The sequence below is a fragment of the Gallinula chloropus genome (genome assembly GCF_964237585.1).
Source record: "Gallinula chloropus genome assembly, chromosome: 2".
Lineage (NCBI taxonomy): Eukaryota > Metazoa > Chordata > Aves > Gruiformes > Rallidae > Gallinula > Gallinula chloropus.
The window spans coordinates 130,538,533-130,602,794 of NC_140086.1; the positions used below are offsets into that span (position 1 = coordinate 130,538,533).

General features: G+C 40.1%; 1 protein-coding gene across 1 annotated transcript; it reads right to left on the bottom strand.

Annotated features, from left to right (window-relative positions):
• Positions 1-17,386: 17,386 nt before the first annotated feature.
• Positions 17,387-51,406, bottom strand: ABCB5 (ATP binding cassette subfamily B member 5; the record flags this gene model as incomplete). Its single annotated transcript, XM_084260350.1, has 28 exons — positions 51,341-51,406; positions 50,213-50,300; positions 50,036-50,084; positions 48,863-49,016; positions 48,357-48,423; positions 47,933-48,124; positions 46,697-46,868; positions 45,611-45,735; positions 43,115-43,289; positions 42,057-42,170; positions 41,075-41,185; positions 38,555-38,680; positions 36,935-37,138; positions 35,539-35,709; positions 32,520-32,681; positions 31,736-31,975; positions 29,799-29,945; positions 29,242-29,346; positions 28,422-28,499; positions 27,217-27,300; positions 25,071-25,274; positions 24,151-24,251; positions 22,667-22,807; positions 22,030-22,186; positions 20,211-20,408; positions 19,195-19,401; positions 18,062-18,208; positions 17,387-17,584 (listed from the first exon to the last, which is right to left on the bottom strand). Exons 1-28 carry the CDS (start codon positions 51,387-51,389, stop codon positions 17,387-17,389), a joined length of 3,966 nt encoding a protein of 1,321 aa, XP_084116476.1. The 5' UTR covers positions 51,390-51,406.
• Between the last annotated feature and the right edge of the window lie 12,856 nt (positions 51,407-64,262).

The following is a 64,262-nucleotide window of genomic DNA, read 5'->3' on the forward strand; positions in this document are numbered from 1 at the left end:
AAGAGAATCATGAAAGCTGAGAGAGACAAAAATCTTCTCTACCCACAAAATATAATAATTATACTCAACAAGACTGATGCCTGTCAATTTAATGATGCTTTGCACAGAACTAAGTCTGACACAGGGAGCAAAATTCTGTAAATTACTTAAAAAATTTTTTTTTTCAGTTGAAGTGATAGACCTACTTACACACTTTTATATATTTGTAATAAAATAAATGCTACTGCATGTTTATAATATATTTATCTATTATATACTTATATCACATGTAATATATAAGATGTATTAAATGTATCATTGCGTGTGATATATACTTAAAACCACTGAGTATATGTTATAAAGATATTTCCTTCTGGCTGCCGAAAGACTGCAGAAGTTTGGGTTAGTATATAGTATTTTCTTCATGAATAAATCAAATCCTTGCTTTTAGAGTATAATTTAAAAAAAAAAGATTTGTGATGTATTTTTCATGTTGTGTAATTGCATGCTTACTGATTTGCTTTAGGCTTATGAACATTGTCTTTGTGTATTCTCCCTTTAAAATACTAACAAATAATATTTCTTTTCTGAACAGCTTCCACCCACACCACCTTCCTACTTCCCAAGTTTAATAATCTTCACTCCTACAGCATTTGGAAATTCTGGCAACACTCCAATAAATATGTTGAAAAGATTTTCCTATTGGCATCTTATCTGTGTTTCTTGGTGACATGTTTGGCCCCAAGCATATAATCAATAGTTTTTCAAAATAGAAGTTCAGTGGGATAGCTTCTCAGTTTTATACAAAAGCTTTTCTAGCTTCACTCCTTTTTTTCCCCCTTCTCCTTTTTTTTCTATGGATTAGTGAATTTACAAGAAAATTCTGATGGAAACGACCATGCCCCTGATGCCAAAAGTGAATATAAAACTTATGGCCATGAACCACAAAAATCAGCTTCCTACTTAAACAGAAAGCTTTGGATGATGAGGAAAATGCGCTTGAGGACAGCATCGACCTTGGAGGAGAAGGATGTTTTTCTGAAACGATATATTTTCATTCATTTATTTTTTCATAACAGGCCTTTTCTCTCCAGAACTATGAAAGTTGCTGTAGTTGGATTATGGGAAGACACAGTGCATTTTGGAATAGGCTTTTGATTTAGGACATTTCTTCTGCAATTTGCTTTGATCTCAGCAAAACACATGGGTGAACATTGCTAGAGCATTGTGTTTCATTCCTATCAAAGCACATTTTTTACAGAACATATTGGAAAAAGCTAAGAAATTTTTATAATTCCAGAATTGTGTGTTCATCTCTCCTTGTGGTCCATCTTCAAGCCATGGGTGTCTATGCAAGTTCTCCAAATTCATGACAAGTGTCAATACCCATCAGGACTTCATTTTAGAGACAAAACCAGAAATGAAGACTTTTTCCCAGGTCTGAGATTAGACTCGATTTGATACCTCAGGAAAAGACATCAAGTAAAGTTTAGGGCAAAGCAGAAAAGCTTTTCGTCCCGCACCTCCGATTTGTCTCCAAGCTAATATTAATTTAACAATTCTTTCACTGGCTGGTCCCTTTAATCTGATTGCTGGTGACTGGTTGCTTTGGTTGATGGGTCTCCATGCAATGCTGTCCAGGCCAGCTTTATCAAGAAAGGACAGATGGGTGAAAAAGAAGTTAGGAAGGAGATGAAATTGTTTTCTGAACCCCAGTAAATTGTCTCTGCAGCCAGACAGTTGCAGAGACTTGAAAAAGTCAAGGTTACCTGCAGAACTGATAAAGAAAGTATTGCAATTAGACCGATGTTTTATACAGAAATATAGGTCATTTGCAATGTACCCTTCTGACTCTGGCTTCTTCCCTTTGCTTGTGATGGTTGATCATTTCAGCTGTATGTATCATTTTAGCTCCTAAAACAGTGACTAAGTTTATAGCCAGGATCAAATGCCTCCATTTGGATCTCCAAACCCTCATGTCCGGATTCACAAATACAAGCAATATATGGAAGCTGTAGAAAACATTCAGATAAAAGTGATATTTTAATTTTTAAAAATAGTAAAAAAAATAAAAGGAAGCTTTTTTCACCCAGGATAATTCTGATGCCACAGGTTTACTGGTCTGACTGTTCACTAGAGATTTTCTTCCATTGCTATGTAGGAAAACTACTCTTTTCTAGATGCAGCATTTATCTCTGCTTGCACTCTATTTTTTTAGTCATCAGCAGTGAATGCATCAGCTACTACATCTTCCTGAGCAACAGCAATGACTGTGACCACAGCAGAAATCCAGTCTCCTCACAGTCCCTTCCTTCTCTGCTTTTGTTACACAGGATTTTGTAATGTGTGATCTTACTCATCTTGGGTTTCATTGCAGACAGCTGATTTAGATGTGAAAAGGTTCAAAAGTCATTCATGCGATAAAAATTGGCTAGACACCACTTTATTGCAGGAAACAGGAAAAATAGAAATTAGAAGTTTCATAGGATCTCTTCTGTTTTTTCCCAGGCCTCTTCTGAGACAAGAAAAGCAAACCAATGCCTCTTGGTTAAAATACCTCGTCCTTTAAGCTTTTCCCTACATCTCTCCTGAGCCACATGGTGCTAGGTAAATTGCTTGTGACTGAAATAATTGGAAATAGTTTCACTGAAAGAAGGCTTAAAAAACCCCTAAGAAAACTAACAAAATTGGAGATTTAACTTGACTTAACAATGCTTCTGAAATACTTGAGCACACTGTATTCCAGGAACTCAGTTTATCCTTTGGCATTGAACTGCACAGTTTCGGGTACAATTATGGAAATAGGAAAAGATCACTGGGAGTTAATAATAGTTATTGAACTACATACTCAGCTAGAACCATTATTTTGACCACGCAGTAAGCAGGCAGCTTTAGTTAGAAGTGAACCTCAAAACACTTAAACTGTACCACCCAAAATCAGAAAAGATGAGAGCCTAATGCAATGGCGAATAAGAAAGGGAGCAAAACCACCTCTTTATTGTTCACAGCCAGGCAAGGAGAAGCAGATAAAGCCTCTAATGCCCATGTGTTAACTATTTCCTTGTCAGCATCTCACTTACCCTCCTAATGTGCAGGCTTATTGAAAAATAGATACAGAAGACGAATGCACTCTGAAACTCTTTATTTTCCTCAGGAAAGTTGCTCCCGTGCTGTCAATTGTGTTGCATTGGAAGAAATGGGTCTGGCAAGTCAGGTGATCTAAAACTGCCAATAAGTGATTTAACCAAGACTTCCAATTACCTTAGGAACTGGCAAATCTGGAGCTTGGAGATCCCTATAGTTCCCTGGGGTTGGACCAAACATGCAGCCTCAAGGACTTGACAATCACCAACCTCATGAAGTTTAACAAAGGCAAGTGCCAGATTCTGAACCTGAGAAGGGGCAACCCTGGATGCACACAGAGATTGGGGGATTAGATGCTGGAGGCCAGCCATGCTGAGAGGAATTTGGGGGTCTTGGTGGAGAGCAAGTTAAACATGAGCCAGCAGTGTGCTCAGGCAGCCAGGAGCGCCAGCTATGTCCTGGGGTGCATCAAGCATTGCCAGGTGGTCCAGGGAGTTGATTGTCCCACTCTACACTGGGCTGGTGCAGCCTCACCTCAAGCACTGTGTGCAGTTTTGAGCACCACAGTACAAGAAGGGCATAAAAATATTAGAGAGTGTCCAGAGGAGGGCAAAGAGGATGGTGAAGGGTTTGGAGGGGAAGTCTTAAAAGGAGAGGTTGAAGTCCTTTAGTTTGTTCAGTCTGGAGGCTGAGCAGAGTCCTCATCATGGTCTGTGGCTTCCTGACGAGGGGGAGTGAAAGGGCAAGTGTGGATCTCATCTTTTTGGTGACCTGTGACAGAACCTGAGTGAATGGCATGAAGCTGTGACAGGGGAGGTTTATGTTGGATATTAGGAAGAGGTTCTTTACTGAAAGGGTGGTCAGGCACTGGAACAGGCTCCTCAGGGAAGTGGTCACAGCATTGAGCTTGACTGAGTTCAAGAAGGGCCTGGACGACGCGCTCAGTCCCATGCTCTGACTTGGCTGGCCCTGTGTGGAGCCAGGAATTAGACTCGATGATCCTTATGGGTTCCTTCCAACTCAGGATATTCTATGATTCTACAGTTCGGTGGCTTTACAGCAAATAAGTTTTACTAGCAGTCTTGCTTCTACCTCTTTGCCTTGCAGAACCACTAGGTTCCCAAGAGTGAAATCCCTTCCCTCTCTCCCTGCCACAAGCTAATGTGTCATAAGACAATGTTTTTGCTACAAATGAATGTTTGCACAACTGAAAAATGTCCTTATAAAAAAACCCCAAAGGCACCAAAGAGAGGGAGTCCACTGTGTGTGAGGAAGCATGAAGTATCTGCAGTTTAACTGTGCAAAAGAATAGGCCGTCCACAGTTAACGCTAAATTTATTTGCATTTTATAAAGGGCAAATTATCCAAGAAGCAATTTACCCAGCAGCCCTGCCAACTCGCAGGGCCTGTACCCGGGAGCAGCAGAGTGCTATCGCGACAGCGATGAACAGGCGGGGATCTGCACGCAGCCTGTGTGCCAATAGGTGTCACTGTTGCACACTTTATGCAGCGTTGCAGGCCTGGCAAATGCTGTCCAACCCAGCTGTGCTGCCCGCGCTGCTTCATGGACATAAACCTGTCCATAGGGCAAAGTAAATCGGGGCATCTGCTGCGTAGTGCTTCTTTAGTTGGACAGCTACAAGCCGGTTGTATCTGTCACTTATTGGTAAAAGCAGACCTTGTACCGTAAGGCTGGTTGAATCTGCAGGCCTGGCTATTAGCTATTCCATCTGCAGTAGAGTGGATAATCACAGGTCACAGAGGTAGCAAAGGTGAAAAGGAGGAGCTGCAGAGCCACACAGCTGCTCTGGTGCTGCAGTGGGTGCTGAGATAGTATCTGCTCATGTGCTGCATTGTTGTGGGCATATGTAACCAAGAGCAGGAATTGGCATGGCCTTTTGGCAATTCCTGCATCTGACTCACGCTCTGAGAGAAATACTAGAACACTCCTCTGCTAAAGCACCAGAAATACCAGAATGCTGCTCTGTTAAAGCACTGGGAAAAGATTACGTCCACACCAGACCCAGTAGCTGGAAACCTGGCTCTGTGGGGAGGAGACGTCTTGGGGGGGTTATTCTCTCACCAGGGGTTTGCTTTCCCTTGCCAGATCACTCATCCTGGCCATGTCCTTTCACACTGGGCTCCTGGCTCATGCTCCTGCATCTCTGGTTACGTAGCAGGGGAATCACAGAAAATGTTACTATAATTAACGTGCCACTGCAGGATCCTGTACTGCTTGTGCTCCCATTCTTAGCTAATGACTCATTCCCTCCTGTATTCCCCCTTAGGGCAATCAGTGTGCATCAGTGCCTTTACCCCAAATGGTAATGTTTTTATCACGGACATTAAGCATACCCATTGTTCAGCGATGCCAGGTAGAATGAAAACAAGCGGGTTTGATCCTACCAGCACAACCAGAAAATCCAAAGAGGTTTTTTTGGCCTCCTGAATTTCCTGCATCCCATTAGACTGTCCGGCGCACATCTGTAACAGCTCACAACCAGGCCTGTCAGACATGGCTCATTAGAAAGCCATGGCTGCCAGCTTCTTTTGGCCTAAATCCTTCCCTTCACAGTGTAATACAAATCCTGGTCTGTGCACTGAGTACCTTCGTGGGAGCTTGAGAGAAACAAAAGCAATCTCTTATCAGATAGTTCAGTTGTCTGTGGGTGTCAGTGTGCGCCAACGTGCAAGAGCCTCTGTGCTCTTCAAGAGTGGGGAAGTGGAAAATCCCCACTCTGACCTGAGGAATTTGTCTTGTAAATTACACAGAAAGGTCCAATGGGTGAGAAGGGTTTATTTGTCCTTCTGCCTTTTTTCTTCATTTCCTATCCTCCCTCAATGTTATGATGTCATATACAACTTGCAAAGCATATACTTAAAAAAAAAAGGCAGGGGGATTTAAGTCAGGACTATTATTTCCAATTCCACTTTACTCTGTCCTAATTAAAAAACATTTCTGGTATTTTATTAGAATTTAATTCTTGGAGCATGTGAGCTACTAAACTTATGTCAAAAGCCAGAATACCTCAAACTTAAGCTTCCTTGAAACCTCTGTCATCCCAGTAACAAAAGCTGAAGGTACAGTATCCTCACCTTGCCCTGCTAATATTGCTCTTCCTCAGGAATCTCAGACATTTCCTGCTTTGGGGATCCAGAGAATTTCTCATGAAAACATTGCTCAAGACCTATTTTGGCTAAAAACATCTTGATTTCTGGCGACTTAAAAATATTTCTCTGTTGAAGTATTAAAAAGCACTGAGAGTTTTGTGGGCATGTATGAAGAAAGGCAGGAGAGTGGCTTTTTATTCATTATTAACAAGTTTGGCGTTTTAATAGTAAATATTAAAATCAAACCAAACATGGATGAAAACATAGCTGGCACCTCTTCTTTTCCTGTGCACCCAATTTGTCCCATGAATGAGTCTGTCAGAGGGGCAAGGCTTGCTCAGATGGCCCATAGAATGCACTCCTAGCAGCCCCAGACCCCATCTGTCACCCATGGGAAAGGGGGAAGACAGTACTTCAGGGGGGTTGTGGAGGGTGATACAGGTAGTGGCTGTGCTAAGCAGGTGCAGAATGGCACAACTATCCTTGTCACATGAAATGAGTTATGTGGGGTGAGCGCTGAGAGAGGGGTAGTTAGGATGGGCAGCTGCTATTGGCCGCCACGGCCAGAGGTCAGGGTAGCAATGGACAAAACATGGGTGACCAGAAGCTGTGGCTTCCCATCACTGGTCTCCCTTTCCTCTTCCACACATCTGTCTCCATCCATTTTCTGTAAATTTTTCTTTCTAGTTTTGCCTCAGCAACCAGGTGAGCATAGGTGGGGTGACCCTCAGGGTGCCAGGCGCCCTGTGGCTCAGCTTGATGAGAAGGGCTCTGCAAAGTGTACCACCAGCTCTTCCATGTTCAACTTCAGATGCTGTGCCCCCAGCCTGACCTCTGCAGTGCTGGAGGGAAGGGGGGTGGGGGGGCAGGGGAGAGCTTTTCAAGCACTTGCTTTCCTGGCCCAGGGTTTTAAGCCAGATAAGGCTAGGGACACAGCAGTCTCACTCAGTGCCTTGCAACGCACTACAGAGCATAACCAGAACTTTTTTTTTCTTTTTTTTTTAAAAAAACAACCCACTGTTTTTCATCTCCTCAGCCTTCTCTTCCCCAGGTTCTCCTTCTCACAGGAGTCACCTACGGGAGTTGTATCTCCAGCCTGGTAGAAACAGGACTGGGTAATTGGCTTTGGGCATACAGTTTTTTCACTAAAAAGGCCAGCAGAGGTTAGTTAAAGCTATAAACAGCTAAATTTGGAAAACGGTTTTAGCCATGAAAGATTACTGAGAAAGTTGAAGCTCTTAAGATTAACCTTTCTAGAAAAACAACAACAAAAGTTTATCTGCAGAAATTGTTTCTAATCAGGAATTTTAAAAGCAGAAACAGTACTTTCTGCTTGAACAAAATGTTCAAAATCTTTGGCTTAGTAGAAAGAATTTTTTAGCAAATGCATTTTCATTCTGGCTTCCCCAAAGCAATTAGTGGGACATCTTTGCAATTGCAATTTGCTGTGGAAGAACTTGCCATGTCAGAATTAACGGTGTCAGGTGAGACCCTAAGCCACCTTCTGAAACAAATCCTGGCACTGATCCTGGCCTATCTAACCTGTCCTGCAGATGCAGGTCTCTTCCCCGTTGTCTCCCCAAGGCTCTCTTGGTGTTGTGACAGACCCTCATGTCTCAAACTCTGGGACTGGGTGGACAGATTGCTTATATCAGCTGTTGCTGGATGGAGAAAATCCCCTGACTTGTGCTCTAAACATAATGAGGCTTCTTAGAAAAATATGACCTTTTGAAATTTCAGCTACTAATCACCCAGAGAGCAACCTTACCCAACAGGAATCCTCTGTCTCTTGTTAGTTTCATGTAGCATCATTACTCACCCCTTCTGGAGGGTTTTTTTTTTTACCCTTTCCATGTGTAGGACTTCTTTGTTTGAGACACTCTATTGTTGTGTTTCACATGCTTGAAAGTATTCAGGCAGGGCTGAAGCTGAATGGCACTAGTAGTTTCATAAACAGCTCAGGGGAATACCTCCCCCTCTCTTGACAGGTTTGCCACTTAATCTGCAGCAAGATAGGACAAGTGAATGTGATGAGCTGAAAGAGGGAAGGCCACATGAAAGATGTATGGCTAATATCCTTGTAGAACATCATTTACCCCTCGAGCCTCATGAAATATTTCCAGAAAACACACACATCTGACTATCATTCAATTCAACCTTTAATGGTTGCCAAGTTGAAGGTTAAAATAGTGCAGAGTCCCGAGAAAAGATTTGGAGATGTTTCTGCTTGTGTGGATTCATCTAACCATGTACTTCAAGTATTTCAGGTTTGGGGTTTTTTTCCTGTTTAATTTTTTTCCTACACTGATCTCATTTGGGGACAGGATTCTCCCTGCCTTCATCAGAAAGAAGCTGGCGTATTTCAGAGGCAATTGTCAAAATAATAAATATGTTCACAATTACAACAAAGCCCCTTGGAATTGTCATCAAACTGGAGTTACATGCAGTAAATGCATTTCAATACTTGAAGTTTCTTGACATTTCCAGTTCTAACAGTTGATCTGACCATCTTTATACCCTGCCCATAAGTAAATCCAGCACAGCAAGCCACTTTTTGTGTATTTCTGTTTCCAGGGAAACATTACCTCAAGTAATAAGGTCTCACCAAGTGGGCCCTTGCTAGTCTTAGTGAGGGAGAGAGCTTCCAGGGCAGCTTAGTTTCTTTCTCAGTGACAGTGTTTGCAGCTGAGACACTGACTAATAAGTGGGGCAATCTGAGAAGAGATAAGGTGGGGTGAAGGATATTGCATCAGATTAGGGGAAAAACAAATAGAACCACTGATGTAAGAAAACCCCCCAAACAAACCATAGTTTTTAACAATATTCTGTTATTCACAAATCACACGTAATCAAATAACACAACTTGTTATATGCAACAGTAAAAGATGCCTGTTTTCTTTTGCTTGTGCTTTTGGTTTTTTGTTTTTATTAAAAAAACCTTGAGACTCAGCCTAAATATGAACTGTGTTAGCACAAGTTTATTATAAACACATGTGAATGTGCCAGTCCTTGGTGGCATTATCAGTGAGTGTTCTTAACAGGAAAGAGGGTCAAATACATTTTTAGATGAACTGTACTCCCTGTAAAGATGAAAGCATGACTGAAGAGGTCAGGCCAAAAGATGAACTTTAACGAAATGTGTTTTAAATGTCACACAGATCACACAGTTCCTTACCGATGCTTGACAGTAACTATGCAGTGATGACTAAGGTGGGGTAAGCTGTACTTCTGTTGGTGTGAGACAGTTTTTAAGAGGCTCAATGTGGGGCTGTTGGCCCGTGGTGGGTGGCACTTCTGGGCGTCTTCAGTGCTAAACATTTTCTTAGCCTTGACTGGGGTTCGGAGCAGCAGCGAGACATTGCTGCCCATCCATATGTTTTGCTGAGAACAATATGTAGCTGTATAGGATGGCTGGGGGAGAATGAAAATATGAAGCCTTTACAGGAAAGCTATACTTTCTGGAAGAAAGCAAGCCTCTGGCAAAGCAGCAAGACCAGGAGAAGTTTAATTTTGCTGTAAGAAGTGTTGTCAGAGAAGCTGCTTTGGGTTGTGTAGCTTTTCATAACCGAAGTCATGGGACAGCTTCTGGGGTCCACACATACCTGCTGCTGCTTTCATTGCATGAGCTGTCTGGGCTTTTCAAGTGCAAGAAGTTTAATTGCTTTCCCAGGAGGTATGGCTAAAAGGCCTAGACATAAAAGCTAACAAAGGTTTATCTACTGAAAAATGGAGTAAATATGCGTAACTAACATCATGTGGGCAAGTGCAGTACATGTGTCAAGAGCGATGGCTTAAGTGTCTGACTAAGCTGAAAAGAGAAATTGCATCATCAAAGCTTGATGACTGTCAGAAGAAAAAGCTACTTTTGACTGCAAGATTGAACTAAAATGCTGAAAGCAAATGGAATTTTCCCATGATTCATTCAAACTTTTGCTTGGATTCTTTCCAAACTTCTCATCATGAAGCAATCTCCAATATATTTAAATATATACATTATATATACTATAAATACAAGACTGTATATCCATTTAAGTATACTCATATATATTGTGAAGTGCATGCTTTCCTCTCTTCCAGATTAGACATTTTCTGTCAGACAAATCACATCTATGACTGTTTTTTTTGTGAGAAACAATTAAGAAGTGATAGGTGTGAAGATTATTTAATGATGGTGGATGCAGATGAATTTATCAGAAAAGAAAAAACAAAAGTGAGAGAGAGAGAAAGAAAATATTAAAACATAACATTGAAGAGTCCCAGAAGGATTGGCATGCATTCACGGAAAAAGTTACCCCAGGTCTCAAAGTATGTGTGAAATAAGAAATTGAAGAAAATAGTCATGTGAGTCTTTATTGGGAACCCTGTTTATTCCAAGTAAAGCTACATTATTAAATATTAAAAAGTAAATCACATTACAGATGTCTCTTCACATTGCTCTAGCATCATAAAAGCAGCCCATTAAAATTTCATTTTTGTATTCAGTGTTGCTGATATACACTTCATTTACATTAAATAAACCACATGTACTGGGTTTATAACCAAGACCATTAGCACTGTATAAAGTGATAGTTGTTTGGTTGAGTTTCCTCCTCTGAAGCAACACACACACTACATTGCCAGGTGTATGTTCATATGAATAGCAGATGTGAAAATAAGAATTCTTACCATTTTAAGTGTGGTTTTGTAAAAAACCAGGAAATGTATGAGATTGTTAGAGACATCATTAATTTTGATCCCTGAAAATGTTAAGTCTTTGTTTAAAGTTCCCCTCATGCCATTCAAGAGGGAAAAAAAATCCAGACTCTGCTAATTCACTCATTACTATAAGCCTTCTTGGATGGCTTATACAGACTGCTTTTTGCAGTTGGTAAGTTTATTTTCCATCTTCCACACTCAGGACAAATAATTCCTGTTTCCTGAATGTTTGTCCTTCAATATTCTTGCACTGGTTATACCTAGGTGAAGAAACTTCACCCTCCTGCACTTCAGAGGCCCATCCGCTTCCTCTAAACACTCCTGATCTGCAAGAGTGTGCTCCCCAGTGCATATCTGGCCAGGACTTCCAAGTATTTTCTGTGGGGCTGCTAATCTAACCTGGCAATCTCTTTAAGGAAGATAAAACAGAGTATAATCTGAAAAAAAAAAAACAGAGTCTGCCCATTCAGAGATAGGGTAAGAAATAGGCACTTCCCTGGTGTAGCTCACTGTACGCTCAGGCAGATGTTTGGAAAGAGATGAGTCACATCCTCCAGTGCTTTAAAGGTAATCTGATTGATTGCTTCAGCCCTAAATGTCTGCAGGTGTAGTAAGTGTGCCACGGCAGTGCCTGTTCTAGCCTCCCACCCCCGTTTTCTATTTTCACAGAATACCATATGAGCTCTTCACAAATGTGGATCAAAACTGAGGCTATCATTTTGCAGCCAGGGGTGAACTTGAACTACTATCGCCTCAAAAATAGCCATATTCAGATCATTCTTTCAAACCTCAAGGACCATAACAAAAAGATCTACTCTAGAGGTGTTTAACTGCAAGATGATTTTGCTTTGGACTATGTAGAAGGCGTCAGTGGTCGCAGATTACGTTTGTAATAGTTAGAAGGTATTGAGAGTGCTACACTTACGGCAGCAGCAGCACAGGGAAACGTACGACGGTCAATTCAAACACATCTACAAAATCTATTTGTTGAACTAACACGATGTTAAAACATCTTTCTGTGAAAGCGTTCAGTGAAATAAAGATTGGCAACTTCAAGAGGATTACAGGAAGGCTTAGAGAGTTTGCTTTGGAGCATGTGATGCTGATGTCGTTGGACAGGCTGGGGATAACTGGAGCGGATGCGTGAGCTTCCCTAAGGGCACAGCAAAGTATTATTTCCAGACGGAAAGTCATGCTTCAGAAAATAGTTTCTGGATATAACTGCTGATGAGCCAGGTAGGCAACAAACGCTACAGTGAGAAGATGATGACTAGGGTCTCAGATAGATAAGAGCTGCCTGCAGCCTAGATGACAAAGCACAGCACAGAGGCAGATGGAAGCAATCCAGTGTAAGCAATCCACTTACTGAGAGCAATGACTACTCTTCTGCTGAAAATTTTTTGTTAATTTTAGAAAGCAATCACTATTGCTTTTGGCAATTTCCCTCTCATCTCTGTGTGTCCTTTTGTATTGGACCACATGGTGCAGCATCTGCCATGCGTGCTAGGGAAGGTGCTTCAGGAGGAAAAACAGCCCAGGCAACTGGAAGAGAACAGTCAGGAAGAGCTATAACCCTGGAAAATGTCAAGGTGATGGACAATCTGTGGTAAGGCTTATATATAGGGCGGTTGGATACTGATACAGAACAGCAAGGCAACTTGCTTCTATCTCTCCTCAAGTTTATTTTACAAGAAAACATTATATATAATATGCTGCTTGTGGCCTTGTTGCCTAGCTTCTTCTTGCCTATGTTGAAGACTTTAGAAACACTTTAATATCTCAGACATGGAGATGTAATTTATGGAAGTCAGAATTGTCCTACGTGAATCAGTATGGATATAGGGAAAGAGGTCAAGTAACAGACTGACTTCCACCCCCATCTTCACCAGTTCACATACAGTTTAGTTGTAGCTATAGGGATTGCCAAACCACCTATCTCCAGTATAATCCAATTAATTTGCAAACAGAAGAATTTAGAAACACCTCGGAGAAAGCTGTCACTTCTTCAGCAAGACACCACCACATCTCCAGATAAGCTTTACAAGCTCTTCTGACTTGGGTTATTTCTCCTTAGAAAAAGCAGATTCCATAGGTAGAGTGCCTGTGGCAGCAGTTTGTTAGCCCTACATGCTGGCAGAGCTAGAGCATTTCTGTAGCAAAACCCCTCTTCATGGAAAGGAAGGCACATACCTAGTCCAAAGAAGGTATTTAACTCTTGAAATCCAAACTCCAGTGGCGCTGGGTTATCAGCCGTCCTACTGCAACCTGTATGGTAGGGTCTAGCAGATCAAGACCTCTTGGGGCTTTTTTAATTTTTTGGGAGTTTTTTTAATAAACTGGTGTTACAAGGGCAGCTGTTTTCCTGGAGCAGACACAGTCCATGAGAGCAGTTTCACTTTGAACCCTCCAGCAGTGTCAGGTGAACAGACCTTAACGATCTCACATAGTTTCTTAACATTTCCCTTCCTAATTAGTTGAAATAACTGACCATTAACATTTAAATAGGCCTGCTCCCCACTGTGACAGGAATTTTCCTCAAGATCAGTATGATGAGAGCCCTTCCACCTCTCCCTCAGCCAGACACATTCCCACTTGCAACCTCCTAAGGGAAAATGCAGTGATACAACGTGCACTGATGGTAGCCAAGAAAGGACAGGTTACATATTGCCCAACCCAGATTGTTTTGCAGCATTTTGCAAACTTTACAGGTTTTTAGATTAATATAAATTCAATAGGATGAATATAAATTTCATAAGATGCAGAAGGAAGTAGACCTTTGGGAAAAAACAAGATATGATAAACGTATTAATTTACTGTTTTGCAAACAGCATTATTCCTGAACTGCAGACAGGTATTTCAAACCAATATAGCACATCCAGGAATGTGAAACAGCCACCCACATTAGCACTGGTGCACTCCAGTGCTCACACAAACAAGAGAACAAATAACTCTTTTGGGCCATAAGGATAATCAGGGCCTGCGCCATCTAGTTCATGTGCTTCTGTTAACTTCTTATCTGATCTCTGGGGTTTCAGTCTCATTAGCAATTAATGTTTTAACTGTCTAAAGATAGCGAAGTTTTAAACAAATTTAACAGCTATATATCATACTAAAATGGGGTCAAGTGGTTAAGACACTCTCCCTTTTTTCACCAAAATCCCTAATGACTGCCTTCACTGAAGGCTTCACTCTTTTTTTTGGGACATCATACCTTAATTCCCTAAGAGTCTTAGATCAGCACTGGCATAAACCAAGTGTTCGTGACTAGATGAGAAAACATTACAAATCATTTGGTGTTCCTTAGCAGGCCTGGGCTGATGCATTTCCTGCATCATCTTTGGGGACCTCACCCCTCTGACAGCAGTAGTGACAAGTGTTGTGGGCATGTTTGGGGAACACTAGGCCCTGCTGGGGCGGGGATAAGGGAAATCTTTAGCTCTGGCACCTGAGGTACGTAGCAGCACAGGGTAGAGCCACAGGCCAACACCATCTCCACTCTCAAGCTGTAATTGAGACCCTCAACATGACTTGCTTTATTACTCTTACCTTCCTTTGATATCTGAGGAAATTATCTATTTTCTTGATCCATGAGTTTTTTTCCATTCTCCTAATCCTCTTGAGGTGAAAAGAGGTGAATGAGAAGGTGGGCGGTGCTTAGCTGCTGGCTGGGGTTAAACCAGGACCCTTTGATCTCTGTAGCCGTCTAGGGTGCTTTTAACATGCATTTACCTCTGCAGTTAGGTCTGCTTTTAATCACAGCCAGCCTGCAAGCTGTTTGGGCACATGCAATTGGGAAGGTGACTTGAATGGTCTGAAATAAACCATCAGAGTTTGTTATTAGTGCCCACAAGCTGAGTTTATAGATCTATTTATATCTCAGAGTCAGCCAGCTCAGTCTGGCTTTTAGCAGGCATGCAGTAATGTGCTTTTTTGGTCCTTCTTACACATGACTGAGATTGTGCTTTGGTTCCTTGCTCACTATCTCTTTTCTGGGGGGTAGGACTTGCTTTTGTCTGGTGTTTTTCTCAGATCTGCAGCGGATCTTTTATGTTTATATTGAGATAAATCATTAAAGCGCGTTCTTACATTACATAACATCTCACTTGCGAGCTTCAGTACTTTGGTTTCAACACTATTTAGCTTAACTGTGCTTTCCATTTCCCCTTTTCAATCATGTAGGAGCAGACAACATTGCAGAGGCACAGCTGTCATGCACTGCTCTTTCACAACTTGGCTGCTGTAGCCCAGGGCAGTGCACGCACACTCCCTTCATCATGACACCAGCACCTGCCCTTTCTGGCTCCAACCAAAACCAACACCTACCTTTTCCATAAGGAACAATCCTTAACATAAATAGCTGGTGCTGAGTCTGTCCAGAAATTGCAGGATGAAACTACTCTGCATAAAAAAGGGTGAGGAATATGCCAAAAGAGATGAAAGTGTAGCCACTTTTCTTTCCCTGGTAGGTAATGTTGACCTCAAAGATCAAATAAGGGGAAACACAAGCCAGAGAACTTATTTTTCTAGGCTGACCCTAGAAAAATACTACTCTTCTAGTACCTTTCAGGTCAAATAGAAAGGAAATATGCACTGCTGTTGCCCCTGTGGTAGTAAATAATTCCAACCTGGTTGGAAGGAAGCATGTTTTGGATAATTCTGTTATCTTCATGGATGCAAAAGCAGCATTTTCCACAAAGATGCTCCATTAACTAGCCCCAGATGTTAAATGATTCATCATGCTACATACCCTTAGTTTAGTGACTGTTATCCCTTCAATTTAAATATATACTTTCCAATTTTTACTTCATCTCTCTTGCTGCAATAGATTGTAACGAACTGCAGTATAAAAAAGTTCTTCACTACAATTATAATGAAAAACACGTATACGTCTAACCCAAAAGTGCAAAAATAATTTTTCCCCCAAAAAATTTCCAGATTAAGAATAAAGATATGTTATTTTCAAAAACTCTTTAATGCCAAACAGTGAAAAGGGGATTAATTGGAACCCACATTGGATAGTTGGGGATGTCATGAGGGCAGCAGCTCCTTTAGTATCTATCTGTCTATGATGAGAAAGTGAAGGGTGCCTGAATGAGCAATAACTCTTCTTGTAAGAGTCCCTGAAAAAAACCACTCTGTGAGGGAGAGCAACTGTATTTATTTTGGCAAAGCTACAACCAGAATTTGTTTTCTTTTGTGTGTTTTATTCCCCTCCTGGATCCTGATGCCGGAAAACAATTGAAATAAGCAAAGATAGTAATTACTGTAAGTTCTCTGTGCTACAGTTGAGCAGAGTTATCTGGAAATTATAAAGCACCACAGGTTGCTCCAGGTCATAAATCCTAACCCAAAGCCACGTGCAAAGCCTTGGAAAATTAAAATGCTGCAATTGGGTTTAACCAGCCAAAAAACCCCAAACGGCTGCTGAGTCACTCTGACTACACAGTGCATATTCTTCAACTATTCAACAATGTACTGCAGCACCCTAAGGAATATATCAGAGGAATAGCCAATTATTAAAGCACATGTGTACATGAGCTTTGCCAACACTTCAGTCTTTAAAATTATTCACAGAATCATTTAGGTTGGAAAAGACCTTAAAGATCATAGAGTCCAAATATTAACCTAACCAAGCCCACCGCTAAACCACATCCCAAAGTTCCACATCTATTCAAAGCAAAGGATTCCACTTGAAAAACACTTTTATTTATTTTTTTTAAAGATTTTAAAATATGGCTGTTGAGAGCCCACTTTAATGAAGCCATCCACAGGATTTTTGGTTACTGATGTATGCAAAGAGCAATGAAACTGTTAGGTCAGCAATTGACAAATACTAAACAGATCAATGATATCTTCTGTCAGTTTATCTCTATATGGAAAGCTTGTAACTACAATTACCTGAAATAGAATATTGAGTCTCCAAGAAATGTGTGAAATACAGTAATGTTAGAAATGCAACAAAGTGAGGAAAAAAACCCCAAACCCACACATCCAACCCCATTTAACAAAGGCATTAAAGGCATTTACGTGGAATTTCAGCAGTCAGTAAGAACTGACAAGTCATCTTTAAGACAACTTGATAGAAGTTGTGAAGAAACTTGGTGAAGAAACCCAACAGGCAAGGACAAGCACCAACTCACTGCTTATCCATGATGCTTAGCCACTGTGAATCTGGTACTGCCTTGTTCTATGGCACCTGGTATGGGTCAGGGTTTGAAGGGACAGTGAGAGCAGAGTGCCCCCACTTAAGTGGTGGTGTGAATGAGACTATTCAAGGTCTGGCTTCCTCCAGATAACACTATCCTCACAGCTGTCCAGCAGATTCAGGCCCTGTGACTTCCCGATGCATCTTCCATGACTCAACACCATTGGTGTGTAGGGCAAGGGCTACACTAGATACAGACTGCAACATATGGTCCCTGGTCCTTCAGCACGGACACAACCAAACTAAATTCTCTGTAAGAGAATTCTCATTTTCATGTCTGCCCACAAAAAAAAAAGTCACCTGCAAACAGCACTAATTAGAGACTTGTGTGTTTACAAGGGCATAGTAATGTCCTTCCTTGGCCAGTAACTGGCTGTGGGTGCCCTGTTCAACCACCCTGCCATTCTGGATCACTGCGATGATGTCTGCAGTCTGTACAGTTGTCAGGCGGTGAGCAATGACGATGCAGGTTCGACCTCGCCGAGCATTATCCAGAGCCTTCTGGACAATCTGCACACATATGTCATGAAAATGTTGTTAGCACCTGGAAAGCTTTCATTTGGTAGAGGAACCACAGTTTTTCAATCCAAAGATATACATGAGACCCTTAGTCAACAGGATTTCTTACTGAGGTTGGTGAGACTAATCAAATGAGTATGAGCCATTGAAAAGTGGGTTCTTTGGCCTCCAGTTTGGGTCAGAAAGCAAATTCAGTATTTACCCTCAAATACAGCTAATAAGACAACAGTTTAAGAGTATATACTTAAAGTTTTGGGATTTTCTACTTTGTTATTTAGTAAATGCACACAACTTCCTAGTGATGTTCAATTTCCAACTTGCAGCTGGAAAGGCTACCATGATGCAACACACCTGCTCTGTTGTTTCACAGCTGAGTGTTTGCAATGTGTTTGCATTGATTTTATTCAACAGAAAACAACTAGCCATGAAGAAAGACATGTTTACTTTCACATAATAATTATTACTCACTTTTTCACTTTCTGTGTCAAGAGCAGAGGTAGCTTCATCCAGAAGCAGAACAGCAGGATTACGAACCAGAGCACGGGCAATTGCTATTCTTTGTTTTTGACCTCCAGAAAGTTGTGTTCCTTTGTCACCCACCTGGGTATTATATTTCTGGATATTAAAAATTAAAGAAAGAAGGCCTGTGAATACCTTTAGAGAAGATAGATTAGAAAAGTAAAGTTTTATGAGTGACTGTAAAAATGATTAGGTATTTCCACCTTGGAAAAAACAGAATAGTGCAAGTGATTTTAATAAAGCTAAGGTTTCATAAACACCTCTAGCATAAACAGTTATACATAGCCACATGTATTTATACCTGATCTGACAATATACTTTCCCAAGGGCTGGAATAGGTTCTGAATAGTACCAACAGCTCCACAGTGGTAAGGCATCCACAAACATCTGGCCATAAGCATATGATCATAGCAGCAACTAGAGATTTAATGCTTATAACATACACATGAAGAACTTGATCCTGCATTACTTGTGAATAAAGAATCCCAAATGTCATTACTAATAACAAAGATGAAACATTTTTCAGCATCATTACATCATTTTCAAGTTACACAGAACTACAGTAAAAACAAACTATCAAAGCATTTTCCTCATTAGAGCCAAATTCTTGGCAGACATGAAGGTCAAATGCCTTGTCATTCATTTTTGATTTATTGCCCCTTCTCATTTGTTAAGAAATACTCTGTATGCATGCCCATCCAATTAGAAATAAAGCTTTAGTTTTAGTGAATTATTTAGGGGAAAAAAAATTGTCTCAGAGTAACTTGAGAAGTTTCAGCTGTCAAAGGAAAAAATATAAAAAAGTTACAAGGACCTGTTTGTGTATAGATTATCCTCTTATTTTTTTCCTTGTATTTTGCTTTGTCTACCACAATATTAATTGGAGCATTAACTATGCGCAAACTAAAAAAGTTTTTAAGCTTGAAGCATACCAAAATTTTTAAACGTGAATTCTATATTTTTGTCCACTAAGGGAAACAAAAATGTTTCTTTTTGAACTTAATTAAGCAAGCATTCCCTAAGGTTTTTCCATGTCACTCCAAATATCTAATCCCACAGTGAAGTCGGTCTCTATCTCTTACCTCTGGTAGTTTTTCAATGAAGGTGTGAATATTTGCTGCTTTAGCTGCTTCTTCAATTTCCTCCTGACTAACAACCCTACTGTTGTCTCCATACTGAATATTTTCAGCAATGCTGCAGTCAAACAAGATGGGCTCCTGTGACACCAGGCCCAGTCTGGACCTCAACCATTGTAAATGCAAAGATTTGGTATCAAATCCATCAGCCAACTAGGAAAAAAAAAGCAACAGAAAAAAGATGTCAAGATGACTACAGAGATCATCCACAGATACACTGATAAACAGGAAATATGAATAGTGAGAGGAAGCCTGTTATGTGTTGGATTCCCAGCTGAAATCAAGTAAAATTTGCATGCAAAATGGAAAATAACTATCAGTATAGACAAAATTTCCTTTCATCAGTTTTTAATTTTGTGTGCGTTCACTTCCATTTCCCCTCAGACAGAAACAGAGGGCAAATCACAGGCTGTTCCTGCAGTCCTTCCAGTCCTACTGACCACAACAAGGATCAGGAGCCTCCTGGGGAAAGCCAAACCCTAAGCAGCTGAACACAACAATAAGTATTCTCAGCTGTAGACCTTTCAATCGACCTTAAAACCTGTAAGGAGGTATCTGTGGACTTTACCCATTAATGGGGACTGCATCAAAAGAGTCCGTCACAACCCCCCAATTGGCCACACAGTAGCATCCCTGTGGGATTACATCTGTGACCAAATTGTGGCATCTTTGCAGAGGTAATGCAGTCTGATGCTGATGTTTGCTTCCCCAGTAGTGTCTACACCCTGAGTCAGCACACTATGCTAACACAGGTGTCAGTGCTGACATGTTTGGCTAATGCATGGGGCAGGCAATTAGAGGGCTATCTAGGCTGTCTACAGTCCCACTGGAGCCACAACCTCAGTAACACACACCTCAAAAAAAGGCATTTCTCTAGATATATTGCCAGGATTGTTTAACGCCTCTGAAGCCTTGGAAGACAGATTAAATTATTATTAATGGGCATGCAAGTCTATTTTTACCACTTGTCCTTCCACAGGGTCATAAAACCTCTCCAAGAGCTGAATGGATGTGCTTTTGCCACAGCCGCTGCTTCCTACTAATGCCAGAGTTTGTCCTTTGTTAACCTTCACATTGAGTCCTTGCAAAACTTGGGCTTCTGGCCTTGTTGGATATACAAAGTGGATGTTTCTGAATTCAATGCTGCCTTCAAAATTGCTCTGGAAAAGTAGTAAAGAGTTCACATGCTCACATTAGAGTTTATTAGCTTTAATTAAAATAATACTCATAACACCTGGCTATTTGAGACAACTGATAAGGAAGTTTGGGAGGGTGTTTTTGGATCCACTTTTGAAGTTCTTTTCAACTGCCTGAATACTGTTTTCAACTGATTAGTGTAGTACCAACGGTTGTGGGACAATCTGCAGATGCAAGTCACTAGATCCTTCAGGAGAAACAGTTTTCTGCATCTCTTGTATCTTTTTCATTTCAGCTCTGAAAAGGATTTCTCTAGACAAATCAACAATAGTGTTTTTAATTTCTGACACATGCAATTGAGGCGCTTCTACTCGATATAATCAAGAGTATTTGTTTTCCTGATCTTATACTGCAGGTAGCAGGATCTGAACAAATGTAACACAAAGTCAAGATCAGCTACTAAGGTAGCAGAACGAAATTCTTTGGTAGGTAATTCACAGGGACATAGGACAAGCTGTGATTAAAAAAACCCCACAATAATAGTTACTAATTATCCATTTTAACCAAGCTGATTTCTAAGTACAAGTGGAAGAAAGGGGACACACATTAAGACTGTTGCCTCTCCTATCATATGGGGAAGGAGCCAGCCCTATGCACATACAGCAGCACTGCTCGTACAGCACTTTCCCGGCACCTGATCATCTAAATTAATGAACTCAAAACTCTGCTGAATTCGCAAACATCACTGGCACTTGAGTCTGGACTATACTAGAAATACATTCATTTAAAGCTTTATTTTACCAGGGACTGTCTGCAAAATCTTTCAGTGTTTGTGCTGGAGGGCCCTGGATCAGGAAGATGCATAAGCGTGCTCATAGCTTCAAAGGCTGAAAATCCTGTGGATAAACCTAAAGCTATAGAAACTGGATTATTGCTTCCTGAGTAGGGGCTACAATCTAAAACCTATACAGGAAGTTAATTTTAAGCTTAGAAGGATGTGAAAAAGTAATCTTTCCAGATCACAGACTGAAAGCATTTCATGCAGAAATTTGACAAGCACTGAGGTCAGTTTCCTTAAAGACAATTTTGGTTTAGAGGTGATTTTTTTTGCACGTGTTTCACTTATGTTTCTTTTTCTTATTGTTGTTTTCCTTTTCCCCCTCCCTCAACTCCAGAGCAAAACAGATTATTAATCAAGTTAGTTTTGAATTCACAAGAGCACAATTTTACTTGTAAGACTTGCACAGTTGTAAGAGGATGGCTTTTGGCAAAACTGAAGGAACTAGTCTCTCATCTAAAAAAAAAAAAAACTATGAAAAAGCATTTGTATTTTATTTCTCCTGTAAAACCTTACAAAGACAATGTAACTGTTAGTGCAACCAATATCATCGGTGTTTTCCTGAAGCCATTTCAGATGTAGGCAAGTAGAATGCCTCTCAAAGCAAAGCTACATTTCAGGCTTCTGACTGAAAACCACAAACGATATGGCCCATTAAAAAGTAATTATTGAGTCAGTACCACTTTTATACAAAGTCTGCTTTTTGTGACACCCTAGAAAAATATGAAGCTGTAAGTACAGTTGCAGACAATAAGACATTGCTAAATTTGTTTCAAGATTTTTCTTGAAAGACAAAAAAACCTTACCAATTTTTCACCTTCTTCATTGTAACTGTCAATTAGAGGTTTTCTGTCCAAAAGTTTAAAGATTCTTTGAGCTGACATTCTAGCTTTGCCATAATCTGGTGCCAGGGAAGCAGACTGACCAACATTCATAGCTGCAAATATGACTGAAGAGAAGACTCTTAAAAAAAGACAAAGCATAATTCATTTCAGGTAGAACAGTGCATTGTTTTCCTTATGTGTAAGCCAAACCTTCAGAATAAAGATTTTTGGCATCTTTAAATTATAACATTTCTGGAGATCCTGCCCTCCAAAAGGTTATCCAGTGTGAGGAAACTATTTGTTCCTATGCCCACTTCATAGATGAGCAATGATGTCACATCACTTCTTTATGTAATACTCTCTACTTGGAAGGAACAAAGAGAAAAGATTTCTCAAGAGCAGACCTGCTTAGCAGGGCCAGATGCTTGTCACTTCACTGCCCAAATACACACCTTTACCCAAAACACCCCTTCTGCCCAAATTGCACCCCCAACCAGACTGAATTGGCGAATCTATAAGCCACATGACCTCTGTAATTCAAGGAAATAATTTGCATGCATTGAAATCACTATCCCACATACTGATTTTTTTGTTTTTACATTTTATAAAGTATACTCACATAAACACATTTTCGAAGTTGCTCAGACAATGGGCAATGAGCCATGCCCCGAACCTGAAGACTGCCGCGTTAATGAAGTAGTTTGCACACTGCGCTACTCCGTAGGTAAACCCATAGAAAGGGGCTTTTGTCAGAGAATCCCTGACAAAGGAAGACAATTTCCATAAATAACTTTTAAAACAGAAACAACAGACATTGGGATGGGGGATGGCCAGGTTTCTGGGTCAAGTTTTTCAAGCAATACAGCTCACCTCCCCAAAAATCCCACCACCGCAACAGATCAGCCAAGAACACCTGTACATTCACAAACAACCCCTTCCAGACCCTAAAAGTACCCCACATCATGACTTTGGGACTGCCCTTAGGACAGAAAGCAATGAGATCCTCCATCCTCAGTGATGCTATCTGAAATCTTTTCCTTCGCTCTTCCTTCGATTTTCTATAGTGGGACAGGTCATTAAAGCAGTTAAAAAGGTAAAATTTAGTAACTACCACGTATAACCTGTTTTATTAAGGCGGCTGGGCTGGAGTCTGCTTGCTTAAGAGCTGCCTGCGGGCTCTGCCAGGTCCAGAGCAGAGACCTCTCATCCCAATTCGGAGCAGAAGTGTATTGCTGGGTATCCCCGCAGGGATTTAGACTAAGCCTCTATTTCTCAATCCATCTTTCTGGAGAACTTTCATTTTGTGTAGCTAATTGAATGCACACTGAATCAGTCTGGAGGACTCATTGCCCTGGGTTAAGATGCTCTCTGAGGAAATGGAAATCTCCTTTCCAGTCTGAGCTGGAAATTGGAGACCTTTGACAGTCTAGGTGAGCATCCTGTCCATTTCTGGGATATTACCAGATCACCAAATACTGAATTTAAATATTGTTTTGGCTAAGGACATCTTATACAATGTATAATTTTCAATTCCTTCTTTTACATTAGTTACCTCGAAGGAAGAAACAAACAAATTAGATTTTGGGCTATTTTGTTTAAATCAAACAGAGTTAGAAAAATATGGCATCCCTGATGATTTAAATGTGTTTCAGTGGAGACAAGTCAGTGGGATGTAGCAGGTCACACTCAGGAAACATATGAAGTTCATTTCAAGGTTTCAAAGTCATATGAGGGGAATAAAACTGGTTTGTGTTATAAAGGGTGTGGTACAGAAATTGTCAGTTCCTAAGTTGATGAGTATCAATGTAATACACTGAAATGAAGGGAATGCATGTCCTGTTTTGCAGGCATACATAGGCAAATGCACTATTCTGTAATACATATGTAGAGAATGCAGTTTATAAAGTGCATAGTCGGGAAGGCAAATCCTGCAAATGTTTCACTCTGTCTTTAAGAACACTTATTAATATACTTTAAAAGTATGTAAACAGCTATTGCTATCCTTCCCAATCTTTTGAGTATTGGATAACTTGCGAGAAATGTAGTTACAATAAATGTGAAAGACTAAAATGTCCAAAGAACTATTAAAGAAGAAATTCTCACCTATATGGACCATTCAAACTTGTAACGTATCTTTCATAAAATGCCTCTTCCCTGGTCAGCGAAGCTACTGTTCTTATGTTTTCAACTGATTCAGTTGAAATCTAAATTGGGAGATTTAAAAAAGTGAGACATAATCCCTTACAACTGCAGCCTACAGCATATCTCCTAAACACTTGATCTCTAGCACCACTTACTTTAGATCAGAAAGTGCTCAGTTAAGAAAGGAGCTTGAGATCTATTGACAGGTGAAGAAAAGCCCAGAACAGCAGGAGTATTCAGTACATGGCAAGGGGAGGGGATGAAGCCAACAATATATTTGAATTCAGAACCTTGGGCCAGTACACAGAAGCATCAGCAGCCTCTGCCCCAACATATGAATGAAACTATTCAATATATTAGGAGCAAATCCAAGTCATCTGGACACAACGTAGATTTTTACATGGATGACTTCTGTCTCTCAGAAGAGCACTATCATGTCAATGAAGGCAGTACCCTGAAACTCTTCAGCATGTTAATGGGTTACATTTTATAATGGAATAAAGATGTATCAATCTCAGGGCTCAATGGCTGAGCCCTGCAGTGCCTCCAGTCACGGCACAGAGCAGTGCAGAGCTCCGCTGCTGGCCCTAGGCACAAGGCACACCAGTACTGCTGCTGCTGTTACAGCCATCCCTGCCCAGAAATCCTCCATGGAGGCTTTCAAATGCATTTTTATAGCCTAATTTACAGATGTTTTCTGTTATCTATGTTTTGGTTTTCTTGAGGATGTATAAACATTCCCTTCATCCCCCACCCTGCCCTGTCCTCTCCTCTCCCCTTTTCATTTATCTTGGATAATCGACTCAGCTGTAATATAGCTAATGTTGTCCTTAGAAGTGATCTCACACCCTAACCCTGTAGTTAAAAATCAGAGAACTTACTCTTCCAGCCTCTTCCAAAGCTTTTTGATCTTTTGCGGCATGACCAGACACAGACCTGACACTTGCAGCATTCGTAGCAATAACGAAAGGAATGCAGGCCAGGATAAGCAGAGTTAACTGCCAGCCGTATACAAAGGCAATAATGATGGCAGTCAGAAGGGTAAAGACAGTCATAGTCATCAGTCCAAGTCTGCTTCCAGTTGCCTAAGAAAACACCAGAAACCCCCAAATACCAGTCATTAGATCTTTTTGTTGCTTATATCACCCCTTGAAATCGCCATATATTCAAGGTTAGCAGTTCACATGCATGGTCATGTGCATGGACATTATGCCCCTACTTATGCAGCTGGTTCCTAAACATTCCTTGTACCTGCCAGCATTCAGGCCTTCAAGCAAGGTTAAAGCAGTCTAAACAGTTGGTCATGATAGCTGTTTAATGAGATATATTACCTTGGACTTCCAGTGCTACCTGAAGCACAGGAGATTGGGGCGACTGTCAGGGTAGGGCAGGCTTGTTGCTGGATGCTCAGCATTAAGCCAGAGGGGTTTAATTCTAACAGCAGCCATCCATTGGCCCATCCCACTAACTGTGGTGGAAACTACTCATCCTCAGGTTCTCACACTGCTGCACCTGGGGCTGAGGTCTCAAAAGAAAATATCTAGATTTGGCCACCCTGCAGAAGTGCTTTATCCTAGTAGGGATGATGCGTGTGAAAGATGAACTCATACTGAAGAGCTCCTGTCTTCTCCCTGCCAATGTAACCTTTTCATCAAGAACTTTTAAAATGACATGATTAGTATCCAGCATTTGGGTGGGCTCTGATCTGAAGAGAAAAAAAAAAAAAAAAGGTCTGAAAACAGCCTTGTGAAAACAGTTCATCTCCCAAAATTTGGCTTGATGGAAAAAACAAAAATCCTTGGGCGGGAAGCAAAATCCTTCTCTTTTGCCAAAAACTTGCCTGCCCTGAAAAGACTTTTCTTGTTCAATAAAATTTAAAATAGTAATAATTAAACCAATGCCAAGGTGAATTGTTGCCATATGTTCTAGGGGCTGCACATAAAGATGGATTTGGAAACTTCAGGCAGCGCAGCATGAGGCACGGTACTTACTGACACTCCATAGCGTTCCAGAGAACGCAATAGCTTTGGGGAACAATTCGTGCCCTTAGTCGGCTTTTGTAGTTAGGGGACCCTGTGCACCCTCCTTTCTACTGTCCTGACAGGGTGATACATTTCAATGCCACTGAAACATACTGAAACTTAAAAAAAACATGAAAATGACTGTTTTGTCAAAGACCATTTCCTCACTATTTCAACATAAGGAAGGAGGACAGGGGAGAAAAAAAAAAAATCTACTGAGACTGAAAAATGTGGGGATTAAAGGGATTTTGATGTACAAACTTGGAGGACACAAAGGCATCCTAAAACAAACCAGAAAACTTTTCCCCTACGAGTTCTGCAGTGATTTTTTTGTTTTCTCCTCCCAGGGAGAAGAAACAGACAGACACATTTGACAGATCATCAGGGACTGTTGATGAGGTGAGCAGGAGGAGGAATTGCGCAGATTTGCCATATTCTTCTGCCAGTGTCCGGTGGCCACTTCTCCCATGCCAGCAGTTTGAGTCATTCCCTTCCTTGGCCATTGCCCTCCCTGGTGTTCCTTATTAATGCCAGGCCACTTCTTACTGCTTGGCCTACTTGTATGAAGCACATTTGGTGTGGATGTGAAGATGAATTCTCTTCATTAATGGTCAGTAAAGGTTTGTATCACCTACAGAGGCAACTTTTCTTCATGGTACTCAGGTGATACCCATCACAGTCTGTAAAAACCTGGGGTCCACTGATGCTGGTCCCCAGCACATACAGATTTCACTTTGCATGGTGAAATGGTCTACAGTTATTAGTTACTTTGCTTAAAGAGTAGTGGGGGAGGGAAATGAAAGGTACATAAACATCTGGATTATTCCTAGTTCTCAAATTATTAGCTGAGAAGTAAATTCCAAGGTGTCAACAGGATGGCATGTAAATACACCTGACAGTTTACAGAGTGGATTTACTACCTTGCGTTCTGAAATAAACTCAGTGTCCCTTGCCAGTTACAGTTATTTTTTTGTAAGGAAAAAAGCACACAAAGGAATTGGCATACCCCTTTGACTTGGGAAGCATCTGTGGCAAGCCGAGTTAGCAGAATGCCAACAGCGTTTTTCTGATCATCATACCACCCAATCTCCTGCAAGATAAAACACTATTACTATTTTTAAAAAAAATTACACGTTCTTATCACACTTAAGATTTATCAGGATTACTTATAAAACAAACATACATTTCCAGCTCAGGTAGCATAGAGGGAAATGGAAGTGCAAGTCATGATGGCTAACTGCACTATTCTTCTCTATAGTCAGCACCTGACAAGTGAACTAAAAGAAAAAGCATAAAAAGTATTATTCTGTTGTGAAAATCTAGTTGTTCACAAGCAGTGTTGAGTGTAATGTTCTTCTGCATGTAAATTGTTATATTTAGGATCTTTTATTATAAACCCCTTTTACTCAGTCCTTCCTCAGGCCTGAAGAGTTAACTATTCTCTTACAAGTTACCTATGCCATCAACTGTAGAAAACCAATCACTCATCTACAGTTGTACATACAGAAAGGAAATGAGGCCCTTGTACTTCCAAAGGCTATGACAGGGTTGTTTTTTTTAATTACTAATTTTCCCTCTCTTAGTTCCTTTCAGATGTTTCTATGAACTCAGAGGTTCTTGTGTCCAATGGGTGTGTGGGGTGCCAAGTTACGCATTCTTAAAACTCCTATGCAAGTAAAATTAAATCACACAAATTAGCATGAAGCTTGAACATAAACAACTTTATTCCTCTCATGGGAACTGTAGAAGCAATAGGGCAATTTACGTTTTTCCCAGTAAAAGTTATTAGATTGTCTACTTACTATGGATTGCAGTATGTAGATTCAAATTTAAATAACTAAACAGATTAGACTTAAACCTATATATTACATACTTGCATCATTACCATCCAAGCAAGGTGAGATTAAACCTTTTGGTCATCCTTGGACACACAGACAACTTCAAACTGCATGCATATCTGCATGTCATAAGGATGTACAACTGCAGTGACACTCTTTCAAAATAAGACTATTTGCAGTAGCAACACTGAGCCAAATTGCACTTGGGACAGGAGACATTTTCTGGAGATTGTACTTTTTCCTAAGCTAGGATAGAACAGATTTTTCTCCTTCAGACCACACAACTGAAACCTAGCTGAAGTCTAACATGCACCTTATAACAGTCTGCAGAAGTTACTTGGCTGCCACAATACCCTAGATGCATAATTCATACCTGCTGAAGTAATGCCCTGAAGGACAAAGAGCGCAGTCTCATTGTCAGCATTTCTCCAGACTTCCCAAACATGAACCCCTGGGGGAAGAAAATGAAAAAACCCCCACATTTTCTCATCTGATGTTTTAACTGTGTTTATAGAGCTGCACAAAACCAAAGGACTCCAAGAAGGATCCTGTAACCCTCTACCCATATACACAAGTCTTGGGAAAAGTGCCATTCAGATTTCTGGAACATGAAACTATTTGCCCTGCAGAGAGAGAGCAACATGGCAAAGAAAGCAGGAACTTCATTGTAATACCTTATTCACATGCCTCAGCAGCATTAGACGATAACTCAATCTCCCTACTCTGCTTCTGGAGGCATTCACTCATATCTGTTGTAACAATGGGTTTTATGATACGTACATTGGTGGGCAGTAATAGCTTTCTGCAAGCTGTGGAACAGTCATAAGATGACAGCAAATAATGGAAAGTCTTTTCCATACCATCAAGCAATATCTGCTACAGAAAGAGTCTATTTTATACTTTCTTTAGCAAGGGCCTATAGACTGTCAATGAGAAATGTCAGTCTTTGACTTTGAAGGCCAGACCCTCAACTTTCATTTCAATGGTCTTAAATCCACATTACCTTCAGTGACTTATCTAAAACAACTGCAAGTAGGGACATATGCTTTTAAACAAACACGTCAAGAAAAAACCCCACGTATCTCACTAAGAACCCTGGCATTTCCTCATGTTTTTGTAGGTGTTTTGCTTCTCAAACTAGATTGATGCTGGTGAGTTAAGAACTTCTAACATTTCTGTGTAGTGACACTTACTTGGATTATGTGTGCTGCTAAGGTAATCACTCCAAGTAAAAGAAACATTAAAGAAAGGACCAAAGTGTTTTTATTTCTCTTTTCTGGATCCGTTTCTTGAAAAGCCTATGCAAGAAAAACCGACATAAATAAGTATGTAGACAATGACTGCTCGTTACATAAACCAGCCTTCATCTCAAGAAACCTGTCTACTTCAATCTGTTTTAGTAGTTATCCTGGATCCTGAAATCCGTGTGTAATCAACTTGCTGTTGAGGGCCAGAAGACAGTCCAGCTTTCCATTTAACCTACATCTTGCTAATTTGCTCCCCCAGTTTCAACTATTGTTCCTCCTCCTTTCCTCTGCTAGTCAGACACAGCTCCACGGGGCTCAGCCTCTCAAGGGTCATTTCAATATTTATTCATTTTTCATTGGATCTTTTTATACAACTGAATCCCACTTACACAGGGAGAACTGACTGAGCGTGAGGGAGGTGCAAGGATTCATATGAACATTACAAAAAACCCCACCCCACAACTATAATCCAAACCAACACAAAAACCACAAAACAAACTTACCCCAATGATTTTTCCAAATATAACAGCAAATGCAGGATGCACCCCACCTGAGATGGCAGCAGCAATAACTCCCAGCAATACATACAGCCACTCAGGTTTGTTCAGAGCCAGGATTCTTGAGTAAGACACAGCAGGGAGATTTTCTTCCTACAGGAATAGAAAAGCCACAAGTTCTTGTTGGAAAGATGACATTCCCTAGACAGTGGGAGTTCATTAGGCTTTGAGTAGTGAGCTGTCTTGGTGAACTACTGAAAGCCGCCTATGTGCATTTGGAGTGAGCAAACATGCTGGAGATCTGTTTTGTATCCTAGAACGTCAACTGCACTGTCAAAGTTTGGAGACAAAAAAAGGCTAAGTCATAAGGGGAGAAGGACCAGGGCAGTTAGTTGAAGGTCAGATAGGACTGGTCACCATGAATGGCAACTAACACTTGAATCTTTATAAAAAGAGGTAAAAGTTTCACTGTCCAGAGGACAGAAAGGATTCCTCCATATCAGCTAAATGCTGGTGGGCTGGTGGCAATACAACTGAGCAGAGAGGTCATCTTTTTCTTCTGCAAACTGTAGTCTCTGCATCATTACCCAAAGCATGACAGAACCATATGTAAAGATCAGTTAGCTTGCATCTCCTTTGAAAATACAAGAAAATGCCTTGTTCTGCTTCCCTAGTTTATTCAAGTGTCCCCCACAGGGGGGTGTTCTGGAAAGAAGAATTGAAAACATTGATAATTAGACAAAATATTAGGCAGGATTACAAGTAAGTTGCTCTTCTTTCCTGGTATTTTGTTGCATTTCAGATACTGAATGAGGATAGCTAAGCCTCAACCATAAAAGTGGGTTGAACTTTACCAAATAAGTAGTTACAACAGCTTGATTTCTTCATTTTTTGAATGTGATGATTACTGAAGTCTTGAATATGAACACCACCTACTTCCTCTGACACTGTCTTAAGCAGTAATACACAGTCAAAAATTATCTTTAGAAAATTCCATATCTTCTTTGTGATAATAGAAATAGATTCAGTTCCTTCATACTACTTGAAATCTGTATTGGCTAGAAGCTCTATTGTAGTGAGAAAGAATATCAATAGATTAAAAGATACACTAAAGTTTCCATAAATATTATAAAATAAATAGATTCTGTGTTACAGATGAGACCTCAACTGGATTTATGATTTTACTTCAGAATTTAAATTTTATTTCTTGACTTCAAAAGGTTCTGAAGTCAGGTAAAAATTCAAACCCAAAAAGCAAAAACTGCCAAACAAGTTTTCCAGTACATTCCGTAATGCTGCTATTCAACCAGTATGAAATAGGAAAAAACCAAGATCAAGTATCTGCTGAGCTGCCTACCTAAAGTTTGACCTAAAGACAATTAGAAACCTGCTCCTACTGATTGCTGTGAGCAAGTTTTACTCAAATTTGACAAGTGAAAGTTCTGTATTTAGAACCTGAAATACCTATATGACTCTTATTCCTACATGTCACTGGTCATTTAAAGTGTTTTATCTAAATAAAACCCTCTAGACCTGGATGTCTTAAAACTTGGTACACACACCCCAGGGATTAGATTATGTGCTCATGTTTGTAACAAAGTACCACGAAGTGAAATTTCATTTGCATAATTCTTTACAACTCCTTGGACAGAATTAAGCGTGTTTTTTCAGTGTTACTGTTTTAATTTTATTAATTCTACGAAGCACAACAAATCAACAGCACTTTTTTTTAAGCTCCACATTAAGTCATTAGCATTGAAGCTTTTGGCAAGACAGACACTATTGCCCCCCATCTTCCTAGGACAAATAGTCAGTACCCACCAGGCTGAATAACAGCAAAGGCGGCATAGTAACCAGCTACCAAAAAGTAACCAAAATGATGTGCTTTATGGTTATGTTTACAGGTTATCGCTAAAATTCTAAACAGAAGTTTTAATACCAACCTCCAACTCCTTTTTTTTCTTTTTTCCAGTGACCTTTTTCTTAGAAGGCTGCCTCTTGCTCTTATATCTGCTGGATCTTCTCCGAATGCTGCCTCTCCCAGAGATCACTGATTCTTCAGGATGATCTTGAACACTCAGCTCCTCCATAAGGTCATTTCTGCCACATTTCTCATATTCCTCAGCCCCTGCGTCTTCACTTTCTTCTGATGTTCCATCATCTTCAATGTTTTTGCTACAACCCTAGCAAGAATTCATATTACAAAGTCACAAAGTATTTTAAACAGGAAGAAGGAAGGGAAATTTCCACCCCTGCCCCCCCCCCCCCCCCCCCCAAGTAGCACTGTTGTAATCACATGATCATTAGCCTATAGGCTACATATATTTTAGTGTGTAATGGCAGTGAACTACATGGTCCTGATTTTTTATTTTCTTTTTCTCTATGTAGTCTGTGGAATCCATCTGTAATCTAGTAACTATGTAGCCTTTGCCTTCTACTCGCTTGTGGCTTTGACATATTGGATTGTGGAAGCGTGAAGCCTTATGGGTAAGCCTTCCAAGAATTCCAGCCCTGTGTCCATGCCCAAACTAGAGCAGCTACCAGATGGACAACATGCAGGACCTACAGAGAGAAAATCGCTCCACATTCCAGCATCTCAACTTAGAATCATAGAAACATTAAGGTTAGAAAAGACCTCCAAGATCATCTAGGCAAACTGCCCCCCACCACCTATATTACTAGACCATGTACTTAGTGAAATGGAGAAAGAAAATAATTTGTCCTTACCTGCTGCATTACAAGAGAATAGTAGACTCCCTTCTGCAACATGAGTTCACTGTGTGTTCCTTGTTCAACCACAACACCATTCTCAAACCCAGCAATAGTGTCAGCAGTCCTGATGGTAGACAGTCTGTGGGCAATCACAATAGTGGTACGGCCAGTCCGAGCCTTACAGAAAAACAAGAAAAGCCATTTACATTAAAGTGTGCAAGGAAACAGCCCAGAAATAAAATATTATAAATGCCCAAAATAACTGTAAGTTAAATCCAACCTTTAAAAAGAATTCTTTCTTCTAACAGCAACGATTTTTCATGTCTTGTTTACCAGTCTAAGGACACTTTCACTTGTCTAAACCAGGCAGAGAACACTGCATTAATCTTATTAGACAGACAAAGCAGGTATTCCAGGCTATACCCCAAGGTTGCTTAACTCTTTATAAAATTTGAACTGTTTGAGCTAGAGTTGCTCATAAAGCGTTTCCATGTGTATGCACACATGGGAGGCAAATGCAGCGAGCGTAATTAGATCACTCCCAAAATAAAGCTAGGAGAGCTAGTATATAAAGGAGGGATATTTTCTTTATATACCATCTATGCATATTTTTGGAAGTATAACATTAGGTTGACTTCTGACAGGACTGAGCAGGGAAGTGTAGAGGAGTGGAGCGCACCTGGGGACAGAAACAGGTTTCAGCCGCTCCCTGAAGCTCTCCCCAAATATTTTGAAATAAGCTACACTTCAAATCAGGGTCCTGCTGGGATTTGGCAGTGAGAGCTGCCGAAGCCTCAGTCTGCAGGTTACATGTTCCATCCCTCTCCAGCTCCCACACGCAGAGCAGCGGCATGCACAGTTCTTGTGCAGCAGATGAGCACACGCCAGATTGCGGCTGCTGGAGAGAGCAGCTTCCCTCCTCACTGACGCCTGGAGCAGGCAGTGGGTTGGGGGCAGGAGGAGAAATTCGAGAAGGACCTCATGCAACAAATATATTCTGCAGTTGAGGAGTCTGCTGGAAATTGCTTACTGCAGAAGTTACACATCATAAGGGCACAGGAACCACGTTGTGAACAAAATCATGGGATCGGAGAATGTTTTGGATTGGAAGGGATCTTGAAGACCATCTAGTTCCAACCACCCTGCCATAGGCAGGGATGCCCTCCACTAGACCACATTGCCCAAAACCCCATCCAGCCTGGCCTTGAACACTGCCAGGGAGGGAGCAGCCACAGCTTCTCTGGAAAATAAATTCCAGTGCCTCAATTCCTCCCTCATAAGGAGGAATTTCTTCCTAGTATCTAACCTAAATCTACCCTCTTAGTTTAAAACTCACTACCTTTCAACCTCTCCCAGTACATCTTGTCCTATCACTACACTCCCTCCCAAGATAAGGAGTATTTCAGTACATGAACACTTCCATGAAGATTTGGCTTCTTTCTCTACACTTGACATCAAGTTCACATGGATCTGATGCAAGTCACTCCAAGTCTGTCACAGCAGGTCTGTCTCAGTGCAGTTTTCTATACCTAATGCATAGAGGCACAGACACTTTACCACTGCAGCTGGGAGCTGTGATCAGCACACAAAAAAAATGTTGTAAAAGATGTAAAGTTATCTGAAAAACATCAGGCTACAAGCATCTGCACATGACTGCTCAGAAATGATGTGTATTTGTAAAAGTTAATGTCTCTGTTCTTCAGCTGTGAAAGTGAATATTAGCACCACTTTTTCCAGTCAGGGATGTTGAGAAGAAATTTGTAAACTCCATCTGAAGACAACATTGATGGACATCAAAAAGCTATGAGAATATGAATAAGTTATGATTCAGGACTCCTTTTGATGTGTTCTAGGAACATGCTGAAGGACAAGGAAAAGTGTATAGAGCAGTCTGCTTAATTGAGTCATCTTTCCCAGTTATGCACTAAATGAAGCAATAAGCTTCTGGAAAAGGTTAGCAGTTCATCATGGAATTAAAGAACACGCAGAAGAGGGCTAAATTATGGCTGAAGTGGCAATATTTTAGCACTTAACTTTGAAGCAAGAGTATCAGTTATATACAAATTAGGTCAAATGAGTATTATTTTTGCATCTACATGTTGCCTCAATACTAATATTTGTGTAACTATACTGATATTATAACCAACAGCTACATTTCACCTCAGCTTTCAACTGACTGGCAATAAAAGGTGGTAAATTCTTGTATTTCCCTTGAGCTACTGAAAGAAAAGGCAGGATTTTTCACTTTAGCTTTTAAAAATACATCAATATAAATATTTGATAAATGAAACGACATCCCAGCCCAACCATGAATTCTTTTTTTAATGAAAGGCTCCAGGCTCCACCATAATGTGGTGGAAACTGCTGACAAAGGAAGGCCAGTAGGAAGGGACTATGAGCTGGTGGGACAGATGCACAGGTATGAGCTCTGACAGCTCTGGTCAACAGTTGTGCCCACCTTAGAGCTGTGGGGCTCTAAGCTCTAATGTGAGCAGGACAGAAACAGTATTTGTAACTGGCTCTGCTTTTTGTTCTGTGTAGGGTCTCACTTGTACTTGGTTGTTGTAAAGAAAGAAAATGGCTAAATTCCAAGAGTTTCCTAAAAATTATGAAGGAACTGTTCAATGAAGAATGAATACAAAGGAACATTATATTATACGTTTCTATTCATTTACCTGAAAAAGTCCATTCAGTTTAATGCTTTGGCTTGATTAAACACTATCTGTATTTCATCAGCAAGTGAACAACTGTGTTGAGGAACTAAGTAGAGGAGCCATAAGGTACAGTTACACATGACTAAGTGTCTTGGTATTTAGTAAAAATGTTAAAAAAGGAAATAAACATGATTCCTGAGTAAAATTTTGATCCTTTAAACTCCCTGTTAAAACCCTGAAATTTAAACATCCATCCAAGTTTTATTATCCAGTGCTCTTTATTCTAATGGAAACCTGCAGTGAATATTGCACATTAATTTTTCCTAAGTGCTGTAGCTCCTTTTCCTGGTGACTGACAGCTTTATTAACATGACTCCTACCTTATCGAGAGCTGCTTGCACAATAGATTCGCTCTGAGTATCTAGTGCAGAAGTAGCTTCATCCAGAAGAAGAATCTTGGGATTTCTTGCCAGGGCACGGGCAATAGCTATTCGCTGCTTCTGTCCCCCACTCAGCTGAGCCCCTCTTTCCCCTACCATGGTGTTAAATTTCTGGAAAAGGAGAACACAAAACAGAAGTTATGGAATGTCCCAAAGGGAATCCTTGCTTCTCTGTGTAATCATAACTACTCAGCTTATAGTTAAGACTGACTTGAGTATAGGCAGAACAGACATTCAACTACATCCATTCTTCTAGCCCTTAGTCAAGCCCGTCCATCCCACTGCATAGTTCACATGCTGAACTTTGAACCTACAGCTCTTTACATTCTTGATCCTTATTACTCGCTCAGAAAGTGCTCCAAACTCTGGGTTTTCTCAACACAAGACCCTAAAAGGCATCTCTATGTTTTCTAACTGCCTACCTTTGCAGCAGGGTTGGGATCATAGGGACCTGCCAGATTATCTTACATTGCTTCCTCTGATATCCAACATTGCTTCCTCTGAACCCAAGACACCTTCTTTGTAGTGATGGCTCAATTCCTACTCTGTCACTCAATCCAAAGTGGTAAGTCTCAAAGTCCCCTGCAGTCTTTTATTATATAGCTGTTTAAGAGTAAATATGATCAAATAACTTCCTAAGAAGATGGAATTTTGGAACAGATTGATATGCTGTAGGAATGGAACATGCTTGAGAGATGGGAATTGAGCTCTCTAAGGGAGCAGTAAAATTTGAATTCAAATCACAGGTTGGCAGTTTTTCCACATCTTTTTAACTACGGGACCAAAAGGAAAGACATATTGTCTGTCACAGAGGATGTGTCTTGAATGATTGATCTCACTTCCCACTCCCACCCTGAAAAGAGTAAGGCACCTACTGCTAGGAGTGGGCTCAGAGCTGTGAGTCTTGGGCAGAGGGAATGCTCAAGCTCCCAGTTACTAAAAATGGCCTTGGTTCAGGGCATACTTATTTACTTCCATGCCTCTTTTCCTATTGAATGCACAGACAAATCTTGACAAAGGACTTTGGATTTCTGGATCTTTAAATTCTTCCCATGACAGGTCAGGACGGAGGGATGGTAATACATCTGTGTAGCTTCCCTTCTCCTGAGTTAAGGCACTGGTATTTTTCCAGACTTAGGCACAAACTCTGAGGACAACGAAACAAAAGTGCAATGTCTAGCTCAGAAAGTTCCTGAACTGAAAGCTGCTGAAGGCTATAAGAGTATTTTTGGAAGTTATACTACAACTTAAATTCCCATGCTCTCCCTCTCAGAAGCAGGACACTGGCTGAAATGGATCTTTCGTTCTTACACGCAAAAGAAGTTCATGAACTCACATCAGGCAGTCTAGATATAAAGTCAAAAGCATTGGCTTCCTTGGCTGCTTGTTCAATTTCAGCATCAGAAATATCTTCTCGGCCGTAGCGAATGTTCTCAGCTATTGTTGTTGCAAACAAGACAGGCTCCTGGCTCACAATGCCAATATTTTCTCGTAGCCATTTTACATTAAGCGTCCGAATATCCCGACCATCTAAGGCAATCTGAGAGGAAAAGCAGATGTCAATGAAATTGAGGAAAAGCATTCTGCTCCTAAGTCAATTAATTACTACTACTTGACTTAAGTTCAGCTACAAGGACAAAAAAAAATATTATCTTTGCTCACAACATTGTTTTCTACTAAAGTTACAACTGCAGCTTTTCCATCCACCTCAAGCTAGAAAAATCGTGAGGAACAGCATAAACAGAAGAGACATCAGGATTTTGTCTGGAGAGTTTTTTGGTATGTTTTGCATTGTGGCAACTTTTGTCTTTTTTCTTCTTCTTCAATGACCATGCTGTCCAAGCTGGTTTAAGGGTTTGCCAGCTTCCCTGCACACTATTTGTCCTGTTCTCATGCCCCTGTATTAGTTTGCTGCCCTCAGTTGTGACTACACAATTGCATGCTCTGCTTTACATCAGGTCAAAGATGCAATCCAAATTGACTAAAATGAAAGGGAAAGTTATTGTCAAATTAGATCATTTACAGTCTAGTCCTATGCACATTGACATTAGCACAGGGGAAGAACTAAGACATGGGGCCAGGAATCAACAGCCACAGGAACACTAAGTGTAAGAAACAACTGTGTTATATCAAAGCAGCTATCTTATTACATAGCGCTAGTGCAATGTTTAATATCAGAAATGGTTCCAACTAAAAGAACTACTTAGTAACATTCCTCAAATGTTAAATATTAAAATAATATTTCCCTTAAAATATAGTTATTTTTCCTCCTTTTTCCTTTGGAAATTCCTTTGAGAAGTATTTACCGTTTCATAGATGAAGCGTTTAGTGGTAAAGCATACATACATTGTGTAACAATGGAAGCTTTTGCTGTGACTTAACAGGAAAATGAATCAAGGAAACAAGGACAACTCGCACCAGGTTTTAGTTTACATTCAGTTAAAGTCAAATAAAATATAGGAGAATGCTGTTTGCTTCAAGTTTACGGAACCATAAAGGTCAACTTATAAAAATTAAATTTAAAAACCAAACAGGTTGCCCAGAGAGGTGATGGAGGCCCAATAGGAGCATCCAAGGTCAGGCTTGATGAAGTTCTGGGCAACCTAATCTAGTTAAAGGTGTCCCTGCTTACTGCAGGGGTTTGGACGAGATGACCTTTAAAGGTCCCTTCCAACCTAACACATTCTATATTACTGTGATTTTAAATTCACATCTTGCATCTATTCAAAGGTTTGTGGTATTTACTACTTTTGGCATAGTACTGCAAGGAGAATAATGAAATCCAGCCAACAGGAGCACATAAATTTCAAATTAAATTTCAAATTAACTAAGTATTGTACTATGTAGAGATATGCTCAAATTCAATAAAAAATAAAAATTAAGGTTCAGTCAATATGTGAATCCCATGTTTATCCTGATGGCTTTCAGTCTTTATGTTTAATTTGCAGGCACTCACTTCTCCCTGGATCGGATCGTAGAATCTCTGCAGCAACTGAACAGTAGTGCTTTTTCCACAGCCACTGGCACCAACTAAAGCAATTGTTTTCCCCGTTTGAACTTTCAAATTCAGACCTTTGAGGATCTTGGGGAGAAAAAAAAAAACAACAACAAACAAACACAAAACCAACAAACACAACCGACCAAAAAACCCAAATAATCTTAGTTTAACAAGCTTGATTAGAGACCAACTTATCCAGGTAACTACAGCAATAAACAAGGTGGTAGTAAGGGACAGACTGAAGGTATGGCAATATTAAGAAGTTAATTGTACTTAAGAATATTCTGGGGCACCAATATGAAAGAGGCTGTATCTATGTTTGTGAAGTGTATTAACCTTTGAAACAGGATGGCTACATGCAACCTGCCTTTTGGGAATGGTCCCTGGATCCTTCTGACTACCAAGTCAAGCAAGCCTGGGAATTATTTGAGAAGATTGATAACTGGAACAGTCCAAGTTCATGCCAAGAAACATTTTAAGAGTTCCCTTGCATAGACCATTGCATTCCAGTGCCTGGGAAAATTCCCCAGCACACTCAAATCAACTAATATAGACACAGCCACAGTACTCTAAACTTGATAACTCATTTTCTCCAATTTGAATGATCTGGTAACAGGCTCAGGGTATTACATTCTCCTCCTGTCCTGTTTTCTGGTGCTTACACAACAGTATAGCTCTTAGTTATGAATCTAACAGGAAAAAAAAAGGTTTCTCAGGTGCCAAACATCGTTGAGAAACAAGCCTGCTTTTTTCTATTTTTAGAATATAAATGGCTGTTTTGACAAGGTAACTGCTGGAAAGCCTTTAATAAATCCCAATTGTTATTGTTAACCACCTCAGCAACACAGGGAGTAGTTACAAAACTAATATCTTTGTTGCCATTGTCACGTTTAGGAACATTTTACCTCAAAAGATGTCCATGTCATATATGAGTAATGTTGTATAGTTGCCAAAGTATTTGGCTGCTATGGGAACTCTTCTGTTTATACCAGGCTGATTTACAATTTTGCCTACACATGTTTTTACAATGAGAGATTAAAATAGTTGCAATATTGCTCTCACTGTGTTATAAACCCTGCTGGGTATATCTTCAGGTGTTGATATCCCAGTGCCTGCATTATCAAGCAAGAATTATATTCTGGACACCATATTTTCCCCAAATGTAAAGTGTCACAACCACCTAATTAGCTATTTCTAACACTCTTTTAACAAGTGAGTTGTTGTCAAGATTGAAACTGACGATAATTAAACTCCTTAGATCTCTTTGATTTGGTCTAGCCTGGACAGGGGAGACTCCATGGACTTGCATCAAGTGCTTGAGAGACAGTGGATAACTTCTACACATCTTCGCTAATTGCTTTTGAGTCTATTAAATAACAACGATATTCTTAGTAAGGAGAGCTGACTCACTATATTTGGGAAGGATGACAAAATATGTCTTATTTCCCTCTCATCTAGCTTGTAGACCCATAACAGTTCATTGGCCTGAATAGCATTTTAAGGAAGAAGAATGAACTCTGCTCTGTCACTTCCAATTTCTGAGCCAAGAGTGAAAGATGATGGATGTCACTGACTTCAGTTAGACAGAAAACCTAGCTCTCCATCTTTCCTTCAGCAGCCCTAGTATCCTGGAAAGAGATGGGACAAACCTCAGGTGACTTGGCTGGGAAGATCCAGCTGAAGAAGTAGCCACAACAGTATGAACTACTCCATTCCCACCCCCTAACTGGCATGTCCAGGTTTTGATTGTCAAAATAACTGTTCTACTTTTTTCTTCATCAGGAAACAGCAGCAGAAAATCTTTCTTTCACCTTTGTCAATGTCTTCAGTAGACAAAAAAACTGCTGAATATGGTAGAGAGGTCAAGCCAACTGCATTCCCACAACAGCAGATCACCATGACATGATGTACATGGCAATGCACAACACTGTTACTAAGGGAAGTTCAACTGACCAAGAACAGGGACAGCTGTTTATTGAACAGCAATTTTAACATCTGCCCAAAATAATATTTGGCTTCCAAATGTATATTTGGGATGATATGTTTCAATCCATTTGATGACATAATTGTTGCAAAGTCTATCTCACAGGTCACTTTTCACTCAGGATATGACAGCAACTCAGAAGAAGCAAGAGACTGGAAAGAGCAAATTCCTGGTTTAACTGTCCCTGGAAGTTTTAATGACAGATCTTGAAAATTAAAGTCATGTACTTTGTTTATCAGAGCTCTGATTTACAGAAATTCAGACTAGAAGCAATGCATCCTCTTTTTATCTTTGTCCAGCACATGAGAAAGGTGAGCAGGTAACCAGCAGCCATAGACCTAGCCCTTTGTCTTTGGACATGGGTTTTTTACCTCCCAGTAGTGCACACTCTCCCAAGATAGGAATGCATTTTACATTCAAGAAGATTAGAGAAATAACATGGACAAATGCTGCAGAATTTCAGTACAGTAGATTAATCCAAAATGAACACTTACTTTAATATCAGGTCTGGATGGGTAGTTGAAGTGAACATTTCTGAATTCAATTTCTCCTATGAGCTTATCTGGTTTGTAGCCTTCCTTAGAACTGCTATCTATCAGTCGCTTCTGGAAAGAGATTTTAAGTATATTGCTGTTATTACCCTTTTGAAACTGCTATTTGAGCTAGATACGTTGCTCTCATTTACTGTCCTATCTGCTGGATTACATTGCAGCAGACCATCGCAGGGCTGCTGCATGTTACTTGCAGGATGCTAAATGCAGGGAAACATCTGAGTTCTACTTTGGGAAACATGGTATGTTTTCAAATAAAAAAAAAAGCCCACAGCAGAAAATCTGTAATTCAGAACTTTGTTATCCTGCAGCCAAATCATAGCCCTCAGTTATCTATACAGGAGGGGTTTATATTCATATTAAGAGCAGCCATGTAGCCATTTCTGTATGAACTTTCTAGTCCTACTTGTTTAAGATATTATATACATACAGATATCTAATTGCTGCATAGCACAGCAAAACCAAGATAACAACAGCGTGGAAACCCTTTTTCATAGCAACATCAGCACTGTAGCTTTATACTGTTACAGCTTTCAATAGCCCTATTAATCCCCTCCTCCCAAACTCCTCCCCCCCCCTAAAAAAAAGAAACCCAGCTCAGCTAAAATTGTGCATGCATGCAGTTTTTTAAAAAAATGGAATACTGCCTTACTACTTTCCTTCCACAGCTGCAAGTCTAATAATGTAGAAACACCTCATACATAAGTCTGACACGCATGCCAGCTTTCCCAGCGTTTGTTGTAACACATAAGAAGGAGTTTTTGTGTTACAAATGGAAATGCTATGGGTTTCAGTGGTAGACATCTGCAGAGTTTGTTTTAGAGACATTTGAGTGTTTTTATTACAATTCTCTAAAAAAAATAAAAAGAGGAAAAAAATCTAAAGTTTAAGTCTGGTTGAAAAGCTTTTCTATTTAGATACTTACCTTATTGATAACCCGATATACTTCATAGGCAGCCCCACGTGCATTAGCCACACTCTCCAGGTTGGGAGCTGCCTGGCCCAGGGAGAAGGCTCCAACGAGCACAGAGAAGAACACCTTCGGGAGTCAGAGGGAAGCACCACAGTTAACAGTGATTACAGAGCCACCAGTGCCTGACTGTTAAATGCCCAAGTCTTTCCAGTGCACCCTTTCCAAGAGAACTAAATACTAAAGTGAAAGCGCGTTCCACAGTTGTCCATTCCTCATTTTCCTGGGGTAACTGGTGACGACTAATACATGCTTTTGTGGTACGAATGGCTGTTGTTTTGGATGCTCTTGCATTTTCTATCATCAACAGAAAAACAACTTTCCAGATATTCCCAAAGATAAGAGGCTTGCAAAATTTAGTCCAGATTTTCTTGACTGAAATCCCACCTGTGGGACCAACACACAATTAACTTCACATGCTGTGAGGAACCATACTGAGGAGTCAGAACATCAGAAGTTACTTGAGTGTGAAAGACAGGCATGTAGCCAAGCTTTTGATGGCAAGAAGATAGTTAAGTATCCTCAAACCATTATCAACTTTGACCTATTTTAGTGTACAGAAAATGTTTACAAGTAAACAACAACAAAATGTGGAGATGACATTGTGGCTGAGATGTTGAGGCCTTCCCAGTACACATTCAGCATACCAGTGGGATTCTTTTAATCCTAGTGTCTAGCTAGATTTTTGTTTGCAGTCCAGGTTACCTGTCTTTTCTGCCTAACCACCAGGTCTAGGTTGTTCATCTTGCCCTATAATAGGGTCCAAGACAAGTGAGAAAAGTACAAATACTTTTGCTTCTATATTGATTAGAGTAGAAATTCAACATGCCACATTCAGACTTCTTACAGCAAAAGCCAGGCAAGATTAATGTCTTCCTTTCAGTTCTACCAAGCAAGTCTAACAGCTAATTTAGCAAGCACTTGGCAGAAGATAGAGATATTATGTACACCACTTACATAATGATTTTCTTGAAGCCACAGAGCATTTTTCAAAGCTGCATTGCTGTACTTACAATTAACACACGGCCAATATCATAACTTTCTTCCTCAGCAGTAAGCTTGGTTCCATACCAAAATGCAAGTGCATAGGATCCAAAGATAAGAAATTGTGAAACACCTAGAGATGTGTTGGTGGTAATGGATTTTTTCACTCCAACACTTCTAGCCATCTCTAAGTTAGCATCATATCTGAAAGTAGGTAAAGAAAGCATTAGTTTGACAGGTATCACATATCATTCTGATTGATATCCCACTATCTTTTCTTTTTTTTTTTTTTTTAAACAAAAAGGATTTCTGCCATAAAAACGATTGAAGTCTCACCAAGAGACTTTTTTTTTTGACAGCAAACTAGTAGGGATAAAATTGCTTTGAACAAATTTGCTCTGATATAGGCTGACAACATTGTCATACCACTATGGAAGACATTGAGAAAGCATTATTTTGAGTAACGTGACTTTATTATCATGATGGAAGACAACACCACTCAGATATGTTTACTTTAGTTCTGGAAAGAAACTCCGAAAACATCTTCATCAACATTACTTATCGAAAGGTAGTGTTTAGTCTTCTGCATTTAGAAAAAGAGGCAAAACAAACCCCTTAACACAGGCACTATGGATGAAGGCAGGTAAACAAATAGAAGCCAGAGCTCTCTCTGACACCAGAGTTTTCTCTTCCTGGCCATTCTGGGTAGTCAGGAATCTTTCCTTAGGTTAGGTTACAGATTAATATGGCAATGTAACAAACAAGTGAACTCAGAACACCAGTATAAATACTAACAAGTCCAATAAAATAATTATTTCTAAGGATAGTCCATATCTATTTATCTGTAGTTTCCAGCTATTAGCTTTCACTTACTCAAGCTCATCATAGCAAGTATAGCCTAGTATAGCATATCTTTTTACTTGTTGGTGTTATTTTCAGCAGCTTGCACTGTCCCTGATACATATTTTTCTATACAAGATATCTCCATAGTAGGAAGACATTAAATTCAGCCAGGTGGGAAGGAATCTTAAAACAAAGTGCATTAATTGTGTTAATGGAAATTGCTCACATACTACTAATGCTGTATTGGCTACTCAAATATTTTTAAATTGTTTGGCTTCATTTTGTTCTTAAAAATAAAGCCCTACATACAAGCCAGCAGTATCATAGGCCCTCCGGGAACATAAGAACTGGATTTAAGCAATGTAATAATTACAGGTTGTCACTCAACTATAGAGCAAGAACCAAAGCCACTGCCAGAAACAGAAGATGACTGAATGTCCCTTGGAAGCATAACATTTGTGGTCAGCAGAGGCACTGTGTGGCAAAAGGTTGCTTTTCCTGAGGTCATCATTTAAGAGCAGTGTAGGAGTCATCACACAGTTTGTAAAATTCCCTCTTCAGTCCCTGATAGGAGTTTATCTGTCCCTAGTAGATGTTCTTGGAAAATCCAGGATTCCATGGGCTTTTTTTATACATTAAACAGAGATGGAGTTATGGAAGAGAGACTGACTAAACAACCACAGAGGAAAGGCCTTATTGGCATAGAGCTATCCAGGTATCAGTTATTTTGTTTTTAGATCTCAAGAAAGGAAAAAAAGTAGTTTGAAGCAGGTCCTATTATTGGATTTTCAGATACTGATAATTTCAAGGACCAAGACAGGGAAGAGAGGGACAACTGATCTAGGCTCTCCCATGGCTTTTTTGCTTTCACTGTATGAGTAGAAAAAGCTTCAAAATTATTTCAACTTGAGGACAAATCCCAGTAAGCAGAATACAGTACTGTAAGATAGAGTTCAGACCCTGGAAGCAGGCAAAAGCAAAGGCAGGCTAATGTCGCCTTAGACATTTCACACAAGATGAGGGCAAACAGGAAAATTGAAAAAGATTCATGGATCATATGGATCAGGTCTTCTGGTTTGCCTTTCTTAACTGTATGGTATTGGTGATGCCCTATATTCGTGTCCTGAATGTTATTTTGACTACATCTGTGGCCAGCCATATCCACCTCACCTTTTACACGTGACTTGGGCCAACACTGGGTTAGGTCAACTACAAGTGTTTTCTGCAAATCATTAAAGTAATAAAATGCAGTGATGCGATTTTACTTGAGGGTGTTATCCAGTGAAGCTTAAATATAAGCTCATTAATCAAAGATCAGAACAGCAGTGCACATGTTCTGGAAGGTAAGCAATTAATCACATGTTTTGCTGCATTTGACTACTAGGTAAGTATAACCTTCCCACCACTTACACTTTAAATTCAACTCCAGATCTCAGTCAGAGGAGAAATTGAGTCTATGCTGCTGTGATAATATCAAATAACTTGCATCACTACTAGATCTATTTAAACATCTTTATTTTCAGGTGAGCTGCCCACTTACAGAAGGATAAAGTGAGACTAAGGAGAATCCCGTTCCTGTGCGCCCCACCTTCCCCCCAAAAATAAAAGAGAAAAATCAAAACCACCAACCCACAGCCAAATTTCTTTTCCGTATTTTAAACATAATTATTTCAAAAGCTTACTTGGCTAATGCCTTCTGCTGTCCATTGAAAGCCACAACAGTCTTGATTGCTGTCAAAATTTCTTCCGCCACAGCTCCTGCTTTGGCATAAGCAGAGAGCTCTTTAGCTGTGAGAGATGCCAGGAGCTGGAAAGTTGAAAAACAGAAGTTATTGCAGCCCACTGAAAAAGTCCATGTACTGTATTGGTGAATAAAGACAATGAGGTTTTAGGTAAGAGGAGGGCAACTGCCTTCTGAATTTCCCCAAAATCTAGCTCACTCTCACTGTGTTCTCATTAAAGTGAAAGACCTCACAGGCATCAGATGAGATTCATGACTATCCCACTTTCCTCCCACTTTGAGGACAGTCTATGTATTACACTGTTCATAGACTGTGGGGTCAGGGAGATGTGCTGCTGCTGCTCTGGGAGGTTGTCTGAGGTGTTCAGAAACTAGACTGCCAGTAGACATTGAAGTAAGCAAGGCAGTTGCATTACAGCTTCTAATACTCTTCTCCCTAGCTGATTTGAAATGCTTCAAATAGAAGAAACCCTTGGTATTATATGTAAGAAACCACTAAGGAATACAAGCTGTGGCTACAACAGATCACAAGGGTAAAATATTTTCCTACCTCTTGAGATATTCCACTAATTTATAACATACAGCTACACAGACTGGAGTGAATGTCCCAAGGTCTATTCTCTACACAGCACAAAATTGTTTGCAGTAGATACAGTATCGCATATGTGTGGATAAGAGCTTGAAAGGTATTTGTGTTGAGGGAAGCAAGGGTCATGAGCCTGTTCCTGGGCTTCCCAATGCTCTGCATGAGTAAATCACTATGTGAGGGAGATACTCTGATGCAGATCATCCTCCTGCTACACAGTAGAAGGACGTAGTTGGTGGACACGAGAAATAGAACATGCAAATACATGCTTGGGAAAGCAGAGGAAAGCTACAGGAGGAGCAGAAATCACAAAGTAAGCATGGTGCCAACCTCCCAACTTAGAAACCAGACTTGTTTTCTCTCATGCTCTTCCCCTTTCCTGTCCATAAGAGTTCTGATGTTTTTCTGGTTTGCTTTGTTTATTAATCCCCACACACTTACAGTTGACCAAACTGCTGCTGATGCAGCAAGCAGAGGGCTGACGGACAAAATCACCAGTGTCAGCTTCCACCCGTGGATGAAGCCTATGATAATCCCTGCCAGAAATGTGGCAAAAAACTGCACAAATATACAGATCTTGTCGCCGATGCCTTCGTGGATGGTGTTGATGTCACTTTAAATAAAAACAATAATAATAAAAAAAGATTTGTTAGCTTTGAATGCCTTTTGTTCTAACTCCTTCCCCCTCCATTTCACGCTGTGTGGCCCAATGTCAGAAGCACTGCCATTTCCTAACTGGCACAGAGAAGTTTCTAACCACAGCTACTGAACAGTACCATTAGTCTCTTGTGTGGCCAAAACACAGCAGAAACCTCTTATTTTTTTTCAGGCTAATTTTCTGTATTTTCCATCATTCTCTGCTGTTTCTATGCCCTGTCACTAGGTCACGAATGACCTAGTTTCCTTATCCAGAATCCAAATGGAGCAATACAAGTACACAGCCAAACAGCCTCCCGTGACCATCTCCAAATGATTCCTTCTGTTCAGCTTTCCAATATATTTTATGTTTAGCTTTGGTTACAGACTCAGATCAAGGGTTATCTCCATTCTGTCAGTAAAACCATTATTTGGAAGAAACTGTTTTTCATACAAATTTCTTTCCCCATTCTCTCTTCTCAGCACATACAGATACTACATCTGTGAGTGGTTTCATTTAAGCTTCTCTTACACCTTTCAGGACACAGCTCTGTTCAAAGCTACCTGAAAATCCATGGGGAAAAAAACATCAGTGTTCACACATATAGCACCATTGCATCTTGATGCACACAGTCCTCATCCTTAAGTCAATTTAAGTCTATAGAAAAACTCCAAACACTGGACAGAGTCCAGCTTGAGATCTGTCTGGCTGTAAATGAAAGTTCATTTCCATTTAATAAAGTGTCAGAGCTATCAGTGTTTGTAAACAAGCTGGAGACAGCAGAGCTGCTTATCTAGTGCTGTTTGTCATGTACTTCACAGACATTAGAAAGCCAGTGTCAGGCATCTCACAGCAAATCCCCATATATCACAATGCACATATTACAATCCACACAAATGAAGCTGAGAAGAATAATTACTTTTTCCCTCAGAGCTCTGGTATTTCATACTTTGGGGCTTTTTAAACTCTATAGGCTATTCCACAGGTGGCAGTATTCTTATAAATATCATATGTAGCGTGGTAAAAAACAGAGCCCTTACTCTGTCAGCCTGGTGTTCAGCGTTCCTATCTGGGTGGTATCAAACCAAGCCATCTCCTGATGGAGCACTGCAAAAAAGAACTTCTGCCGGATCCTGGCTGTCTGCCTTGTAGCAGCAATCAAAAATGTCCATACTTGGATGGTGCTCAGGATCAACACAGCACAGCCAATTCCCACGTAGTAGTAAGCAAACCTGCGATAAGGGAACAAGAGGCCACATGACCCCACTGTATCTTGAGAGAAGTTAGAAACACAAAGCAACCATTAGTCTTCAGTTATCCTAGCAAAGTAAATACTGAAGCCTGTGATACATTATTGGGAAGTCTTTTTCAGAAGGCAAGCATTTGGCTTCTGCTCAAAGAGATAATGCAGGAAAGAAAAATCCCCCAATACTCTGTTAGCAGAATAACTACAAAGACTCTTACTTTGTCATTTCATGTTCTATATCTATGCCTGGAATTGAAGGACAGCTGGAACTATTTGCTGAAGTATCTGTAGGGAGAAAAGTTGCAATATTTTCACAAATATTGATCATAGAAGATAAATCATGGCAATCTAAGGTCATCAGTTTGGGAATATTTTGTCTTTTGCAAAAGCCCACTTGCAAAATACAAAATAATTTGGCAGATATAAACTTATTTTTAAGGAACTTCTGGTAATTAGTGCATGATAACTGATGATACAGGTCATGCTCCTTACTGTCTTGCCAAAGTTGCAGTTCATCCATGAAGAACACCTCCAATGCACTGCTTTTGTCCTGGTCTAGCCATTAAAGATCGATTAAAATTATTTTGCAGGTCATTTGGAGGATGAATTTTGCTCATAAGATACTCGTTTAGATGTGCAGTAGTACATAGCATGGGAAAAAAATCTTAGCCCCTGTGCAAAGCGTAACTGGCATATAAAGAAGTCTAATTTTATTTTTTTTTACCTTCAGACACATTTGATTTCACACCACTTAAAACAAAGCTGTTTGTCATCTCTCCAAAGACAACGATCATCAGTGGCAATCCAGTACCATTTGCAGCAGCTGCGATCAAACCAACCACCATCAAAAGGACATCCACCCAATCAGCATAGCGGAACTACATGGGCATTAGAAGAGAGAGAAAAATAAGGGGGGCTCACGTTATGCCTGACAGTTCATGTATTTGTTACAGCAGAGCACACTTACAGAACAGGCTTTGTTTCTACCTATGTATTCCAAATAGCAACTACAACTGAAGGTAGACTCAGAACAGAAGAACTTTGTCTTTAAATCAGTAGGCAGTAAGGCTTCCAAGGAAATACTGGCAGGAGACATGGCTCTTCTCCATCTCAGCAGGAAAGATAAGGTGTATGTCCTACATGTTTCTAAGTGATGATCATCTTTGTATAGTATAATGCAGTTGGTGTTCCAGTAAGTTACATATTTGCTAAGATAATGCCGTTGAAATGTAAACAAGAGTGAGTTATCGACCAGCACCTGGGTTATATCTACCAGTAAGAATGTCTGCAGCAGCGATTGTATCTTAAGGCTTCCCTACCCTTGAACACTTGTTTGGTTTAAAGAAGGATGTGAATTTTAATTGACAAAGCTATTTGTGGATGTGGTTAATCTGAAATCAGAACATTTTATTCCTGACTGTCCTAACCTTCTTCCTAAGTGTAAATGGATATGGAACAAACCAAAGAACTAAGCTCCTCTTGTTCCAGAGTAAGCAGGCTCATGAGTGAGAGTTATTTGGAAATAGCTGCTGTATGGAAAACTGACACAAAACTGTACCACTGGTTTTCTCAGAGAGCAGATCCCTCAGATGTCAAACACAGGATAAACCCTTTATAAATAGTCAATCAAGGGCCTGTGCAGCACATATATTGCAGGACAGACTCAGCAGGGATGAGCTTTGTTCTCCAACAGCACCAAGGTTGAACAGCTGTCACTGCTACCAAACCACTGAAGGGAGAATCTGACCTAACAGGGCAAATGTTAAAGATGTCTAGCATCAAAAGGTCTCAGGCTTCTTCTCAGGTTTTTAATTGCTTATTAGTTGCAATTCATAGAGAACTCAATGACAGATAAAGAACAGCAAATACAAAGCAGATGATCAAACTGGACACTAACCAATTCAAAAATGCCAACCACTTGTTTCTCCAGCTTCTCTTTTTCCTTCCTAGAGGAAAATACAAAAGACTAATTTAGGTTTTTTTTCCCCCCTAGAAATGCTGTATTAAACTTGTTTCCTTCCCCCATTCACTCAGTTTACCAGCAGCCAATGTGTTAAATTCAAATGATACTTACTTTTTTTTCTTTGGCTTTAACTGGTCACTTTGTTCAAGGTTTTCATCATGTTGGAAAGAAAGGTTGTCACATCCCTTGTTTGCAGATTCTATGAAATAGAAGTCAGAGATGTTTTTGTTTAAATGTAGTAACCCATCTTTTTATCAGTTTCCTGCAACTTTCCTAAAGCTTAAAGACACGTTTTTCCTCATGTTCCTGGAGCAGCCCAGTGAATTTTTGTTGAAACTTCCTTTCTCTTCAGTTCATTTCCTCTAGTCCGGAAAAAAAATCTTCTAGTTTCAAGGAGGAAACAAACTTCATTTTTACAATTAAAAACTATTTATGCAGAGAAACTACCAAAGACTAAAAGCAAGAATTAGTTAATTCTGCAAACACCTACACAGCTGAACGTAAACAAGAAGCCCAATTGAAATAAGTGGAATTGCTCATCATGAAGGTTGTAATTGCTGTAGGCAATGCAGAATAAACGTGAGTTAACTACAGATTCATGTCTTTGCCTGTAGTAACAATCTTCATTACGTCTTCGTATTGCAGTGGTTGCCACATGTCCTACTTCCTTCATGCTAGGTGCTTTAGAAACCTACACAATTGAGGAATCCTAACCCAGAAAGCTTATGATTCTAAGCACATAAAGTGAGATGTAATAAATGGATAAAGAAACCAATGAGCAACCATGGTAGGGGGCCATCTGTGAATTGCATGGGGAGAAAAGGGCTCCACACACCAACCACTCCCAATTTACATTTACTTTAACTGCTGACTCACTATGAATAGAATTTTCCACATACTGTTTTTAATGTCAGTCAATAAGACATAAAGCTTGATTTAGACAACCATTTGAAGGCAGCCTTGTCCTTCCACACTACTGACCTTAGGAGTATTTTCATGCCCAGACTAGGACCCACCCAAATAGTTTTACCCACGCAAATGGTCTTTTTTTTTTTAACTTGGTGAAATGATTCATTCAAAGGTTTTCTATCTGGTGGCTTTAGCTCGCTAGAAGCTCATTGCATTATCTCCTGTAAAACCATTATGGCCATCATGAAAGACCTCTTATTGCACCTTTAGGTTTGGAGCTGTGGAATATCTTCCTCAAATGCACATGCAGCTCTCACACCTGTGGCTTACCATCATCTGAGAGGTCCTTTTCTGCAGAATTTATGGAACGGTCCTTCATGGTTCTTCTTTGTTGCGTGCTGACATGAATCGAAGCCTGCATTTAAAAAACAAATGACACAGCATTCATAAATAGTAGATATTTAAAGAGTTAACATTAAAATATTTGTTGGTTTTTCCATGACTTACTATATTTTGGTATGAACATTGACCTGCTCAAATAAATGACTAAAAAACAAGTAACAGTGTGATTAAGAAGTGCTACTACTGAGAACGGTCGAAATTATTACAATGGAACCCCCATAGCCTCTTTCAGTAGGCTTTAATGCTAAATCCCTCAATCATTTATATGCAAATGATTGTGGATTATCTATTACAGAACAGAGGATTTTTCCCCATTATCTTATGTTTGATTAAAGCTCATTGAACAGTCGTAACACAACCATCATTGCAATGATATAGACTAAGATATTTATGCACGCATTCTGCCATACACCGACTAAGCCAGTTCTGGAGGTGGTAAATGACTGAGACAAGAAGATTAAAAGTCTAGGAAAACTTGAAGCAGATTTATTAACAACACACACATGAATTTAATGTAGGCTGAAATAACAATAATAAAATATATAAGCAACTTATACTGTTTAAAAAGTTGGTTTTGGTTGAGTTTGGGGTTTTGTTTTTTTAAAGCATCATTTTAGACAGATTTCTGGCTGTGTCCCCGCCCCCCGCCAGCGATATTTCAGCTTACCTTTCCAACCCGCGCTGTGCCCGTACCTGTGGGTGACTACGGCCCCCCCGGTGGGATGTGATGGGGCGGGGTGCGAAGCCCCCGGCCCCGCAGCTGCCGGTCCGGCCCGGTCCCTGCGGGGCGGGCTGCCCCGCTCCCCGGCCTTGGGCTTTATAGCGGCGGGCACCGCCTCCTTCCCTCCCGCGGCTCGGGTTTCAGGTGAAGGTCGGTGCCGCAGCCTGGCAGGAGTCGCGGTGGTCAAGGAGGTCCGCAAATACATTTTGATTTCGGCCCCGGGGGCTCCCGCCCTCTGCAGCATCCCGCAGGGCTCCAGCCCTGCGAACCGCACATGGGGGACTGCTCTGCCCCATTAGCAGGGTACCGCTTTCTATCTTTGAGTCCCCATCAGTACTACAAGCAGAATTTTAGTTTGAAAAACCCTGCTGATAAGCAGAAGTGAGGGGGTATTTGATGAAGATACACTTGTCCAGTGAAACATTCAGGCTTGTTAAAGTTATCAGCAAGGTCACAGCAAATTTGGATAATTGCTTCATTTGGGGAATTTAAAGTAAGAGTAAAGACTACTGGTGAAATTGAACTAAGAATTTTTATTAAAAGAAGTTTTAATTTTCATTTCCCACTTCTAAATGACATGAAGATCAAAGCTAGCTGAATTCGCTTCTGTTTTTACAGAAGCTAAGCATCACATTTTGCTCATTAAATTCCCACCTCTTCCTCACAATATGTGTGGGGTTTATTCTGGCAAATGTAAAATTGTTTTTCTTTGCTTTGGGTTAGACCAGAAGTTCCAACCCCCCCCCCCCCCCCCCGAGCCAGGTATACAGATTTTCTGTGCAACCCCCAAAATAACAGGTCTTCTGCTTGCCTTCCCCCCCCGCCCACAAATTTGTAACAAAAGCATTACTGAAAGCAAATGATAAACACTTCAAGTGTTTATGAAAAATAATCTCCTAATTATTTTCCCATCCACTCAAATGCCATTATCCCAAAACCAAGCCCCAGATAATTGAAGTAGTTACTCAGCAGAAGTTATTCTTAAGAAAGAAGTTCAAGACAGTCTAATTCTCTTTTCTGCCTTCATCACAGGATTTAAATTATAGTTTATGCATTTGTTATAATTCCCTTAAAAATCCTCAGAGGATTTTTCATTATTAGGATTCATCATCTCTGGCCACAAATTTGTAACAAAAGCATTACTGAAAGCAAATGATAAACACTTCAAGTGTTTATGAAAAATAATCTCCTAATTATTTTCCCATCCACTCAAATGCCATTATCCCAAAACCAAGCCCCAGATAATTGAAGTAGTTACTCAGCAGAAGTTATTCTTAAGAAAGAAGTTCAAGACAGTCTAATTCTCTTTTCTGCCTTCATCACAGGATTTAAATTATAGTTTATGCATTTGTTATAATTCCCTTAAAAATCCTCAGAGGATTTTTCATTATTAGGATTCATCATCTCTGGCCCATTGGGACCATATACGTTCAGTTAGAGACAAGATCCTACATGTCAGTCCTATTACTTTTTAAAGTACTTTCTTATCTTATTACCATTACCCAGGTTTATATTACAGACACAGCATTAAGCCTGCATAATGCACATTAGCGACTCTGTTCTCTGTTCCAGAAAATTTGAGAAAAGCTTTGGCTTCTGCTGTCATGAAGAACCTGCATTCACAGAATTTAGAAGAGCCAGATCAACAAGCTGAACTACTTCACTGTCCCAGACCTGAGGTTCACAGCTGTATGCAGTTGTTCCTTCATCAAAGGCAACAGGTTTTTTTCTTGTTCATGTCAATTGGAGCAAGACTAACTCCTCACCATGTTTCAGTTTTTTTGTTAAAACCCATGGTTAACTTATCTTCAGGAGAAACTATCATCACATATAAAGTTTTAAATATAGAGATACCTCATTTAGAAAGTAAATGCCAGATGTGATGACAGGCATGGGGCTGACAGAGCACGTAATTATCAAAGTAGAGGATTAAGGCTAGTACAAACTCAAAAAAATCACCTGGAACAGTTTTCAGAAGTTCTAAGTCCCCATGCATCTTATTTAGGATCATGGGCAAATAGGGACTGTTTGATACCTTCAAAACACAGACACTTTCACTTTCAAAGCTTCATTATCAGTTATTCACACAAAGTAACAATGAAGAGTCAATAATGATTAAAATCCATTGCTTTACACACTACATGCCCAGTGAGAAAAAGCCTCAGACTTCCCCTGCATAGAAAAGGCAGTCCAGAAAGAGTGTGTGAGGTGAGCCACGCAATGGATAGCACAAAAAAGAGAAGCATGAGGTGTCAAGAACATTAGTTCCTTCTCCCTTCCACACGCTGCCTCCCCCCCCCCCCCCCCCCCCATTCCTTCCTTCGGTAGTGATGTTATACTTTATGCATTACCAAAGTGGGACAAACCAAAGCCATAAACAAATAGGTTAAAAAGGAAAATGAACAATAGGATAGAGAAATAGTCTCTTAGAAAAAAAAAATCTTAAGCTAATCTACTAAGAAACATGGACTCAGTTTAATTACAGCTAACTATTCTGTGCTTAAATAAAGAAGAAAATAACACAGTGACTTTTTTGCAGAAGCAAATGCACATGTCAAGCAGAGGCGAATCTAGTCAATAAAAAAAGGCAGAGAAGCAACACACACAAAAAAATGGTAGCTTACAGTATCACAGAACATTAGGAGTTGGAAGGGACCTCAAATGATCATCTAGTTCCAGGCCCACCACCCCCCCACCAAGCCAGAGCAGGATCACCTAGGCTAAATCACACAGATTAGCATCCAGGTGGGTTTTGAATGCCTCAGGAGACAGACACTCCACAACCTCTCTGGGAAGTCTGCGCCAGTGCTCCGTCACCCTCACAGTGACAAAGTTCCTCCTTATGTTCACTTAGAACTTCCTACGCTCCAGCTCACACCCATTGCTTGGCTGTTATTGAGAAGAGCCTGGCTCCATCCCCTGACTCTTGCCCTTCACATATTTATAAACATTAATAAGGTCACCCCTCAGCCTCCTTACAGTAATACCATTGCAATTTTAGGTGGAGCATTACAGTAAATTATCATAAGGTGATTTGGAGGGGAAAGACTATTTTTTCTTTTATCCAAAATTGTTTATGCAACTTTGGAAAATACTTGCTACATCTGAGAAGTATTCTATTCTAAACAGACAATATTCACCCCTGCCTGCATGTGTTTAATTCATCTGACCAAAAGCAGTCAGTGACAGGAAAAGCAAAATTAAACACAGCTAAGCAACATTAATTAACACCAGCTATAGCTGACTGAACAAGGAAAGATATCTACTCTAGAGAATTATTAACCATACACATAACATTATTAAAAATAAACATAAAACCACAAAAAAAAAAAACCCAAGACACAAGCTGGAAATGAGAGCTTGGTTCCCCAGCAAAGCCTTAATACTGAAGACAATACACATGCAAAAGCAATAGACGCCCAACTAGACCAGAACACATCCTCAAAATAGCAACCAATTACAAGGAGAGTGTATTGTAGATCACAAGTACCATAGCTGCTTACTTCTTTCCTGACTTCTGCAACAAGCCAAGAGAGCACCAACAAGACACCCAACCCACAGCCATCAAACACTCAATAGCAGTCATGGCTGGTATTTAAACCATTACCCTCCCTTTCCCATCCAGCTGGGTTGTAATTAACAGGATGGAGCTATAAAAGACCTTGATCTTTATCTACTGCTCTTCAGTGTTAGCAGCTTTGTTATTTTTGATCTGTGTTGTATATGTTTTCAGATAGAAATTATTTTTCTAGAAGCAGTTGATAATTAAAATGAAAAAGTTCTTTTTTTATTACTTTAGCATTGGCAAGTGCAGGGCTACCAAAGATTTGGTGCAATGGATAAGTCTGAGTAGAGGTGACTACTGGAAGAATTAAAACCTGGTAAAGAAATGTCACAATACTTCTTGAACTCTCTGAGAAAGTCTGAGATATATTGCCCGAAGGTCCTAACGCTGACCAAGCAAAGTAAATGTTTGTGGTTTTCCTGAAATTGGGAAGCAGGAATATCTCAAATTCTTTTAATTAAGCAGAGTTATATCAAAGGTGGCTATTTAATCATAAATGTTTCTAATCACCAACAACTTGCAATAATTTATTGAGACTGAGACGGTTTTACAGGTTCTCTATAGTGCACATTTTCTCAAAGTACAAAGACAAGGAATAAATTTTATTCTCTCCTATGAAGTTTACATGTCTATTTTGGGAGATACTTAACTGATGAGGATGAAGACAATATAGATTTCTCAAGTAATTGCTGTAATTCTTCTCACCTTTAAGAAAATGTCAAGTCAATATGGTTCTTTGCTTTGTATAAAGGAAAATACTTATTTTTTTTGAAGTAATAGAGTCACATAAGTACTAAATCATAAGAAGCACAGAAGGCAGTCCTCCTGCTGAACCCTCTACATACCATATGCAGGAAAGCTTTGTACATTATCAAAATGGTGAGTTAGGCTGATAAAAGACCTACAGAGATAATTCACAGGACTGAATGCTAAGATATGCATCTGCTTCAAAAAGGGAAGAAAAGGGGAGGAGGAATTGCTTCATATAAGCAAGTTACTTATTCTAAGGCCTTCCCTTTGGCAGGAGAAAGACAAAACAATGGGTTTTGGTCTGTCAGACCGGGAATATTGAGAAGATGACATTTCATTAGTCTAGCTAAAGGAAAGGACTAAAGAAACCACCATATGCCTGGATATCACTTGGGCAACACAGGCAAGGGGTTGGGAAGTGCTCTTGGTAAGTGCTGGGAACAAAATTTTCTTCGAAGAGGTAAGAGAATTAAATGGAGATGGGCTTTTCTACATTTCATCCTCAGAGGTAGAATGTGATCAAGGAAGAAAGTTTGCATTAAAGCGCTGGTGAAATTATGAAATTAGGAGGTTCTTGATTCTTTACATAAAAAGAGAGGTATGACAAGAAAATAAAATAAGTTACAGTATAGGAAGATTATTGTTACTCATGAAAAGGCAGTCTAAGGGCAAAGACAGTAAAAAGAGCTGGCAGTTAATATAAACATATTATGGACTTGAAACACCAATAAGAGGCCCTTCTTTCATGCAGAAGCACAAGATTATTCCTATCAGAAGCAGTTAGGATTGACTTTGTAGGCTGCTTTTCTGCACAATAACATCTAGGAGATATGGTGGATGGAAAACTGAATGGAAGCCAACAATGTCAAACTGCTGTGAAAAAAGGACAAAATTCATAAAAGCACAGAAGAGTCATATGTGAAACACATGGAGTAGTGTTTGCTCTGCTTAGTGCCGTTAAATCCTCAGCTGGAGTGCTGTGTCTAATTTTGGTTATTTCAAGAAAGATGTGGGTGATAGGAATTGTGGAAGAAAGCAAAATGAAAGGGGTATAAAAGACATGACCTCTGAGGAAAGACAGATGGAATTTGGTTTGGTGTAGTGGAAAACATGCAGTTGAGTTTAGAAAAATATGAGGGACTGTGAAAAAAACCCTGTAATCCAGTGTCTTCCATATCTACTGTGGCATTGATAGACGGGAAGAAAGAAAAACCCAGATACTAGGAAAGTGACCATTACTTTCCTTTAAAGATTTGTATTTCTCAACACAATGTTAAATTTTGAGGGCAAGGACCTCTCTCTTCTGCTTTAGCCTCTCCCCCTCAATACCCTTAACAGTTTGTAGATTTTGTTTATATTTATATATAAATATATATATTGTATTTAAGTAACATGTCTAAATCAAGCAGGTGTTATTCATACAGGTAGCATGTGTTTACTACCGAATTATGTTCTGATTAAATGTTTATATGCTCCCAAGGGTCAGCGAATGCAGTCCTTTTCATCTACAGGAATCACTGTAAACATCCTTGCTCACCGAGCATGCACTTCATGACTCTTACTAGCACATCACTGACTGTTTCCCTTGCCAGGACAGACCACAGTTAAAATGGAATGTTTTCTTGGATTTTTTTTTTTTTTTTTAAAGATAAGCATGGACAGTGACCTTTCACTGATACTATTTAATCTAGGAAAAGAAATGTTTAGAAAGCAGAGGCAGAAGATAAGTGTTTGAAGACACACATAAAGCATTTAAGCCTAACTAAAATAAAACTCTTAAGAAGACAAGTAAAAATGGGCTGTCTGTTTAAATAACCTATGTGGTTATGTCCTGACTGTTGGAGGGGGGTCCCTGTATCAGGACTGGGCTGGAGGTGATGCCATGTGGTTCAGGACATGTAGACAGTTGCCCCTAAATCACCTGATACAACGCCCTTTTTCCCAAATGCTCTGAACTATTTTGGAACACGTGAGATGGCAGCTGATTTCTGAAGGCAGCAGCCTTCTACTACTTCTGTGCAAACTACATTAGATCGCTAGAATAAATTATCCTTGCTCTAAACCTGGCTTAAATCTCTCGGTTTAGAAAAGATGTTACTTCTGCTCATAAAGTTACATTGCGTGGTTGTAATATTGTCTTCCCTTGGGGTAGCTGGGTTTTTTTTCCGTGACAGCCCACTCACTTGTACATATTCTCTTCTGAGAAAAAATGTTCTGGCACTTCAGACAACAGCAGTAGGATTTCTGCCATTAGGTATTCCTTGCATCTCAGGCTGCTGTGTCCATGGTGGCCAGTCCTGATGCTGGCTTCCATGGCACTGAGCCCTCTTATGGAGGGAACAAGACTGAATGAGGAGCTTGATGGGAGGAGCAAAGTATTACAGCTGGCTGACATGCAGATACCTTGTGATGATGGGCAGAGCAAGAATTCCCAAAGCTGACTAAGTTAAATCCCAGTGCTTGAAAGGAAGATGCTGCATCTTCTAACTACCCTCCCCTTTTGAGTGCCACGTGGTAGATCCTCAGTTATCACTGTGATCTCCTTTTTCTACTTCTTCCTCCTTCCACTTGAGAAGTTACAGTATTCACTGACTGTAGTTATCTGCATGCTCTGCAGACTGGGAACTAAAACTATCTGCACTTCCCCTAAGTCCCAGACCCAGTGCTTCAGCTGTCAGGTGAGTAGAGTTCAGGGGCTTGTTTTCCTCTTTCTTTGCTCGAAAGAGTGAAGGAAACCCTTCCCACAGACCAGGGAATTCTCAGGCAAATAAGGGGGCTAGGGAGGTACAGATCCTGTTTTTTAAACTATTGATGTAAACCTCATATCAGGACAGTCTGTACTGTTTTCATGCAGTGTTGAACTTTTACTTCCAACTGTGTTTGCAATATTAAACTAGTTACATTAGTTTACTTTTCTGTATGCATCGCTGCACAGTTGTGCCTGGGCTTTCACCAAACTTTCCTTCTGTTGCAATGCTTTCTAATCAGATTACAAGAACTCTAATGAACTTCTGGTTGGATCTAAATTAACATGGGTGTCAACAAGGTCTGATGAAGGGTATTTCCCTTTAAGTAGCAGCTGGTGCTTCCAAGGTATGTGCAAGAACATACCTGAACAGCTCTTAAAGATCCAGGAAATGATTAAGTTTTTCTAGTTAGGAAAAAGATGCCAAAAAAGATTAGACTGTCAGAGCACACTGCTGGCTCATATTCATCCAGCTGTCTATCAACACCCCCGGGTCCTTCTCTGCTAGGCAACTTTCCAGCCACTCTTCCCCAAGCCTGAAGAACTGCTTGGGGTTTTTATGACCCAAATGCAAGACCCAGCATTTGGCCTTGTTGAGCCTCATGCCACTAACCTTGGCCTTTTGATCCAGCCTGTCCAGATCCCTCTGTAGGGCCTTCCTACCCTCAAGCAGCTCAACACTCTGGCCTAACTTAGTGTCATCTGCGAACTTACTGAGGGTGTACCTGATCCCCTCATCCAGATCAATAATAAAGATATTAAAGAGAAGTGTCCCCAGCACAGAGCCCTGAGGAACACCTATGGTGTCTAGCTATCAACTGGATTTAACTCCACTCACCACCAATCTCTGGGTCTGGCCATCCAGACAGTTTTTTACCCCCTTGAAGAGTACACCCATCCAAGCCAAGAGCAGACAGTTTCTCCAGGAGAATGCTGTGGGAAACAGTGTCAGAAATTTTGCTAAAATCCAGGTGGACAACATCCACAGCTTTCCCCTCATCCACTAAGTGGGTCATCTTTTCATAGAAGGAGATCTGGTTGGTTAAGCAGGACCTGCCATTCATGAACCCATGCTGGCTGGGCCTGATTGCTTGCTTCTTCTGCACCATAATGACACTCAGGATGATTTGGTCCATAATCCCAGGCACCAGATTTACAGGCCTACAGTTCCCTGAGTCCTCCTTCCTGCCCTTCTTGTGCATGAGTATCACATTTGCTAATCTCCAGTCAACTGGGACCTCTCCAGTCAGATAGAACTGCTCATAAATGAAGTGGCCTGGAGAGCACTTCTGCCAACTCTCTCAGTACCCTCTGGTGGATCTCCATAGACTTGCATACATCCAGGTGCTGAAGCAGGTCCCTCACCATTTCCCCTTGGACTATGGTCGCTGCATTATGCTCCCCATCTCTGTCTTCTAGCCCAGGGGGCTGGGTACTCAGGGAACAATTGGTCTTGCTGTTAAAGACTGAGGCAAAGGTGGCATTCAGCACCTCAGCCTTTTCCTCATCCTTTGTCACTGTGTTACCAGCCCCATCTACGAGAGGACAGAGGTTGTCCTTAGTCCTCTTTTTATTACTAATGTATTTATAGAAACTTTTTTTGTTGTCCTTAACGTGAGAGGCCAGGTTATTCTAGTTGTACTTTTGCCCTGGTAATTTTTTCCCTGCATAGCCTCACTACTTTTTTCTAACCCCCACTAGTGGCCTGTCCTTTCTTCCACAGGACATAAATCCTCTTCTTCTCCATAGGCTGCAGCTTTATTCTTTTCGAAAGAATGTCAGATTATCTCTGTTATACTACCAAGATCTATTTGAAGCTTCTGAATGGTCTCATATTGTCTAATCATAGAATCATAGAATGGCATGGGTTTGGAAGGGACCCCAAGGATCATAGAGCTCCAACCCGCCTGCCACAGGCAGGGCCACCAACCTCAGGCCTGGATCTACACAAGGTTGCCCAGAGCCCCATCCAACCTGACCTTGAACACTTCCAGGGATGGGGAATCTATTACTTCTCTGGAAAGTCTGTTCCAGCACCTCACCGCTCTCTGTGTAAAAAACTTCCCCCTAATAGCTAATCTAAACCTTCCTTCCTTTAGTTTTAACCCATGAATGACTTATTACAGGAATAAATTCAGATTGCACATCAGTTAATGAACTGGCCCATAAAATAACATGTTCAGAGAAGCAGTACTTCATTTTAAGGGATTTTTAGCTGCGCTGCAGAGTGATAATAAAGTAGACAATATAAAAAGTGATTAATTTGGATCAGTTTCACCTAATGTAAACTCAAAGAAAAAGAGGAAAATCAGTTTTAAATGGTTGACAGGCAAATATTAATTTGATTTATTAATGGATACAAATTTATTTTTGTCAATAAAAAAGAAAAAAAAAAACTTTTTTCCTCCTGTTCACCCTTGCATCCTGTGTCATTCACTAGGACCTAGTTGTACTGTTCTGATGAACTGGTGCTTATGGAAATAATTAGAAGATCCCAGCTGCGCTACTCATTAGTAAATATCCTTGAAGTCAATATGCACTGTGTGTTTCCCTTTTTGATGTAATTCAAAAAAAGCTTTTAATGAATTACAAGTAAATTCATACCATATGTCGAAGAGAGCAGAGCAATCAGGAGGAGATTTCAGACAGTATCACTGTGAATGCATTGCATTTTTTTTACTCTGTTTGTATTGGATGCTAAAGTGCAACCAGTAAGAGGACATTATCTGAACATTAATAATTCACTTGTACATCTCCAACCCATTTGTACTGTAATGCTGTGGAACAGCAACATTCTGCAACATTTCCCTACCCATAAACCTGCTAAAAATGAACCCAGGCTCAGAACCCAGTTATTTCTCCTGAGACCTGGGAGATTTATTTATTTTTTTAAACGAGAAAGCTATTATTGTCTCTATTCCAGCCCCAGTCCCCAGCATGAGTTTATGAGAGCTTCAACTGGAGTCCAACAGGGAACAATCCCTCCTTCGCCAAAAGCACATAAAAACCCAGCCATGAAACAGGACAAGGCCAAGATTTACTGAAGTACTGAAAATGATCAAGAGGGAGGGAAGGAGAGAAACCTTTCTTCACCAGAGGCTCAGAACACTGTAGGACACACAACATTTAAGTTCTTGCTCTGCTGGATGTGAGTCAGGGGTCTGGCTCTGAGTTTCCCAGAAGGGTGCCTCAGTACCAGGACACGAGCCCCAGTGCTGCAGGAGAGAGGAGATGGAGTTGTGCTGGTGGGAAGTCCAATAGTTGGCAGGGCATGTCAAGTCCTACTTTTGGTCCAATTAACACAGAGTTATGTACACAGCATGAAGTGGACATTAGACACCTAGTGATTAGCAAATTCTCCTTGCTAGTGAGGGAGGATTAAAGTTCCCTTGTAATTATTATGAGTCTGAACTTGGCTCTTCTTCAGCCTACATTGGGATTCAGCTGGCAGATTCAGATACCTACATTCATGTGACTACATGTCGATGTCTGCATATGAACTGTATGTCCAAATTCCCATTATGGCCAACGGGAGATTAGTCAATAAAGTAGAGATCTGCTTAAAGGTCAGATGGCCAGGTTTCTGCATTCTGAGTGTCTCTCTCACTCTACAGACTAGATCTTCACTGATACCAAAGGAAACTGGACAAATTCTTTGCCAACAGACATGGAAAATGATGTATCTGAATATGGGAACTGTATCCCAACCTGAATGTAAGGGGTACATCATGGCATTTTTGCAAATGTCAACGAATTTTTTTCTCCCAAGTGAAAGCTTGTAAAGAAGGTGTTTAGGACAATAGATGTAAAGAAGGTATTTTAGGATGATAGAAGCATGTTATTTATTTAAATAAACAAAATGCAGAGTCCATTCGGCTCAGAAGAAATCACAGTAGTCTTTGTTGACATTTTCATGGAGATCAAAAACTTAGGTTGAGTTTAGGAAAACTGTGGTTCTTGCTGTCTGAGACTCAGTACATAAGCCTCGCTCTCAAAAAAGAGCATCTGATTTACTGGAACTTTGCATTAGAAAAAGCTGTGCTTGTGGTTGTCTCCTTCTGATGATTTTTATTTCGCATGTCAACATGTGTTTTGAAAATATTATGAGTTTACAGTAATCAACAGCACTGAAGAATTTGGTAAATATTGTGGACTTGCATTTAGTGATTTGAGTATTTATGTACAAAAAAGTTGTGTGGCTTGTGGTGTCAGTGGTCACACACATGAAAAGACACTAAAATCCACAGATGTTAAACCATATGTATTAATTTCTCTTTTATTGATGGTCTATTTTAGATAAAGGAATGTTGCTGTATTGGATACAATTTGCTGTTACGGATATCCTCATTACAATGTCCTCACTGAAGAAAGGCAGACTGCAGTATCATGGGCAAGACTTACCCTACCCATTAAGGCACATTTAATACAAGAAAATAAACCAGCGAAATTTGCCTACACTAATGTACAGTAACATTACCACTGTAAGCAGCAAGGATGAGTTACAAATTGAATAGAGAGTCAAGAAGGGTTGCATATCTTGTTTTCCTTTGCTTGATGTTGAAGTCTTACAGCAACATTGGAAAGGATTTGTTGTAACTTTAAAATTCCATAGAGATGAATAGTAGGAGTGAGAAACTGTGATGTATTTCTAAAATGCTGCTGTCATGACAGCCTCAATATTTCTATAGTGTTGAACAGAGCTCAGGTTATTTCCTGGTAGTTGTCACCTCCACAAAGAAGGAATCTCTTTGCCATGGATTTCAGTAAAAAGAGCACCTTGCACTAAATATAGTATTCAGGGAAGTTTTCAAAATGCATTTAAAATTATTTTGTGTGCAAATTATTATTTATATAGCTGCAAAAAGGCAGTGACTTTTCATATATAATTTTATTAAACAAGATTCTCCAAATGGCTAGGTTATCTTTAGCTTTCCTAAATATGTTGCAAAATGAAGGTCCAAAGTAGCTTCATTAAGATAGTATTTGAAACTTGGAGTCCCGAGGAAACATCAACATGGAAACTGAAGAGTGTTACTGTATTATGATCAGCTGCTTTTATGTGCACATG